The sequence below is a fragment of the Cottoperca gobio genome, chromosome 11 (assembly GCF_900634415.1).
Source record: "Cottoperca gobio chromosome 11, fCotGob3.1, whole genome shotgun sequence".
Taxonomy (NCBI): domain Eukaryota; kingdom Metazoa; phylum Chordata; class Actinopteri; order Perciformes; family Bovichtidae; genus Cottoperca; species Cottoperca gobio.
In genome coordinates, this window is record NC_041365.1 from 12,114,615 (window position 1) to 12,176,099 (window position 61,485).

Here is a 61,485-nt window from a genome sequence, read left to right on the forward strand (position 1 = left end):
AAAACCTCTCTTCTCATTATCTGAAAGTGTTAGCAGCAGTCATTACATTCTTCTTCCATCCCAAATGTGCTGTTCTTGATGCAGCAGTGATGACTTAATTGCTTAATGTTTGAAACAACCAATTTACGAAAGCAGCCGGGCGTTGCACTCCTAACCTGGACCAGCTCTGTTTGTACTTTCCACCAAGGAATTCAAATTGTTCAAATTCCCCGGTGGATCATCCAAACTAAGCGAAATGGTTGCATAATTAGTTTATGCTTCCCTGCCTAATGTAAAAAGCATCATTAAGCTTTAAACTTAAATTACCTTTTTTTATATATATATATATATATATACATGACTCGTAGCTTTTAACAAGTGGGATGATAGAAGAAGGATATGGAGATTAGGCCCACACATGATTGGTACAAATTCAACACATTGTAGCAGTTTCTTTACAACAATTTAGACATGATTTACCTCCTAATCATCTTTGAGCACTAAAACCTCTGATCCTCAGAAGCACTCGGCTGAGCTCACCTCCCGCACAAGGTTGAGTTACACCAGCTCTGAGGTTGCTTGCTTTCAGTCTAACCTTAAATCCAGTAATGAGCATTCAACACAAAAGAGGAGATGCCAATGCCAAGTATCTTTACAGCGGAGACAACCAAATATTCATGAAATTAATATATAACTTATACTGTTTTTACTGATTTTTTGCCATCACACTCAATGTTGTCCCATGGGGAATCCGTCCTCGAGTAATTATTTACTATTCTGAATAGGACGACTTGATCTTCTATCCAAACTGCCTGTGTTAAGATTTACATTCATTCGCCAGCTTGAAATGTTAACATGATAATTGGACCTCCCTAACCTACACTGACAAATCCAAATGTGTGGAAACATTCACATTTACAGTAACGGATTTGACAGCTGGTTCAGACTTTGTGCTAAAACGTCTGCAACATATAAAATAACTGCCGGATAATAATACACATTTCTCTTGACCCTCCTCCACTGCAGGGTTTGGTTTACTCCTATGGTTCTGATTCCAGCAACAACATGTAAAGGCACTCCTGCGTCTATATAGTCAACATTATCTAACGTTTGTAGATTTAGCAAGCTAACATTAGTTTCTGGATGACAATGTCACTCAGTCAGTCCATCACTTTTGTTTCTTTATTCTTGTAAAGCTCTTTGTTTTATGAAATGTACTATCGTAAATAAACTTTACTTCCTTACTTACTTACTTTTAGACAGTTTTAGACTGAAATATATATAAATGTTGCACCTTTTATTGGGTTTTACACATTCAGTGTTTCCTTTCCGCGACGAGACACGGATACATGTAGTCTTTTGATACCGATCACTTCCACTTTAAAGTACTTCAGATAGTGCAAAAGATTCAGAGAATGTGCTTTGTTCGAAGCTGTAAAGTGGCTGCAGCTTGTACAGTTGAGACTGAGGCTTGTGGCAAAGACAACTATGAACAGCGCCAGGCAAGAATATAGACTTGAGGTTGGACCTTGGACTATAAACTTCAACTTCATCATACTATAATTATCACAGTTATGTTTGCCATGCAGGCTTGTGCTTGTGCATCGGCCTGGTGCAGTGCAGTGTTGTGTCCGCTTGCTATACTGCTGTACTCTGCGTTTGGGTCAGTGAGGTGCAACGTGTCCACCCTGGTCAGGCCCAGGCTTAGTCTCCAGCCATGAGATGTTATGGGGCCTGACAGCCTGTTTACCTTGGACGCCATTTCCTTGACGTTTCTGCATGGTTTGGCGCTGACTACCAGTTGATGGCCGACAGCTTTATTGAATTAGCTCTGCAGCTAACAAGGCAGAGAAACAAAGAAAAGAGACAAAGGGAAAAGGAAAGAGAAAATGAGCAAAATAGTTAAAAGAAAGAAGAAAAAAAGTCTAAAAGTGAATAAGTGGGGTTTTCATTTCTCTCTCCTGCGTAAACACACACTGACACTTTACATTAATCTAAACTAAACACAAACAGCATATAAATCCTGGTTGCACTTTGACACACACTTGAGACTAGAAGGGCAAACACATGCAACAAAGCTGCACAGAGTGGAAGAGACAGCTTGAGAAATGTTGGTTACTGCATCATCTTCAATATAAATGGCTTCTTCTATTGGCTGCCTGCTGCACCACCCCCCTCAATGTGTCCTCTCCTGATGGGATGTCTTGTACAAACTGCCTCTGGGCAAATATCACATACCATATTGGAACATAGTGACCCAATTCCTTAGAAAAGAGTAGAAAGAAGAGTATTCACTTAAAACAACATATCAAGAACCTGAGGTAGCTTTATCCCGTCCCCAATGATCCGCCTCCCCTCAAGTTAGATACAAGAGGAGATGCACATAGACACACACTCATGCAGACACACACACGTTTGCTAAATGCACTGGTGCATGCATGTTGAGTTCCTCTCCTCCTTTCTCATCTTCAAAGAGAATATCACAAGGTGGTTGTTGCACACATGAAGGTCTTTCAGGAGAATAAATAACCCCATTGTGATGAAGCAGCCTGTATAATCACCAGTCAGTATGGATCAAGTGTCAAAAAAGGGCAGATATTTTATGCATGTTACTTTTTCTGAACAAGCAGCGCTGCGACTCCTGAGAGGGACGTTGACTTCATCAGCGCATTACGATACAAGCCCTGTGTTTTATGCGATAAGTCCTAAATAAATAAACCTGTTAATGAGAATACACTTGCCCCCTTGAGAGTTTTGTGAGAGCTTCATGTCAGCCTCACTGGTTTCTCATTTCACTCAAGATGTGCAAGCCTGTGTGAGATTAATCCCCACCGTTACTCTAATCTCCCTCTGTAACGGGGTGAGATTAGGACACTAAAATGATATGGTGGAGCACATAACCACATAAAGATTACTCATCTGCACATTGATAATCCCCTTACACTTTAAGTAATGTCAAGAGAGCGAATGTGCTGCAGAGTATTAAAGGCAGTCCTGCTTTTTTAAATGTCCTATCTTCTATTTATAGATAAAGAGAAACCCTTTCTTTGAGGGCAGCATGGCTGCCGGGTGTTTTTGGCTTTAGGGTAACCAAGAAAGGTTTACCTTAAAATAATGAACCAAATGAGCAATTTGTTGGAGACATCTTTTGAAGGTAGTTAATGAGCGGTAAAGCAAGGCCTCTGCTTTTCACTTTTTAGACATAAGCACTTGGTAATAAATCCCTGGAGAAATCTTTGCTCCAATGTATTTATAATGAAATATAATAAATATATATTCTAAAGCCACAAACTCCCTGGAATATAACAGAACAGCATGACAGACACACTAATTGATAATATGAGACTTGCAGAGATTTGGATGAAAAGATTGATCATGTCTATTCGTTAAATCTGGAGCACAAGCCAGGAGGCGATTAGCTTAGTTTAGCATACAGACTGGAAGCTAGGGGAGACAGCCAGCTGTCCAAAGTTTAAAAAATCTGCCTACCAGCTTCTCTAAAGCTTAATTAATGTGTTCTCTCTTTTTGTTTTGTTCACAATCAGTCAAGTAAAAATGAAGTTGTTAATTAACCATTGAGCGAACGGTTTCTGCTCTCAACTTTATACCAATGTGAAACCATCTCAAAGGTATAAGAAAACAGAAAAACATGTACACGAAGAGCAAACTTAACTACAACAGAACAGCATCCTGACTGACTGATCCAGTTTTTTATTAATATAATCCTTTAGATAATTTAGACATGTTGGGATATTAAATGTGTATTTGCTTTCCTGCCAAGGGTTAGCTTAGATGTGAGGATTGTTATCATGTCTGAGCTGGTGACGGGCATCGAGCTTAGCTTAGCCATAACCTAGCATAAAGACTGGAAACAGAGAGAAACAGCCAGCCTGGCTCTGTCCAAAGTTTTAAAAAACTGTCTAACCTCAACTCTAAATCTCACAAATGACCAGTTTTGTATAAGTTTCGACAGACTCATATCAATCTTCTCAGTTCTCAGCAAATAAGCACATTTCCAAAAATGTTTCATATACTTAACCAATCACATGCTTGAAGTGTAAATCTACTCACATTAGAGTTGAAACTTTCTAGGGCTGCTACTACCAATAGTTTTAAATTCAGAAATAATCTGTTGATCAATCATTTATAATTTAGTCGGAAAATAGTGAGAACAATTCTAATTATCAAAGACGGAAGAAAACAGCAATCCCTCACATTTGAGAAGCTGCTACGAAGAAACATTTGGCATTTTTGCTTGATAAATGACTTAATACAAACAATGAATTGATTAATTTAATTTTCACCCGGACCTGTATAGTCACAGTGGGAGATCAGCTGGTAACTGCAACACACCCGTTGACGGATGAAGCTCTCTGCTTCAGTGTTGATCCACCGAGATGCTTTGTTGATTTAAAGAACAAGAGTGTTGAAATGAGATAGCACAGGCGGTTAGATATTAGGCCACAATGTTTATTCAGTAGTGTTGTTTCAACTTATAGGTACAATACTGTCAGCTTTTGTAAGACTAAAAAAAAGTTACCATTACAGTCATCCATGCTCACAGAATGCCAGTCAAGTCGTTTACACCCCTCCTTTGTGTACACACCCGCCACATGCTCACCTTGAGCAAGTACATTTCCAAATGGTAGGCACTTTGAAGGTTTAAAACATTTGTGAATATACATTTATATATATTTATATATCTTTTCATATACTAATAAGCAATTGGACTCAAAGGTCAGGTCTCTAATAGAGAGAAAAAACAACTAAAAGAGTGAAGAAAAATAATAATGAGGAAACAACATGATGTGGCCACGGTGGAGGGGGTGGGTCTGAGAGGATGGTGGGAGTAGAAATACTGTGAGTCTTTGGGTTTTTCAGTATAGTTCAGTACCATAGGTGCTATGACGAGAGCGGACAACAAAGACGGGGAGAAGAGAATGGCAGAGGACAAGAAAAGGATCAGAGACAGATTTAAAGAAGAGAAGAAGAACAGAGGGATGGAAATGTAGAGATGAAGAGCTTCATGTGGGTGGTGTTAAGAGTTTAGACTATGTGACAGCATCTACTTCACATAACTGTGCAGCTGAAAAAGGCAACTTCACAAACCTGCTGGACAACACATGTGCGTCTCTTCAGAGCAAGTTCAATGAGACGTAACATAAAATAACAAAAACAGTAACTTGTTGTTGTCACGTGACTGTAACCTATGTTCTCATTTGATGTAGCGACGTGGCTTTTTTGCAGCAGCCTTATATCCGGGTAAACAACCTCTCAACAGAAGCTCTTTTTGAAATGCCTGCGCTGACCACTAAAAAAACATGAGTAGCCCTCAACGTGAGTGTCTTTTCAAAGACTATTCACAACACTGGAGTCTTACATTTTCTGTGCATTCTTATTTAACAATCCCTGTGAGAGAAACTAGGTGTCTAGCGTTGGGGGGGGGGGTTGTGTGTTGTTTGCAGCAGAGGTATGTACTCTGCATGTGGGGATTGGGCCCTGGCCTGGTGTGTATGTGTCCAAGAAGTAGCAGGCCTTCAGTGAGCAGATCTTTGGGCCTAAAGCATTAACATTGGGACAGGGACAATAACACCAGGCTACACGGGTGGCTAAAAAAAGAGTGAGTGAAGGTGTGGGGGGGCTTGACAACTCAATTGGCCGTGCTCCAATCTGATTAAAAAGAAGGTGGGAGTGAGGGAGTTTAGGGTAAACGGAGAGAGGGGGAGGAGATGTTAGGGTGCTAGCGGAGTTTGGATGCAGTCACTAAACTCAAGCGACACATCGGGGAAGGGAGTTGGCTGTGGGCCAAAAACACCACAAGCCACTGAGAAGAAACTTTACCCCAAAACACTCGAAGCCGCACGACAGCTGTGGGAAGCAAAATTCTGCGAATGTGCAATGTGAAAGAGGATGCATTTAAATAGAAAAGAATTTCAGCGAGAAATTAAAAAGAAGCGAGATTTGTGATTTTTTTTCAAGCCTTGACACGCTTATTTTTATCTTTTAAAGACCTGTTCCTGGTATTTAAATAAAACGCTGTCGAAAAGAAGAAGAAAAGGCTACACTGAGAACAGAACAAACAAATAAACAAGACATAATGAAACGCTCACGTTTGGCTAAAAAACTGATGTGAGAGCAAATAATAAACATTGTAACCTGAAGGGAGAACATTTACATTGACCGTTAACAGCGTTAATATGAAGACCAAAGAGCTTCATCAAAACTACAAAGGCATTTTTTTTTAACATCAGAGAAAAGATAAATTAATGTAATACACCTTTAGAGATCAACAACAGACATGCTAGGACGAAAGAAAAAGAAAAAAAATGAAAGGATTGATACAGAATAATTATATTCAATTGTTTCCACTTTTAACTTTTTTTTTTTACAAATAACATACTGCTAGTTAAAAGTAGTCAGCGACTAGAAACCTCTCCTTTGACAGAAGACAGATAGTATTAGTTTCCTCGCCTTTACAGATCCTGTTTTATTTCCAGCCATTTCAAATAATACACAAAATGTTTAAATACACTGAGATTTGCCATAAAATGAGAAATGCTTGGTTTTCATTTTTTTTTTTTAAAGAAGAAAAGGTCTTAATTACAATACTCTATGCAAAAGCTTTCCTTTATGCTATTTTTCCTTAAATCAACTTGAAAAACATTTTGTTGTTGTTTCTTGTTGCGTGTGAACAGACTCGCTGTGGTCGTGGACTGTGTTTTTGACAGTCACTCGCGATTTCGCTGATCTGATGACGGTTTTATGCATAAAACTCCTTGGTTGGGGCCTTCTGATAGGCTGCGCCGGAGGGTTTCCTCTCTCCCAGATCATAGCTGCCCTCATCCTTCTTCCTCATGCGGTAGACCAGGAGGAGGATGAGGAAGATGGCGAACAGAAAGCCGATCACACCGCCTGCAATAACAGCTGAGAGAGAAAGAGACAGAAAGGGAAAGTAACTATCAATGCTCAAAAAGTCAAAATCAATGAGCATGAGACCTTAAATGTGGACTTAAAGAAAGCCTTTCTGAAGAACTGAGCCTTCCTAATAGTCGGAGATAAACTCTGTCTTGTGCAATCAATTATGACACAGTTAATTTTAGCAACCGTATCAGCTTTTGTTGTGGCAACAAATTTCAATACAAATGCAATTATCCAGCAAACGATCAAAATTGAGGGTTTGAATGTGTTGAGAAACGAGTGGCAACCGTCTCAGTATGAATGTTGAAATCAATGCTGTCAATGGGACAAACCTCAATTTGTCTCAAGAGATACAAAGGTTCATTTCCCTATCTCTAATGCGTGTCCTGTTGGTGAGTTTGAAAGTTAGTGATCATTAAGGGGAAGGCTCCTATCTTTGATTGGTACACAGAGCCGCGTTTTCCCAATGGCGGCTGATTCGACGTGGTCTGTATTCCAATCAGTGACTGCCGACTGGGGCTTAAGAGGAGGAAGACGTCATTTCCATTGCTTAACAGTTAAATCCAATGGGGACAAACAAACAACAACCAGTGCAGCATTAACTAAATCCTATATCTGCTCCTGGACTCTGATGATTCTATTCCTAGAGTTTGTGACAACAGATGGGAAAGAGTTAGCATAGTAATATGTTAATATCTTTCAACACTAAGAAATAACACACAGTACTTTCTAATAACCTTTTACTTGTCAACTTGGTATTGTCACCGTGCCAACTATTTATAAGTTAGACTTTATACTATATACTAGTATACTATATATACTGTAAATTATCCTGATGCTGTATTTAATAACTACACTGATGACATCCAACGTTGTACATTAAAGCACTTTCAATGTGATTTGTCATTTTCTAAGTGAATCTTACTCTCATTTCACATTCTTCTCATCAATCAAGTCACCATATGTTGGCTTCTTAGCTTTGAGTGATTATACAGTATAATGGTATGATAAATTAGTGTGTGTGTAGGAAGAGACTGGAGCGGCAGCGCTGATGTCACACGGGGGGGACAGGTGTGACTTGTTATTAGTCACTGATGCAACTCACCTGGGGGACACCAGAGTAGCAACCAATGAAACGCTGAGTTGTGCCCTGACAAGCCGAGCGGTTTGATCTGTTGTTTTAGACTCTTCACAATTGTTATGCTTTGTGATTGTTATTTGACAATGCCTGACGAAGGTCTCTGTATCGAAACGTTGCTTAGTGTGTTCCCTACACTCGGTTTGTTAAAACGTTCTGTAAAGGACACATTGTACACAAGGAACAAATGTAGTCTTGTAAAACGTAGTTTCACAGCAATATAAAATAGATATTAGAAAGAGAATTGCGACCCATTTTACTTCCTGACAAAAAACAGTATGCAAATGAGCTCCAGCGTTGACCCTCACTAATGCTCTTAACTTGCCACATGGGCTTACTTCACTGTCCCTCTCAATTATGCCTGTACAAGGTTCTTTATATCTTCCTGCTCTGTTTAGGGGTCTCTCCTGGTGCTACAACCTGCCCTCTGCTCCTCTGCGCCACTTTAAGCTTCCACATGTTGACTGGCCCCATAGCCTCATGGGTAAAGATCCTGGCACACAACCAGCTGTTGAGCTACGAGAAACAGCAACGCAATGAAGAGCGAATAAAGGAAAATTAGATTGTGGGCAAATTATTTTCATAGAAGTCATGCAGGAGATGAAGAGTCATGATTATAATCTAGAAGAAGGCGAGGGAGAGATGAGTGATGAACCAGTATAATAATATATATATATTTACAGGCATTAACAAAGACTTTTCACTTGAAATACTCCTGGAACAATATGCAAAAGATGAAATGAGACCGTCAATAGGAGAGAGATGTGAGCTGAGTTCTCGTCTAACTGATGCCGTCCTGATTTGTCCTCGATGTTGTTTCTGCATATTGCCAACACCAGATGGATATCACAACAAAGTGAAAGTGAGGTGCCAATCAATGTTTGCCTCAGACACGTTGGGGAAGAGAGACGGCATCAGAGAGCACAGTGATTTCGAGTCGGATAATTTCCTCTCCACCCTCTTTCATGTATTCAAAGCGACACACACACACACTTAAAACACCCATAATTCTGTGAACTCTAGAAGGTCCCACAGAGGGATGCAGATGGAGTTTATTAAAAAATCATTATTTTTGAGGAGTGGATTAGGGGGGAAACATGAGGGGAAGTATTTCCTGGATTTTTTTCAAGAGTTTGCTGTTTACCAGAAATATGCTGTCATGTTGTAACGTATGAACATTTGAGAACTTTAGATGGCAAATGAAATAAACGCTCCCAAAACGCATCAAATCATTTATTTGGTTTTTAATTTATCAAGCCGAAAGGCTACTTTAGTTATGGGCTGAAATATTAAAGGGAATAGTTTGATATGTTGATAAATACGCTTCCTTGTTTGATCAGAAGTTTGATACCACTCTCTTTGCAATAAATATGAAGCTAAAGCCAAGAAAAACTTAGCTTAGCAAAAGGCTGGAAACAGGATGTAACAACTAGCATGGCTCTGTCCAGGCGTAACACAACCTGCCGAGCAGCTCCTCTAAACTTACCTCCACCCAGATGGTACCTCATCACATCTCTGCTCAGCTCCAAAGAAAACTAATCTGAGCATCATCTCCGATAGAACAGCTGATATACCATCCATTGTCCAAATATAAAAAACATACCTCATTTAGAACACGCACTGGAATGAACTGGTAACTGTTTCTCTGTGTATTTAAGTTATTTTCCCATGTAGTTTGACGTCTGTTGCGGTTTATTATGACACATACCTGCCAACACCTCTGTCCTCTGGAAGAGGTTTTCAGTGCGGACCTCAACAGGCTCCTGGGCTGAGCCGGGGGCACTAGTCGTACTAGTCATCTGGTTCCTCTGCATGTCCTCTGTAACTGGCACTGGTGCCTAACGAGGGGGAGAAAGGATGATTAAGGTCTTTATTGACAGCTGACTTTCACAGTCCTTCAGTATTCCTTGTCTGTGTGTTTAGTGGACTTCGGTTTATTCAAGTGTTATAGCATGATCCCTCAATTCCTTCCTGGTACTATCACGAGAAATGCCTTGACATTTTGGGAAATATGCTTAGTCGCTTTCTTGTCGAGAGTTAGATGTGAAGATTAATACTAATGTTGTGTCTGTCCGTTTAATAGGAAATCGCAGCCAGTTAGCTTAGCTTGGCATGAAGAGTGAAAATGGGTAAAGTGCTAGCCTGGCTCTGTCCAAAAGTAAAATCTGCCTACCAGCACCTTTAAAACTCAGTTATTAAAATATTGTTATGTTGTTATGAAAGTTATATGTCGTTCGTTTGATTAATCTGTGTGTAAAAATGACAATTTGTCTTTTTACAGGGGGGTTATGTGTGAGACTATTTCTTGGCCAGCCGCAGTAACACCAGGAAATCACTGCGGCTATCTGCTCCTGCTTCATATTGAACGTACAAACATGTGACAAGTATCAATATAACGCTTGGCAAGGAAACGAATAAGTGTACAAATGTTAACTATTCCTTTAAGAAAGAAGTGAGGGCATCACTGGTCCACTTAGCATGAATATCTAGTCAAAGGAGTAGAATGAGAACCAAAATGGAAGCTGGCCAGTGATTCCTATAAAGGCTGGCCACAGAGAAAAAAATGGAACAAATCCAGATTGCCCAAGAAGATTAGTGCAAGGCTCAAACAACTAGGCAATGAAAACAGAGCCAGTGGACCTGAGGTTTTCTGGGAGTCTAGGAAAAGAAGCTAAGTATCTGGAATGGATCTGGGCCTATGTATCCCATGCTTTTTCCAATAACACTAGACAAGGGTGCAAATGACCATAATGGAACTTGGCCAGTGCATTTGGCTAAGGGGGTCGTGGTGACGGAGGCAAGAGGGGAAAAAATGGAACTGGGCCAGGTAGGCTTGGCTTAGGGGGTTGAGACCTTGACGACTAATCCCAAACAGATGTAGTATCCAGTACAGTACAGTAAGAGTGCATCCCACAGAAGTGAGATCTAGGATGGTTCCAGAATATGTGATTATGTCCGAGAGAGATGTAATCCTCCATAATTTGCAATGGAGCGAAAACATTCAGAATTGACGTGAGCACTTGATCTTTATCCTAAAAGCGACCTCGCGGCTGCTGGTATTACAGGGGATTTGATGACATACTGGGTCAGCTAAAGACATACTGAGGAACTGTGTCGCACTCTGTTGAGTCAGGATGCATACAAATGAGCCACCATGATTTATAAATGACTTTTAGTTGCATTCTATCTTAATATTACATACCTAAAGCTTCTTGATGTTTAAACTTAATAGTTTCATATACTTTTAGTAGTTCAAGAACGCCACGTGCTCTTGTTGGAGCAAAATTACATCCGGGCATATCAGCAGTATCACATAAGTTATCATATACAGAATGTGGGGATATATAGTATATATATATATATATATATATATATATATATATATACACATATATATATATATATATATATATATATATATATATATATATATATATATATATATATATATATATACATATATATATATATATGTATATATATATATATATATATGTGTATATATATATATATATATATATATATATATACACATATATATATATATATACATATATATATACATATATATATATATATATATATATATATATATATACATATACATATATATATATATATATATATATATATATATATATATATATACATATACATATATCATTATCAGATTTTTTTAACTCAACAGTGTAATCAAATTAAAAATCAGTCTTACCTCTGTTCTGAATGGTTTCCTGGGTGTGCTGTCCCTGGCCTTTTCTTTGACTGTGGCGGTCTCCACCCTGGGGGTGAAATCTTTGGTGGAGTCCTGGGTGGGTTCTGCTGCATTGGGCTCGATATAAACCATACTGACAGTCACTGTTTCCTCCAACACTTCTTCACCTCCACCTGGGAGAAAGAGGGTGACAGAAGTAGATATTGCCTCTCCATTAAAAGGCAAAATGTAAAATGTCTAAACTTAGTATTACAGTACATGTGTAGGGACAATACTTCACTGAATGTAAAAGTTAAAATGTAAAGATTATGTGCAGATAAGTAAAATATGGGTATGCATGTAATCAATATTTCATGCCCACAGTCATATAGTTTGTCTCTGTGGATTTAATTTGAATGCATCATTTACAGTTTGAATCTCCTATAGACTAGAGTGGCAGAGTAACAGAGTACAGCTACAGTATTGGAAGCGCGATCGATCACAGTCCTGTCTCCCTCTACCGAGTACGACCTTCTCTCACTGCAGTTATACAATTCTCTCAGCAAGAACAGTTACTTTTGACCAATGAATGAGGCTTGTAAAGGTGCTTAAAGCAAGTAGAGCAGAGGAGCTAATAAAAAAAGACATGTAAAATTTGCACACTTGCCAAAGGCAGTCTGGGTGACAAGGCAATCTGAATTCAAATCGAATGACAGAAAGAGAGAGGCGGTGAAAGAAAGAGTAGACAAAGAGAATAAGAGACAGGAGAGAGATACAGAGGGAGGAGGGAGTTAGTGAAACTATAGTCTGCCAGTGGAAGATGGAAAACCTTAGTGTTCGCAAAACCTACCTGCAGAAGACTTGAAAATGAATGTCATCACCCCTCTGGGTAATTGCCTGCTGAGCTTGCAAATATTTCTGTATCTACACCCAAGACAGTGAGTGTGAGTGTGAGTGTGTGTGTGTGTGTGTGTGTGTGTGTGTGTGTGTGTGTGTGTGTGTGTGATAGTGGGGGGGGGCGGGGGTCTTACCTGAGCCAGACCCTGAGCTAAAGTCATCATCATCTTCAGGGTAGTAACCTCCTGAGCCTGTATCATCCAGGTACAAGTCATCAGCCTGAGAGGAAGTCTTGGCTGCGTCTGCTATCTGCAAAACAACAAGATAACAAAGTTTTGAGGATGTGTCGGTTTTATCATCTCTATTTATAGAAGCCTATGTGAAAGTTTTAATTCTGCACAACAGCATATGAACAAAGTGACCCACAACTATACTCTATGAAGCTCAAGAGTCTAGTGGTTAAGTTTGTATTTGTGCTTTTGAAACAATCATCACAACCTCTTTGCTTTGAGACCAACCCTTCACATAGTGATTATCTAACTAACTATAAAGCAATGCATCTCTGTGTGTGGGTATGTCCTTCATATATCTCGAGAACCGTTCATCCAATGTACTTCACACTTGGCGCATGTATTGCTTGGGGACCCAAGGACATGCAGTGTCAAAGTTGACACGTTTAATATAAATTAAACTCTGAATAAACAAGCGAACATCGCTCTGTGCAGCAGCAGGGGCGGGGCGGGGCGGGCTTCAGGGCTCTGCTAACAACCAAACTCTTCTTCACTTCCCTGGAGTCAATAAACACGAGTGGATGGCCTACAAGGAACAGCGCCACTCTGCCAATGCAACTCAGGAAGCTAAGTGTCGAGCGTGAAGTTGTTTGTATGAGCGGTTCTCCAGAAAGCTGCAAGCAGCAATACCACAGGTCAAGCATCCGGCCCATTCTGAAAACTCAGAGAATGCTGGGTGCCGTCAAGACAGTCTAAAAGACAATCTGTCTCTTGTATCTGCTGTGTGTGTGAAAGGTAGCTCCAAACAGCAGATCAGTCTGGGTTAGTTATAAGAGCTTCCTTTCAAACAGCCATGGTGCCGGGCTGCTCTGTACTTTAGCATGCTAACATGCTCACAATGACGATCTTTAGCAGTTATAATGCTTACTATGTTCACTATGTTAGTTTAGCGTGTTAGTATGATCATGTTTGATAATTAGAAATAAACTAGTTAGTAAATTAGTTTTGCAATTATCTGGTCAGAAACAACAGATTTAATTTTTGACCTGATGATGGTCCTAGATAAACACCAAAGTCATCAGGATGCATCATGCGGGAAACATGAACGTCTGTATAAAGCTTAGTGTGAATCCATCCAAGCTCTGAACAGACCAACAGATTAACATCACCATCCCTAGAACAACACTTCCAGAGTGGCTAAAAAAAACATTTTATGACTTAAATGAAGGTGACTGTCCAATCACAACGCGTAGCTCCTCCCCCCGCATCGTTGTCTCGACAACAAGCCTGAGTGGTGGGAATGTTTGTGTTCCGGCTTAATGGAGTGATTTGCTGAAAAGACCACCGTTTTAACAGTGCCTGTTTGTTTAAAAAGCACCTCCTCTCACGGTGTGTAAACTGAGAGTTTAACGAGAAATACGATAAGAAAATGTTTTCAGTGTAAAGAGGCTCGCAGAGCCGGATGTATGCTGGACACCGACATATTACAGCTGTTCTACAAAGTGTGTGTGTGTGGAACATGTCACTATTTATATGTTGTGTTGAGAGTGTGTGACGTTGTGTTGAGTGTGTGTGACTGGAATAGCTATAAACGCATCCATGGCAACATTTATTCAACTCCTATTCACCAATCTGTGGTCAGCTGTACTGCCCCTTCTATACTGATAGTCCTGCTTTAGAAAAAACAGAGTACAAAAGAGAGACCTCACAATATATCATCCCTGTGTGTGTGTGTGTGTGTGTGTGTGTGTGTGTGTGTGTGTGTGTGTGTGTGTGTGTGTGTGTGTGTGTGTGTGTGTGTGTGTATCCAGGTCTGCTCTGAGGATGTTGTGAAGATAAACCCGGGGCTGAATTAAGTTATATTGGAGGAAATAATCACATGGCTTGACAGGAAATACCGCAAAGAATAGGCATGCCATGAGGAAGCTAAACTGGGCAAAGATTAGGAAACATTATGCTTTGGACTTTCTTTGTTTCGTCAGGGAAAGAGCAAGTAGGGCTGTTTTCATTATTTAAAAAAAGAAAAGTCAGAAAACCTAGTAAAGAATTCGCATCACAATTTTCCAGAGATCAAGTCGCGTCTGATAGCTGATCTGATAGCTTGTTTTATCTGACCAGCCTAAATATATTCAATTTATGGAGACATAAAACACATAAAAGCAACAAATCCTCACATTTGAGAAACTGGAACTATCAAGTTTTTGGGCAGTTTTGCTTGATAAATAACGGATTGTTGAATAATGACTTGATTATACGAGTTGTTGCAGATTAGTCTTCTGTCCGATCACTCGATGACGCAAAATGTCATTCTAGCACTAAACAGCAGAGAAAATGCGTCCTTTCAGTTACGTCCCTGCTTCATCTCAGCATTTCCAATTACACTTGACGGTATTCTAAATGTGAGTGTGTTCAGTAATGCTTTTAAGTCATTGTATGTGCATATGAGTGTTTGTGTGTTTGTGAGGAGTAATAAAAGAGAGGCCTGGTACTCTCCATAACAAAGAAGCCGAGAGTACACACAGCTAAAAATAAAGAAAGACAGAGACAAGATGAAACGGAACAATACGTATCTCCAGCTCTCCTCTCTCAACTGCATCTGACTTCTGGAAGAAAGGCCTTTCACCGCTGAGCCGCATGATCAAAGAGAGAATTTGTTCAAAGCAACTTTATCTTAACCTCTCTTGCCTTCTTCTCCTCTAAAAACACCCCCCCACCATTTTCTGCAGCAGCCTGGCAAACCAATTCACCGGTCCGCAGGTCTTTATGCATTGGCGATATGAGCACAATGGAGCAAAAGGAGGCAGGCCACAGATCAAATGGTGACAAAGGGCACTAATGAGATAGAGGCCACACACACATGCATGCATGAGTGGATATGTTTTACAAATGTATGCAAGCATTCACTGATTCATTGATTATGCAGACATTAGTGTGAGCCATTGCACATTTTACCAGACACCACGCACACGCACACACACACACACACACATACACACACTCACACACACACACACACACACACACACACACACACAAGGTAACGAGTGAAGAAATGCTTAACGAGCTAAAGTATTAACAATGGAGCTCCAACTCCCCTCTGGCCTATTAAACATAGATTTCAAAGACATAATTATAATGACAACACTTTCACCTGACTTGTTAAATAAAATAAATGGATGATACGCACAAGCAGGTAGCTAATTATAGTTTTTTTTCTTTAACCAGAAACCCCTCAAGAGACAATATAAGGGCTGCAACTAATGATTCATTTCATTATCGATGAATCTGTGATTATTTTCTTGATGGAATGGTTAATCGTGCGGTGTATGGATCGTAGCAAATAGTGGAACACGTCCATCACAAGCTCCACTTATGGTTCAAAACCCAACGATACCCAGTTTATTATCATATATTACAAAGAAAGCTAGAAAACATTTTGTCGTAAAAGTAACAAAATCCATAAAGAAGCACCTCTAAAGTGTACTAATACGCACATATCTGAATTGTTTAATCAATACAAGAAATAAAGTGTAAAAACGGCTTTTGTGCTAAACTAAGTGAACCGGCTCCTTCGATTTACCATAGAGAGATTGTATTTCATGTAACTCTCTGCAAAGAAAGCGAATAAGCATATTTCCTACGATGTCAAACTTCATGCTGCCTTTCAGATGAGCACTGAGGTACAGAAGTGTCGAGAGGCCCCCGTACACAAATCGCCCGACTTCTCTGTAATCTTCAACACTTTGAACAAAGACTTTGGATTAGGGAGCAACTGTAAAAGCTACGCTGCAATACCAAATCAGTGCATATCTGAGAGCAGGAAATGGTCTGTTTGACCTCGATAAACTTTACTGAATTTATCTGCAACAAACGGGACACACACAATGTAGCTCGGAGGTGTGTGCACAACATAAACTTGATAAAGTAGACTTTCTCTTTCCCTTACACACATGCTCGTGTGCGCAGTCACAGCAGCTCCGATAAACTTTTCTCTCCTTATCAATCCAGTGACAGTGGCCTTAAGCCATTACCGCAGACTCTGAGGTGAACCAGACATCAATCCAGCAACAAGTAAAGCAGAGTGGACGCCGGAAACCAGTTAGTTGACAGATGCAGCCTTGCAGAGGTCCAGAGTTTGCTTCACTCGGGCATGGCTGCTCTAGTCCAAGGAGCAATTATTTGAAAAACTCCTACACTGTTACTTGTTAAAGAGATTCAGGGCAGGAAGCTTGTAAAATTGATCCAGTTGGAAATATTTAATTTATCAACTCATCTTTTTATTTTGGCTCACAATTTCTGAATCCCATCTACAGAAAAAGACTCTTCTTTAGAAACCAACACGGTGCTCTCGTCCTCACCGTCTATGTCGTCATTCACTAAATCTAACAGCTGATGGGATATTAAAGTTGTGTGAACCAGTGAAAAAACTTTCTGCAGTAACTTAATATTAAATAGTAAACCATTGTAACGTAATATAACTATTGCAGTGAGAAATGATGAACAAAGCTTTCTGAAGGTTTGCTGTATTGATAGTCAGTTTAACCTTTGTTGTATATAGTTAGTGAGGAGGGCATGTTGAGTCTGCATTTACAGTGTGTTATAATCCACTATCACGTGCTCTTCTACTGTATATATCATTATATCTTATTCAGTGGGTCTCCTCTGTATGCTTGCATATAAACTAAACTTTGCAAGTCAAAACATCTATAATTATCCCCTGATATATACAGGGGTTTGTTTCCATGTTTAATCATCTATAAACTAGAGGCTCACAAACACAGATACTCTGCTATGACAACCGGTATCATATACAGGAAGTTACACGCATCAAAGACTCACTCAGTCGCTCTTTATAAAGGAGGCGTAACTTTCCAAATGTCATCTTCGAGCCAAACCTGTACACCTTGCAGTGTGTTAAAAAGAAGAGCAGGCTTTCAGAGAGAGGAGGCCTTGGAGCACTGTAGCAGAGGGTAGAGGAGACAAACATCAATGCTCCTCCTGAGTAACAGATTGTGTGCAGTACAGCAAACATAAACAAAGTCACACATTCTCATTGAGACATGTTCCCTTTGTGTGCAGCAACACGCTGTAATTGCTGAAAATCTTCTCCAGGTACCTAAAACAACACGCACAGGCAGGCAAAAAAATCTTAGGCAACGTTCGTATTTCACACTTAAACGCTGTACGAGGCCACTGCCTGAACGTTTGCCACAACGCGATGCAGTGTCAGCCGCCAAGGCTAAACACAAGGTAAATCCCCCCCCCCCCCCCCATTTCAACAGCCATATTTCAACTGTTCGCACAGCCATCGCCACAATGAAACTCTAAAATGATTATCTTATATTATTATTATACGCCTCCACTAACGCAGCTCCCTGCACTTCTCTTATTTTAATTTACTGCTTTTTTGGTCTGAATGCCCACTGAGATTACACATCACTGATCTTTTGAACCTGAAAGTAAATCAATGTGACATTTAAAAGAAGAAATAACACAATCTTCTTCTTTAGAAATGAAAAGAAAATCATTAAATCACATTTCACACACCAAACCTTTAGACTCCCTGACTCTTAGACTTTATTTAAAATGTTTATTTTAGTTACAGTCGGCTTTGGCATGGCCTTGTTGGAGCTATCCAACACTTTTCATCATTAGGGTGAATAACTGGTAAATCCTTTCATGCGCAGTCACACTCAAGGACGTATATGGGTATATACACACAGTAACAGCCATTGTGACACCTTAACAAGCAGAGCCGACATAGTTTGACCAAGCTTAGAGACAGTAAGAGGGACAGGCACAGAGACAGCAAGTGAAATCGAGCAAGAAGGAGGGCAAGCTGCCGTAATGAGCTAGCAGCTAGCGAGGTATGCCCTCTAATAGCTGTGAGAAGAGCGGTTGTTACTGGCATGTCTGCCTGCTAATGAACTAATAAGCCAGAGGGAGGGCAGCTTCCACTCTGTCTGTCTGTCTGTTCGACCTGTAGACCCGGAGAAGACGTGAAGAGCTGCAGAGCAAGATTGGACAAATAGATGGCAGAGAAGGACGGACTGAGGAGAGGAGAGATAAAAGAGACAGTGTCGGTGGGCAAAAAGTGGGAGAGGATGAGAAAAGAGAGAGGGAAGGAGGGGGGTAAGTAACCCACTGCTGCAGACAATCATGTAGCCTGGAGGATGCTCTGCTAAAAGCCTGTCAAAATCACCATGTCCATGCCTAGCAGGGCTTGAAAGGCACTGGGTCTGTATGCGTGTCAGTGTAATATTTACATCTCTCCCTGCTTTCTAGAAGAAGATAGATGGAGGTGACGAGGGGATACATATGGAGGAAAATGGAGTCATCTGAACTAACCCTCGGCTCCTGACTTCCCACTGTTGACACATCGCTCTCACTTCTAACACAGCAAATATTAGCTCAACTCCAAGTCAGGGCAGCGGAAAGAGTGTTTCTCAGAGGAATGAAGACACGCACACAGACACACACCCACGCACCCACGGGATACACATACTGTATGTGCCAACACACACGCACACACACACACACACACACACACACACACACACACCAACTGTTATCCAGCGCTCACATCTCAAAGGCGTGAGATGAATACACAGAAATGCATCATAACACCGACTTCAGGGAAGAAAAAGGCGACACTAAGTGCAGACACCGGCCCAGATCCTCCACCATTGGTCTGCTGTCGTCTGGTTCTTAACCATTTCCTTAAGTCTACCTCAGAAGTGCAATGAGCTTTGAAAGAACCACAACAGAGAAAAGCCACGACCCTCTCGTTGTTTTCTGAGCGTAGTTACTTGCTGTTTATAAGTCACTGTGATTCACCACAACCTCTGCCCGCTCTCTATATTCATTCATATATACACTAACATTAGCCATTTCACTTGGAAACATGCCTCTTCCTATCTTATTTTTAATCAAACCCGCCCCCACTTCACTAATTGATGAGCAAAATCAATATGACAGTAATCCAACAACAATTATCATAATTGATTTATCATTTGACCCATTTATCAAGCAAAAATGCCAAATATTCTCCGGTTGTAGATTCTTAATTCCTATACTCCAGTCACCGTTTTAAGAGATTTGCTTACTCGCCTTCCTGTAGAGTAGATGAGATGATTGCTGTTAAAGGCACGTGGCTTCTTTATTTGTTCAGGTATATCAACTTTCACAATATAAAGACTCTTTAAATGCATACTGTGAAAACAACAGTCTGTGGAGTGTCTGCTTGTTCTGTTCTGTAGAAGAAATCAGTTCTCATTATCACAACCAGGCACATCTGCATCTATGAGAGATCTCAGTATGTGAAGAGGAGGGTGTGTGTGTGTGTGTGTGTGTGTGTGTGTGTGTGTGTGTGTGTGTGTGAGAGAGTGAGACTGAGACAGAAAGAGCCTGTTAATCCCTAATTAACAAAGTAAAGGTGGCAGATTGGCCCGCTGTCTTTCACTTTATCTCTTCTACTTGGCCTGCCTCAGATCCATACACAAGGTCAATACAGCAACACAGTCTAGCAGGCAGCAACTATGCTCTGCCCTTTTCCACTCAGCTGTCAACAAACCAACAAACTCCCTCTACAAGCCCGGTCCCACCACCGCCTCCTTCATGACCTGGACTTTATCACTGCACCACAGACAGGACACTTAAAAATCAGCTGGAAAGAGGAGGGGATATGGGCTGAGAGGGGCATTAATGATGTCCCCCTACTCCAGCTGGAGGGACAGCTGCTGAATTGAACCCAGAATCTGAAAATGAATTAATTAAAATTTAGTGCACAACATTAATGGTGGGCTGAAACTAAAGATTAAGCTCGGTAGACACCAGATAATACATTTAGCAGTTTACATCAATTACATTTTAGATTATTGGTTAACGGTAGAGGTGCAGAACAGTTATTGATGGACGTATTATACACAGAGTGTCATTAAAGTATACTCCTGCATAGACTTGGGCTCCTGTGTTTTTGTGTTGAGGAACACTGAGACTATAATTTGGACAAAACCTACAAGTGGGATTTTTAAGTGGTGGAGAAAAAAAAAACCTTCTCCCACGTTGAAACTCTATTGTGCCTCCCTGATATTTGGAGAAGTGGACAGCGGGAGAGGAGCGACTGGAGGAGACGAGTCCAGGAGAGTTTGGTGGCGATATAGGGCGACAAATTGGCTCCCCTGGATTCATGCAGCATCAGCCATCAACAGAGCAGACAGCTGCTGCTTTCATGGAAGAAGTCTGAATAACAGCTGGAAACATGACGATGTTGTCATTAGGGACAGGGGGGGGGAAACAAGACAGGAGGACATCCAAACATTACATTATAACACCTGCTGATGACGGAAAAAACTGGTGGCAAGATAGAGAAAGAAAGGTCTCTGTGAGTCATGTGTGTGGGTGGTGACAATTGTTTGGAAAATGTAAATAGCCACCTAGGAGAGGATGTCCAAACTGTAACAGGCCAAAGAAAAGGTTTGTGTGTGTGTGTGTGTGTGTGTGTGTGTGTGTGTGTGTGTGTGTGTGTGTGTGTGTGTGTGTGAGCCTTAGTGCTCTTTGAACCCACTCTAACTTTTATTGCCCTCCCAGGGATCACAATAAGGAACTAATTGATAGTCTTTGAGCCGCGGGCTGAGGAGAGGGGGAGTTCCTGCAGGAAGTCAACACAAATCAAACTCTCTCTGAGCCCTGAAGGTCTGGAGCTGCTCCAGCTGAGTTGTGGTGGGTAACAATTGCTGTGTGCACGAGTGTGTTTGTGTGTGTGTGTGGGTGGGAGAGAGAGAGAGACAGACAGAGAGCAGAGAGGAAGTGCAAACTGAGATAAAGAGAGAGCCGTAGTCTGGAGTTGACATTTACGGTTTACACACCTACTTCTCTGGACGTCGCCTCCTCGCTAAACCACACGAGTTTCCGCTTTTGACCTAATAACTCAACTCAAGTTCAAATACTGCTTTTCAGTTATACGAGACATGCCAATATCCTACCTATCTTACATGTAAACCTATAAATAGCTTGCAGTTATTCCTCTCCAAAAACTAAGAAACACATTGCATAAAGTCAACACAAAACAGCTTTGCATAAATTAGTGACAAGATGGTGAGATACATTTATTTTGGAGGCTTAATATCTTATAGAAATGACATCCCACCTCCCCCTGAGTCTTTTCATGTTCTCCCAGCTCCTACAGGATTAGATCACATTGCCTCTGTAGGTGAAGCGTGTGGGTGTATTCGGCTCAGATTCATATCGTCTCCTCTTCCAAAACAAACGGCCGTCTGACATAGAAAGGCATACGCCACATTCCACAGGGCTCAAGCCCCTCCATAAGGGGGTTGGCAGGAGCCGGAGGGGTTTCCAGCTCAAACTTCCAGGGGTGTCTGCACCATACTAGTGTGTGTGCAACTTGCTCGGCCTTGCTAAATCTGAAGGTGGACCACTATGAAAGATGTGAACAATTTAAAGACAAGTCGATGGGTATTCTATAATTATATTATTTCAGCGAAAGGAGCAGCGAATTGATCTTACAAAGAAGAAGTGTATGTGTAGTTAAAGCCTGATGTAGCTTATTCCTGTGTACCAAAGAGCTCTAAGTGAACCAAAAACTATTACAAACACATCAATGAACCACACATTGCAATAAACATGGGATCTGTAGTTTATTCTGAGCCAATCCCACAAACACCATACTGCTGCCGTAAATACTCACAAGTGCACAACATGTGTATTTATGTGTAGCTGAATATAGTCCCCTGTAAAAACACTGTTTACTCCTGAATGTTTGCTTAAAAACTACAGAGCCGAGCTGAAAGCATAAAAACATGTATAAAAGTATATATTTTGGGCTTGGGGCTGAGAACCACAGACGAGGGGAAGTCAGAGTATTGAGAGACAGATTAACACATTGTTGGTTTTATTCATATAAAGGTTACAAACTCTCAGTAATAGATAAACCAATTAACTTATTTTGGCTAAAATGTTCCCAAACACTTGCTCATTGTCACTCAGACATCCATCAAAAACGGAGCAGGATGGGCTTCCCGTAGGAGTCCTCTTTTATTTCCTGTCAAATGCAAGTCCAATAATAAGTTGGCCTTAGTTTGGTCTGCCAACTCCTGAGGAAAAACATCTGTGTCTCCTGACTTGCTAGATGTTTGAATGTCATCACCAGCTACTAAGTTACTTGAGCTCCCTACTGTTTTGCACTGAGCAGGTGGCGTACGATCAGCTTGCATGCTGGAAGACAGTTGTTGTGAATGAATATGACGTTATTTACTTTCTATTATTTATCATCATCTATAAATGAACTATATAAAATGAGAATTATCATACACACGACTTCTCTTTTTCAATTTTTCAAATATCATTTATAGCTCTACAAGATAAATCCTTGAATATTAAAACGTTCACATGGTTGAAAGATGAAAAGATAAGTTACCCTTTTGATCTTCTGACACAGCCCTGCACAATAAAAGGATAAGAGCAGCCTTCAACGGGTGCATTTGCACAACGTAATGTCCCCATAAAGATTAAGGAAACGGTCTGCAGGACATTCAAATGCAGCAGACCTTTCTGCGAGTGCTGCTGCTCAACGGACGAGTCGGCTGACTCTCACAGTACAGTATATACTGTATATATATATGACAGATCAGCCACTTCCTCACTGCTTGGGCATGTTCTGCCCAGAGGAGTGCATCGATAACTATAACTGGTGGCTGTTGGAGGGATTTTTTGTCGAGGGACTGGATACACGAAAGAAAAGGTAGGAAATAAAATGAACCATCCACATCATTTTTTGCTTTGCTGGCATCGTGGCTCTGGGGATGAAAAAAACTCCCATTTAGAGAAAAATAGACGATAATGCAGCGTATGCTTAAGGACGTGGCTACCTTGTGATTGACAGGTCACTACCATGGTCTTGCCCGGTTTGGGTGTCTGTGTAAATGAAAGTTAATTGTAAGATCTGCATTGTGCCATCATCTGGTGAAACGTGTCCAATACTTAACTTTATGACTAAATTCCTTCTAATTAGCAAACACTAGCATTAAAACTGCCTCTATAGCTGCTGAGGCTGCTAACATTGTCATTGTGAGCATGTTAGCATTTAGCTCATAACACCACTGTGCCTAAGAACGGCCTCACAGATCTGCAGTCAGCAAGTCATCGTCCACTTTGACAACGCAAGCTAAATCCATATGTGAGGTGAACACTGTCTGTAGGAGTGGACTGGGTATTTAGTTGTTACTTCTAACAAACAGGTAAAAGCAGATAGCTTAAGAGAGGCTAGCTATTAATCTAACTCATACCATGTACCATAGCGTGCTGCTTTTGAACCAGCACCACATGCTCCTCTGTTTTTTCCTTCCCATAGGCCAGTAAAACACAACACGGAGAACTATGATTTCCTCTCATGCAGTATTGCTTCCCAAAAGTATGAACTTCAATTCCATGGTTTCCAAGAAAAACAGACACATGCTGACAGACCACCGACTGGGTAAGAGGAAACAATGGTGCCCGCCTCGCTCTCACCCCTACCTATCATGTTGTGTTTAAAAGCTAGCATAACAATGGAATATGCAACCACTACCAAAACTGAGAAAACTGAGTAAAATAACTGTAAGATTCTTATCTCGTAGCAGCTTTGTATTTGTGTGATTGCTCCTCACATTCTGCAACACATTACAGCTGATTAACTTCATCTCAGACCACTAAATATTTCACCACTCTAATTAAAGGCTGTCTGATTCTGTCAAGTGGCTCTCTGGAGGCCCTGATCCGATTTAATGTAAAGTTAATGTAAACCTTCTCACTGTGAAATGTCTCCTTCAGCGCTGCCAGGACTCATAAAGAGGGGAACAATGTGCAGCTCATGTGGCTTCAACATGGCCCTATTTAGAGAATACCTCAGTGCTGTGGTATCCAGCCTCATGGACCGTAACTGGCTTTCTTCCTGCCTTATGCACAAGAAGGAGCTCTGCAGATTCCCAGGGCCTAGCTAGCTCTGCTGCTCCCCTGGACGAATCCCTCCCTCTTCTCCTCCCTCATGTACGCCTCCCTGGTTGCCCTGTCCACCGGTTGGGAACTGGGGAAATTCCTCAGCTCCGTTAAACAGCCTCTGATACGCACGGGAAAGCCTAGATTCTTTGTCAGCTGTGAAACTCTAGATACTGGGAAATGGGCTTCACCTTCCAGTCATCTCTGATGCTGAGGAGGGGGGAATCAGGAGCTGCAGCACAGCAGCTTTCTTCCCTCCAGACAGGAGAGAAATATGAAGCTTAAGAGGAAAGCTCGAGCTGAGCAGTGTAGAGAAGAGAAGAGCAAACGCGGTAGGAGAGAGAGAGAGATTTAGGTGTGTTATATAAAACAGGTTTCATATTCGGTATCTCAAAGACTCCAATAACCCGAAAGCACTAAGGCGCAGCATGGGAACAATTTGGAGTTTCTCCATTTAGCTGGAAGTGATAGCACAGCCCATATCATGAATACCACATATCAGAGGCTCAAAACACTCGCGGGGACTCAAAATGGAGTCGAGTCATGTACACACAAATGTGCAGCAGCTGTATGAATAAAGAAAAAGCAGTTGTTTAACAAGCGCTGATAAACGGAAAGGAGTTTTACAAACAGTTGAACCTTCTGCTGGAAGAAGAGAAGATCCTTCACAGGACCCCAACTGACTAATCACCTGTTGTTAAATGAGACGACCTCCATTCTACACGAGGTGCAGGTGAAGTGTCTTATTGTCCTGAAAATAACTCTTTAATTCAACAAATCATGTTCATATCAAGCCTCTTAAATTAGGCCTTGGTCTTTTTAAATCTTCAATAACTATTTTCTTTGGCCAAAAGACCCAAATATATAATATTACAATTACATAAAAGAAAGAGAAAAACAGCAAACGCTCACTTTAGAACCTGATGATATTCGGCTTTTTCACTATTTTTGCTTTCAAAATGACTGAAACGATTGTCAAATTAGTTCGTATTTATCAACTAATCAATTAATCGACTAATCGTTTCAGCTCTAATTCAGTTTACTTTCACAAGACAAATAAACTATAACTAGGTAATGTTTCCATGAAAAATTACTGAATCCATTAACAAAATATTGGCCAATTATTTTTGGTGGAAATAGTTAACTATATGTTATGGCCATCTATTAAAGTGTACAAGGACTTCGAGGGCCCAAAGGGGAGAGGGATGAAGAAAAAGGCATTAGAAAGGTATCACAAAAAGAAACACGCAAACACTCTGGGACAGATTTGTCACAGACATCATCGCCTTCCTCCTTTAATTAAAAGCCACCTCTGGCTCCCATGGCAACCTTAAAGCTGGACTAAAAAAGCTCCTCTCCTCTGTGGCGGACAAATGACAAAGCCTGCAGTGTCCACTTAACCTGGGGAGAACATTAGCATTGTGACAAAAGTGTGTTCTGTCAAAAAGGTCTCGGTGACCCTCCTCCATTCACTCTCTTAATAAAACATGAAACTAAGCGGGCATCTGGCCCTCTATCGGCGCAGCGTTCTCATTTCTCTCTCGGCCCCCAGAAACAGCACATTTTCAGCCCTTCACCTGCGTCACATTAATACGAGACCCGAGCCACACGTCTATGCAAGAGCAGGAAATTAATAATGCTGCTAACTTAGCAGCTGGAGCTGCAGTGCATATTAGAGAAAGTAGAATAAAAGAGTCTGTATAACATCCTCCGTCGCCGCCTGTACAAGACTTCTCATCTTTTCAGGCCTGAGATGTAATACTCGACTCAGTGGGCAGGAATGTGTGCAAATACATCAATTTAAATGCATGTGTGACTTATCCACCTCTCTGCGCCAACAGGCTGCTTGCTCCCAGGATGCAAGCGTACAGGGTTTTGGTTGAGTAGCATGTGTCCCAGAACTGAAGCTCTGCTGTGCTCAGCTGCTGTCAGCAGCCAAACGACAGACTCCTGGTTTAAAAGCTGGGAAGGAGGAATACTTATAGAGGGTGCCAAGACCATCTGTAAGGGAGTGTGAGAGAGAAAACAGGTCTCTCTTTATCTCATGTCCTTGGACCGGCCTGCTAAGAGGACAGGGGGTGGATGGATGGAAAATCTTTCAATAATTATTGGTGGAAGCTTAACCTCAAGCTTATGGGACAGTATATTGTAAATAATGTCGATAATTCATTGCCTGAGTAATTATTTAGAACATTTATCAAGAAGATGTTTGCAGGATCTTAAATGTGAAGATTAGCTGTTTTTCTGTTTTATATCATATCATTAATTTAATATATTTCCGTGTTGGACTGTTGGTGAGACAACGATGAGTGTTGATGGACATATTTTACCATTTTGTTCATTAATTAAAAAACAATGAATCAATAATGAAAAACACTCATTCAAATGAGTTGATAATGTAAGCAATGATTAAAAGTATTTGAATGACACACAGTAAATGTTAGGATGCAGAACCAGGAGTGTCATTTATATACATTGTGTTTGTACAAAAGAAGCCATTTCACCTGAGAAGAAATTGGATAGTTTCCAAACAAAGTTGACAATTAAATATGCATACCTCTACAACAACTTGTAAAGAAGCCAAGTATACAAACACTTCACTGTGGGAGCACATACATAAATAAACAAAGCCATATATCAAACTTCACAGCATTCTTCAAAACAAATATCCAGGCCTAGACAGTGATTTTGTTTTTCAGACAGGCTGCATAAAAATGATAAATAACCAATGAAATATGTGTAGAAGTAATAATGCAGTGCTTGAGTGACTGAGATCTGTGTCTCTTGCAGGTGAAGAAGTTTCCAAATATAGACGCCAGACGCTCGTGTCCTCTGACCCCCGCCGGTGACACCGATGCTTTGCTGGTGGAAGTGTCTGCACTTGGTATTTGACTTTGATATCTGACCACTTCCTCTTCGTTTCTGGAAATGTTCAGCTCTACAAGCTGGCAGCATGACTTACTGCTTCTGCAACATACTGCCAAAAGGATCCTTTAATGGCCACACCAGAACCATGAACACCAAATCTAATCTCTAATCTCTTCTCTTCCTTATTTCACACTTTCTTTTGGATTTGTGGTCCGACTCTTTCCCACTTTGCCACCAGACTTTTCTTGCAAACAAACATTTGAATGACTGTAAGTTTTATATTCATAAAAATAATATATGTATATATATTTTTTTAAAGGCTGAAATCCTGGCTCCTGTATATGTGGAACATTTCACATTCCATAGTATCATTAAGTGTTTTGGATTAGGCAAATCATATTCTATTTGCATTTATCCTAAATAAATAGAGCCGGCATTATTCAACAATTCAAAAGCTTCTCGTGGGCTCCCATCTGAGATCTATCACGCTGTGTGTTATGTAAACCTCTGCTGTGCATACATACACCTGTGCCACAGGCAAACACACATTGTCATTACGGTGCCTTGGGTACATAAACACACACACAAATCACTGATATACATGTACAACTTAACACATGAGCTGCCACATGTTCATGAGCAAAACAACTATAGAATGGGTTGCTTTGACCTGTGCATATCTCTCTCTCTCTCTCTCTCTCTCTCTCTCTCTCTCTCTCTCTCTCTCTCTCTCTCTCTCTCTCTCTCTCTCTCTCTCTCTCTCTCTCTCTCTCTCTCTCTCTCTCTCTCTCTCTCTCTCTCTCTCTCTCTCTCTCTCTCTCTCTCTCTCTCTCACACACACAGTTCCTCTGTCAGGTTGTCAGTGTGTCAGTCAGTGCTCTGGAAAAGGATGAATACAGTCTTTCAAGCTGCAGCAGGCAACCATTCCTGCACTAACACAGGTGCTGCTGCCTATGAATATTTGTGTGCGCTTGCAAATATAACAGATATACGAGTGCGTGTGTATGGTAATCTCTCTATGCTGCACATTATATATATATATATGTATATATACACACACACACACACACACACACACACACACACACACACACACAATCATAATCACCTGAGGCACATGGGGTCAGTCAGAGTCCCGTGTTCTGCACCGCTGATTGAACTTTTGTCAACAAAGCACGCACACACTATTGGAATGTGTTTTGTTTGAACCCTATCACTATAATTAGTCTTTGTGTATGTGTGCGCATTTGTTCCATGATGCCTCTGGATGCTTTGTACTTGCACTCTTTGTTCTTGAACTGAACCGTTGTTCAAGTATAGCCAAATGCCGGACGTGTAAAATGACGTGTTGAAGATGCATTGTACACCAATAGCTGTTCTACCTCTGGCTTGAACATAAAGGGGGACTACTAAGTGTTTTAAACTCAGTGCCCTTAATCTTTGAAACAATGGCATGAACATAGTTTAAGGCTCAAGAGGGGGTCAAAGTCATTAATCACTGATCATGTGCTTCAGACTAAGAGCTAAGCTAATCAACGTGTCTTATAACAATCGAGCTGCAGGGTCAATTCACTTTTCAATGAGTCAATGAGTTTAAATTAAAAACGCTTCGTTCCCTACAAGAGAGGCTTTTTTTTTCCCAGTTCAATAACAAAGATATTCCATGTCAGCGGTTTCTGTTGTTCGCGGTCCCCTAGTGCTCGGTGTCACTAAACAAGTCTCTCACACCTCACATAGTCTGGTTTCCTCTGTCACTTTGTAATGGAAGGGCATGGTTTCCATCAACGCTGCCTTATAAAAGCTTGTGTGTTTCACTACTGTTGTAAAAAATCCCCAGGGCAAGGTGTGCGTGATGGTGGTTCAGCATCATGTGTCACATACTGTATGTACATGTACATATACATGAAAGGGTGGATGCACATGTTTGCTTGATGGCTGAACTGTGCAGCCAGTTTCAAATTTCAATCACTGCAGCTTGTTTCCACATTTTAGCGTCTCTATATCTTTGTATGTGTCTCTCATCTGTTTCCAAACACAACAGAAAAGAACAACCAGAGCTCTTCATTGCCAGATCATTAACACCACAGTATAAACGCTCTCCTGGGGACTATTGGGGTCAAAGTTTGCCACATGTCTTCCTCACCACATCAAATACAACAGATCTAGAGGATGAAGTGGAGAAGGAGGAGAAACTAGAAGCTGGTTCTTAAAATACTCCTCTCAACCTTCGCTAACATTGTCCACCAATATGAATGTGGGCTTTTAAATAATTGACTAATTGTTTAATCAATGCAATTGTAAGTGTGACTTCTTTAAATCGCTAACTTAAGAAAGCACGTGCAAACAGACAAACGCAACATCTTTCTCAATTTGACGGCATACAAATGTATTAAGATTGTTAACTCGTTTGCATGAATCAAATTAAAGGTTATGTAACTCATTTCCATTTGTGTGCTTGCAGCTGTTCAGTATTTTTGATGTGTTTACACTGCAGCGTTTCTGAAGTTCTTAAATCAGTGTGTTGAGCTCTCAGGGCCTTCGAAGGAGGAGAAGGAGAACATGAAGGACAAGCTGGGAGTTTGAAGTCAGATAAAAAATTGTACGGTTTACTTTAATTTAACTTTTCCGGCTACAATCAGTTTTTTTTTCCATTCAGCCCATGTAGATGTCATGAATAGATAGTTGGATTATAAATAGATAACCAAAACATTTTCACGCCTGTTAAAACATGTCTATTTATGCACTTATCAGTGTGCAAAAAGAAAAAAAGATGGTGTGCAACATTCCTCCATCCAGGACGCCAATCTCTCACTGCTGCCAGCTCTGACAAATAGGCCTTTATCACCTGAGATGAAAGCCAGAGGGGAGAGAGAGAGGAGCAGATGGGGCAGAGCTATGCGAGGAGGGGGTGAAGAGGGAGGAGAGCGATTTTGCCGCTTTGTTGGCTGATCTGGTTCAATCCTTGTGGTGCATCGAATGAATTCCCATCCAAGCCTTTTCCTTAAGAGGATTTGGACTCAAGGGAGTCGGCGGGCCACAGGACTAGTGTGAGGGCAGGAACCCGTGATGGGATGATGGAAGTGATGGAGGAGAAAGAGCAAGATTGGGAAATTGCAGAAAAATAAATATGAACCAGGATGTTAAAAAAATAAAAAAAACGGCAAAGGTCAAGAATAAATCCTGCTCTCAGCCGAGGCAAACGTGTTGTCACTTGGAGCAGGGATAATGTGTTCGCTATTTAAAGACAGAAAGGAGGCAGAGATGCTGAGAAAGGTTAATGAAAGAAGTCCCACACATTATAACTGTCAGAAAGCGAGGGACCGTGAAAGAGAAAGGGGACAGTAGCGATTTAAGGAACGGATAAACCGAAGGAATAGAGAGGCATTGGAAGGATGAGATGACCGGAGAAGAGCGGCAGGTGGTGATCTCTGATCCCATTATCCAGGGCTAATCCTGACCAGCAGTGAGCGTGTTTGCATGTGCCGTAGTGTGCGTGTGTGTGTGTGTGTTGTTTTTGTTGTTGACATGACATAAGTGAGATTTGTGTAACTGCTGCTTTGGGTTCACTTTTTTTTATGCATACAATACCACATGTGCAGAAAGGATTGGAATACCCTTCGCTATAGCACTTTTTTTATTATGTTTTAACAAACTATTTGTCATTTCAGGCCACTTATTTTCTCTTGTGTCTGTCTGCTCTCCATCTCACCCTCACTCACAAAGCAGCAGACTTCCGACAGCTCGCTGCTTGTCAGATGAAACAAAGTGCGTCTAACAAAATAATAAAACCCAGGTGTAAACTTTTCAGAGTTTGAGAAACAGCAGATACGTTGTGATTGGGTGAGTGAGAGTTGGCAGCCTTCGGTACGAGTCCACAGGGCGGTTACCTTTGGTACAGTGTGCAGAGGGTATATTAATAGTCAGCCAGCATGTCTGGGGCACAATGTGTGTACAGAGTCCGATTCATAAACACACTGGTGATATAAGAGTTGTTGCATTACACTTGTATGAATAATAGCCACATGATTGCAGTCTTAACAAATGTATTCTAGATAAAATTGTATATTTCCTGTTATACTATGATCACAATACAATACTGTTATAAAGAGAGCACAAGTGAAACTGCAACATCCCGGTACTCTTACAGAAGTACAAATACCTCCAATCAAAGTCACATTGACATTAGTAATAATGCAATTACCTAAAAGGTCCAGTCTTGGAACTACTTTACTCAAAACAATGTCATGCGGATGGTAATTGTTTAACAATCTAATATCTTTATTAATTCAGTGTTCCTGTTTTGTAGCTGCCTTACAAGCACTCCATTTCCCATAAGCCCTAAACAATTGCAGGACAAAGTAGCCCATGGTCCATGGGCCAGTTGAGTGTTTTTAGAGAGCAGAGATTACAGCTAAAACGTTAGGAGAGTGTTGCAGTGTGCTGTGTGAGAGATTGTGTTTAGTAAGAGAAGCTAGTAGAACAGCGGCTAGCTGTGACGTCAGCACCTAAACAAACAGTACGTCATAAATCTACTCACTTTAATACTGGTTCATAACTATAAGCAGTGTGTATTATCGCTTTTATGAATGAGAACTCGGTGCACGCTCATGTTCGAAGAGGATTTTATCTTCCGGCTGGCTCTAATCCAGTCTGGGCCACCATGTCGCATGATAATGTCAGATGACTACACATGTGCTGGTCATTATTTGTGTCATATTGAGATTCAGAAAATAAATGCCTGACAACTAAATTACTCATTATAAAACAAAACAAGAAAAAGAAATAACATAGGTATTCTCAAAGTTGACAATATTAAAAGCCAAGAGCTACCTTGTGTTCATTTTCAAGTCCCCACGACAGACAACGGATTATGAATTCTTTATTTATTCTCTTTAAATAGTGTGATTGCAGAGGTGTTAATAATAGGCTTCCAGTGTTCCTGTGGGGTGACGCTCTGAATAAAAGCAGTGTTGTAATGTCTCCATGCATGCTAAAGGTGTTAAATGTTGTTATGACCCTAAAATAGTTTGGATATCCTCTATGATCCTGAAACAAGAGGCATGCAGACCTCACGACCCAAGGGATGTTTAACTTATTTCAGGGTCTCCTTAACCAATTTAGCCTTGAGAAATGTGCCCTCTGATGGTTTTAAAGTCAGAGCAAGGGGGTATATAGTTCAGCGTTTTTATAGCAGAACTTCCCTCGATGAGCTGAGCAAGTTGAAAGTCTCGACACAAAAAGAGGGCAGTTCTCAGTGGGCTCCAGTATGAACAGTGACTATACAACGTGGGCTAAGCATGACTCATGTAATTGCACATTAATGGCATCTAATTATGGGGTGCATGAGCTTAGCTGCGTGCCAGACTCAGTGTAGGGTCCACACAACCACACAGGTTTTTTAATCATTAAATCATCAATAAAAACATTTCAACCTAATATATCTTCAACCGCAGACAAAAGGAATTCCTTTTTAATGTAATGGATTGTTTGGCAGTATTATTGCAGTTTAGGTTTAATTCCTGCAGTGAGTCTGAAGCACTGTAAGTGCCCACCAACATAGAACAAAGAGCCAAATACCAAAGTTGATTATTGCAGTAATAATGTGCACGTATACATCTGTTGACCCTTGTAAAACCATAAAAAGGTGAAACAATATAGTCATTCACAATTAATTTGTAGCTAAATGCATCGTCACATTAATTGACCTTTATGTATATCCGAGTACAACAACAACTTCACATTTCCACCTAAAGACGTTTACCTGTGTGGATTAACAGAGCTGAAGAGTAACCTGAGGTTCAGCTGGTCGATACTAAAGATTAGCCTGCTGTGGTCGAGAGAGCGCCTCAGACGTCTTAGCAGTGAAGTCCAGTTTAGTCAATCGAACTTGGCGTGCAAATGCTCGCTGCAAAACAAGGTCGCTTCATTTAATGGTGTCAGTGCCCGTTTAACTTGCTTGTGATTTACAGTAGGAGCAAACGCGTCTTGCAAGTAGAGTTGAAACGATTAGCTGATTAATCGATTAGTCAGTCAATCAGTCAACAATTTTGATAATAGATTCATCGTTTCAGTCATTTCACAAGCAAAAAAAACTAAAAACATAAAACAAAAAAAGAAGCAACCTGAAGATTTACCTTCGACTTTTAGAATAAACAATTCAAAAATCGGAAAAATAATTTGCAGATATAAAGTTCAGTTGCTAAATTATATAAAATGAACTTTATATTCATATTTGCTGAAATTGTCACTATATCATGACAGTAGCGCTTGAGACAGATCCTTTTGAAGGAAATAAATCATCATCTTCCTCCTCTGCTCCTCTGCTCCTCATGGCATTTGCAAGATTCCACCGCGCCTGAAGGAGAACAACCAATCAGAGCAGAGGAGTCTCTAACGGTGTCAATCACTGCTCGTAAACTCCGGTCAAACTAGGCAGCGCAGATCAAATATGAATCAAGATTTAGTTACGTCATTGCCTATTTCTGGCCTCAAATGTTTTTAGAAACATATTTTAGTGTACAGTTTAGCTGTAAAATTAGAAAGTTTGTAATCCGGCCGCCATGTTGAGAACAGTCGAGCCAAAACCAAGCACCGCCCTCCAGTAACAGAATCTTGATTCAAATGAATCGCTGATTGCAGCCTTCATTTAAAAACAAAAACAAAACTTGTGTTGACCAGTCACAGATTATGGTGTGTACTGTGAACTGTCTAGGCAAAAGTGAAGTACTTCCGTGCTCATTAACCCGCCATTTCACCCGTGTGAAATAACATATTTGAGGAAGCCATTGTAATGTACATCTGTGTGCATGAGTGATGTTTGACAGAGACACCACAACTGCGTCCGCTCAGTTCCTGTGCTTGTTGAAACAAACAAGAAAAAACAAAACGCTTCCACGTTTTCATATGCAGACCAGCTGCTTGACTCTAAATGGATTCTTCTCTTATCAACCAAACAACAGAGAGCCCACAAGTAAGCTCACAAATAGTAAACAGCTCACATCATTCTGGATGAAATCCTCCAGGGTGCATTACATGTTGAATTTCAGCATTGATGTCTGAAAAGACTCTTCTAAAGGCTGCCAGCTTTTTAAACTCAAATACATTCACACTGATGAGGTTTATAGATGAGGTGGACATCACTAATGTCACAGGAAAACTATCTATATATATATCTATATATATATATATATATATATATATATATATATATATATATATATATAAAAATATAGTCTACTATCTAACTATATTTCATGTGACTTTAGTTTTTAAAGAAGTGCTCGAGCCTCTGGCTCATCAGAAATGATGGGGTGAAATTCTTATTTATGTTCCATCCAATGTAAATAATTTAATTCTGGCAACCGAAATAGGCCCAGTGCTCCAACCACAGCTAGGCTGCATTTTGAATCTTTAATGACTTTGTGGAAGAATAAGCAGGGACATTGAAGAGTGCCAATTTATCAAGATATAAAACACTGTTTCAACTGAAGCACACACGAGCCTTTACAAGAGAGCATTTTTTTGTTTTGCGCTCTTCTCCTTAAACTGCAGTACAGATATCACTAACAAAACTCCTGCAGCTAAAAATGGCTTTTATTGTGTCTGCCAAACCTCTGGTCCCCTGCTCACTACACAGCCTTTCCCGATTCTTTCCCTGTGTTGTAATTCTACAAGAATGTGTGGTTTCTGAAGACTGTACTCTGGCTTTCCTGAAAGGTCCTGAAACAACACAAGATGCTCACAGACTGGCGCTCCACCCTGTGCACAAGGTTTCACTTTACCACCTCCTAACTTGATGGGCTGAGCACGCTGGGGTCTCAAGAGAGCCGTGGTTGTAAGAAAAAAAAAATCAAAAAGGCATCTTAAGAGACAGCATTTTCTTTTAAACAATAAGAGAGATGAAGCACTGAGCTGTGGTGGTTTGCATACAACTATAAAGACTGATCCCTCAAGTAAAAACAGACAGAGATGTGCTATGAAAGCTGGGGGGCAGAGGTTGTGGCGGTACATCCCACACTAAAGAGGAGCCTCTGTCAAAAAGCCACCAGGCAACACATGTTTCCAGCAGCTTTTGCACTGCAGGTCTAACACAATGTGTCATAAAAGCCTCTTGTGGTCACAAAGTCACACATAGCAACCAAACAAATGAGAGGCTGCAACACGAAGCAATCATCTTCAAAAAGGCATCTTCAATAGACTCTTCAGAGCTGTGTGTTGATGCGGAGAATGTGTAGGCAGCTCTTTCTGCCACACGCAGATGTGGCGAGGTCAGTGGAGTTCATTAGATGCACACTGTAAAATGGGATGACACAATGTCACTATAAAAGGGAGTCTCTAAAGTGGGAGAGAGCTAGTGTAACCACAGTTATAGCTACGAGAAAATCCAGTAAATTCTGCAGTGCTCTCATCATATGGCAAAAGTAGCGCTGGTCATTGTGTGAAAGAGAGACCTTTTGATCAGAACATTCAGACCTTTAGTTAAAAGACCGTTCAGCCACTTGTCCTTCCCCTTACTCATAAGATTTAAAAAGAATAAACAAGTTGAAGCAGTTGAGGCCGACATATTCTGGGCTTTTCTTCCCTTGATGTAACTCAATAGAATTGTTTTGTTAAACTTTTCCTGCCTGCTAAACTCAAACATCCATGCTCCTACTTTGTAACGCAGCTTTTCCAAACAAGTCGAGATATTGATACGCTTAACAGGGAGCCACTCATAAAAACAATGTCTCCATACCAGGAGTCAGAAACTCTAAAGTGCGCCTCTCACTTTGGAATTTAACGATGACAGAAAGGATGAAAGTCGCTCCCGTGTTTGCTAAAAGAAAAACGTTTCTCAGGTTAATTGAGCAGCACTACTGGATTTAGGAGACGATCAGTTAAATCTGCCCAACTGTTACGAGGCTATCAGGCTTGAAGCTCCTGAAGATCCCTCCCTCTCTTTGTATCCACTATTTAATACTTTGAGATGAATCTGAAAAGCCCCACAGAGCCTGTGCTGGGAAAGCCAGGAGACCCCCGTACAGAAAGGATATCCTGCTGACTCTGCAGGATAGCGGCCACGCAACCATTCCACTCACCCACCCAATCACTTGATTAAACAAATTATCATCATCAAAGTAATCAAGCTTTGCACCATGCCTGCCTGCTTCCATTACACCATGAAAAAAAGGGTTTAAGCGTAGCATGGAAACGAAACAGATTATAAGTGAAGCTGTGACCTTGGCTGATGTTACTGTCAACGGGCTTATATTTTTGTGGGGTTGGAAGTAAGAGACAGACGGAGGAATCCCAAATGGGGAAAGGTGTAAAAGCTGTTTTATTTCTTCAAACAAAGTTTTTTATTTGACACTAATAATGTGTTTCAAATGTGCAAACCCGAGGCACAATAAAGCCGGCAACCTGAACGCAGTCAACCACGCAAAAAAAAAATAGATCTCCAGCAAAGGGGTCAAAGGGTGTACCGTGTGCCTGGCTGAGGACATGACACACTCTGACTGGCAGCCTCTGTTTGTTTAGATACCTCTCGCTGAAATGTTCCGCCCATCAAGAGTGTGTGGTCTCGCTCCGTAAGGAGAGCACCGGCAATGAGCGTGTCAGCGGTATTTGCATTTAAAATCAAAATGGATTCCATCTGACACGGTTTCTCTGGTCTAAAGCCACTCTGGGCTGAATAATAAACCCAATCCCTTGGCGTAATGGAGGCCTGACCGCTGGGGATGCTGAACGCAGCATCATGCACTGCTGAAAGGGTTTACAGTCGCAGTTGAGATCACAGATGGCTGTTAACAGAGTGCATTAGTAAAGATTAACTCGCCTGGTAGAATCACCACATTAGTGCCTCTGATCGTGTTAACAACCACAGCAGAGAGACAGTGTGTGGTATGATAAGGTATGCAATTTGACCTGGAGCTGCACTGTTAATGGTGAATGTCACATTTACTGCATAAAATGTGTTTTTCTCTTGAGAATATTGGCAATATTAAAATGTCATGCAATGTAGAATACATTTGCAAAACAGCAGACCAGATGTTGAAAAGATGCCAACTGTGCAGGCAAGTCATTCTTACTGAAGTATAATAAAGTTTGTGCATGTTTTATCCCATTAAACGATGCATGTTATGTTACTAATTAGACTAACTAGAGCTGGAACAATTGACAAATCAACATAAATTAAAGTATTTTGACAGTTGATTAACTTTAAAACATGTTTAAGCCAAAACTTCAACTTCTGCAATGTGAAGATTTGCAGTTGTTCTTCTTCTTATATGATAGTAATTAGAACATGTTTGTCATTTGGACTTTTGGTCAGGCAACACATTTGGAGACGTCACTCTGGGATTTTAGAACATTTTCACTTTCACAAAAAACATCCATCAATTAATGGAGAAGATAACTGGCAGTGACTTACATAAGTAACAGGCTCACTTTGAGGGCTTTTCATACTAAGTCTGATACTTTTGTGAGTAAAAACAAAATCACTGTTTAATTTAAAAAACAAGAACAAATACATTTCTATGCGTGGTATTTTGCACATGGTGTTATATCTTAATTTAACATTTTTGAGTGACCAATGACAAAAACTAAAAGAAAGCAGCAAAAAATAAAAAAGGCTGTAGAGTCTCTGGCTCCCTTCAGAGCACAGGAGGACCTGTGTTCACAAGTCTGCAAATCATTTTGGAAGAAAAAAAAGATTCATGTAGGTGAAAAAAATCACACCTGTTTTTTCAGATTACAGACTATAAAGGAGTTTCAGACTTGGTGAAAAGGCCCTCAGTTTGATCCTCAGTAGCAAATGAAACAACACTCAAAGTGTTTTCTTTAATTTAGTGCACAGCAATGTCCCTTCATATGTTTGACCCCTCTTTCACCACTGTTAGCTCAGACTGACAGTGTGAGTCACTGTCTGGACCTGTTTGTAGATGTGGTCACAGTTTGGAGTTTCAAACATTGGATGTCCACAACATCTGAATACGGAGCTAGGCTCTTGACATCAACATCAAAATACCAACATCAAAATTAAGCAAACCTCAGCAAAGTCGGGACTCAATATTGCCTTTCAAATTAAACTAAGATTAAAAACTAGGACATGAAACTCAAATGTTTGTTTTTGCCAAGAATGTGGAGCGTTTTAGATGGATGCCCATTTTTCTAAGCAGGGAATACAACTTGTCTATTATTAAATTACAGGTTATGTGCTCATAAGGAAATGATTAAAAGCTGGAAGCATTCAGGAGTGCATGTAGACAGGGATGGAAACACATCTACTTCCTCTTTTTTTGTGATCCATTATAATGACGAACACATTTCAATCATGAATATTCATGAGTGCTCAATTGCCTTTAAAGTCACTGCTTTTCACTAAAACGAGATGAGTTTACACACCAGCATGCATTTAGGGGAAGAAGTGCTATGTGCTATGTTGGGAGTTCACTAATGAATTCCCCTCTCCAGCTCATCACCTTCCCCAAATACCCTCTGGAGTCTCAGAGTTTTCTCATGAAAACAGCTCTAAATTAAGTGACTGCATGGAGTATAATTTGCGGTTGGCAATACTCCCTGCATAGAAAGCATGATTTACACGCTTAAGCTCATTTGGTGCTGTTTTGATTCGAGACAGGGGGGAAATAATGGAAACACCAGACATTAGAAGTACATTTTTCTGCTTGGAGGAACGCCAGTGCAGATATCAATTTGGCGCCTTTTAGAGACGATAAAGTGCGCTCGTAAATATGGGTGAGCACAGATGTGTTAAATGTGCCGTGCCGTTTTCCACAGCAATCTTGGGAGTTAGATGGAAAAAACCTAGCTTACGTCATGGCTTGGGATAGTATACAGATGGAAGACATTTGGCCCTAAGATCATTGTCTATTCAGCAGAACAAAGTCAACCAAGAAAGTTTCACAAGTAGCATTTGATTTCACTTCACCCTTTAAAGAGCCGACCAACAAAACCTGAACTGCCCACAATCTACGCTAATGATATTTAATACAGCTTTAAAAGGATGGTTTTTTTCTTTGTTGCACTAGGGCAAGCCGTCTAATGTCTGCTTCAGCTTTACAGTCAATTGCAGCGACCCCACATAATACAATTCTTATTACATTTTTATGTGCTTTGACGTCTCTGAGCAGTATAAAATCCACACAACAGCATTTCAATAAGGTGCAGATTCAACAAAGCAGAGCTGAAACGAATGTTTGGCATTGTTTGAAAAATGCAATGCCAAATATTTGCTTTCCAAATGGGAGAATCTGCAATTTTTCTCTTTCTTATAGTAAGCTGAACCACTGGAATGTTTAAAAAAACAACGTATTCTTTTCAAATCACATAGGAAAAAGGTGAAAGCAGCAGGTATCTTTCGCAGTACTTAGAAAGGGAACAGTATGGGCAGATACAAACTGTTATAAAGCAGACCAGGTACCACGAGTGGCACTCTGTTTACCACATGAGTTTGTCTCTTTCATTTCACCTCCTGCCAAGCTAGACACTTTTCACACCTCGCACAGCAAAGCTCCAGACAGGTCCTGCCTGTCTTGGGAAAACCTGAACATCAAAAAAAGGAGGCAGGCTTCACACTCTTCCCCCACTCCTATTCCTTCATCTCCCTCTGTTCCTCCTACCAACTAAAACTGGAAGGCAGCAGGCAGTAAAAAAAAAAGAGAAAGAAAGGAAGAAAACAGCCGTACTGACAGGGTTTTCCCCATTTCTCTTTGTCACAACCACAATCCCCTCAACTGCAGTCCTGCCAAAAGGAAGTTTCCATTTGCTAAGCTAAGTAAATAGAAGAAAAAGGGGAAGAAAGAGGGTAGGACCAGAGAAAGAGTAATGATCCAGGTCTCCTATGTCTAAATACGTTCATCCAGATTGCCACAAGCACATGCAAAAGGCTTTTATTGTCCCATGTGACAGCCTCCGATAGTCTGCTACAGCTAAGGTGGCTGTGGCCCAACATAAACCAGAGCTGCTGCAGCCACATCTCCCTAATGTGTTTTCCCTATGCCTTGGTGGCTGGGATGACAGTGTATTTTAAAACACGTGGCTATAAACTCACACACACACACACACACACACACACACACACATACCCAGAGGGACATAAAAAGGCACGGATGCGCACACCAGCACACACAAACACATGCACAGTCAACACAGTTTGATTATTTGTGAGTCTTTACTAGTATGCACAAGATCCTGCCAAAGTAAGAGCCTCTTAGAACTCGTCGACAACAGAGAGGAAGAGGAAATAAGCTCCTTTCTAACACATACGACCTGCAGATGTTGGCAAATTCAATGCAAGCGCTTGAAATCTTAAGGGAAGGGAAAGTGGAAAAAAAAGGGGGGTGTATCTTGTGTGAAAACAAAGACAAATATACTTCATTCCTTCCAGATGCCTGAGAGGGAAATATAACGCCACTGTTCTCGGCCTAATCCAAGACACGGTGTAATGACAGGCAGCATCTTGACCATGCTGGCAGTGAGATGTGGCAAGAGAGGCGCAATACACAGAGGGACGGAGAGAAGAAACACGGAGGAGGCAAGAGACCATGTGTGTGAATGTGTGTTTACTTGTAGTGTGTGTGCCTGCATGGTGACAAAACAGGAGTTCATGCGTGGACACAGATGGATTCAGGAGGGAAAAGGGGGGGGGGAGTGGTTGCTGTTGTGCTTTCAGTGGTCCAGCAGCCCCTGCCTTCTGTGGAGTCCATTAGTGATTGCATAATGCTTGGCAGACAGGGACCAAGTGAATGCACCCCCTGAAGGGTCGGACACCAGCGAGGAGGTATAGGTTGCTCTGCAGAGCAACAAACTCTGTGTTCCCATGTGTGTCAGTGGTGGATTTATTACCTAAATAAAAAGAAAGAAGTGGCTTTTTCAGTCAGGGAAAACACAAGCTTGCAGGGGAGCTAGTTGTGTCCTCAGTTTGAGGAATTCTAGGGTAATGCAAAATAAAAGAGCATCATTAAATATACAGCAGGAGAAGCTGCAGTCGCTGCACAGCATCTGCTTCTATGTGGCACTACATCCTTTCATTTCTCTGCTCCATTATAACCCGCTTATACCTCAATTTATATTACATTCTTTATTTAGTTAATTGTATCCTTGCAAGTTATTCCTTGCTGCACTTCTCTCTATGGAACCGTAACCTAAACCCTTCTCTCTATGGATTTCCTTCTCTTGAGTACAGAATGGCCCAGAAGGGGGTACATTTTTTTATCCACCCACGGCAGACAGGCATTTTACTTATTCATCATATAGTACATTGAACATTAAGTGTTTTAGGTGAAGCATAAGGCTTTTATCAGTGGAGAATGAAGAGAAATTTTCCAATAAGCACACCTCATTTAGGCTGTAAGAGCCTTGTGTTTGTGAAACAAAGTGATGGGTTGCATCAGTTCAGTAGACTTGGAGAGGGTGTCGGGGGGATTTACAAAAAACAATAAGAGGGAAATAACATACTTTAAGGATTCATATAGCCAATCTAAGCAAAAGGAAATAGTAGAGGTTGTTATTTGTTATTGGTGAATCTAAGAGTGAATGATGTGTAAATGTGTTTTTTAGTATATATCTGGGGGGGAAAGCCACTCCACAGCTTTAAGTTGAGAGGAAGGTCAGCGTGTGAGTCTATGCTGATCTTTTCATTATCACAAAATCAGCAGAAAACTACCATTCAAGCCAAAACATTAAACTGGAATACTGCTGTGACTGAGATAATACATCCCTCTCAATACACAGCCTGCACCATTTCCCCTCCCTCGAAAAGGCATCAAAGGCTTCAAGTTGAAGTATTTGCTGCTATGGCCTTTTCACCCTTGAAATACTATATGGGATTGTTTTGGGCTTAGCATGTCTTTTTATCTTGAGCATTCTAGAGTAGTTTATCATAGTGATCAGACCTCACTTTCCCTTTGGAGACAAGACTGAGATAGCTTTCAGCCTGCATCATCTTCATGAATGGGGTCAGTCCATAAAACATGCGAAAATAAGAGAAAATAAACAGATATGGGAAATCTTCCTTTGGTTGCGTACGGAATCCCGTGAACTTGAAAAAAGACGTTCCATGCCATATTCAAGTCTGTTTCTCCTCCATCCTCCCATTTCCCTCTCTCTTCCGATACACTCCAGTTTTCCTCGTCCATCCTGACACAAAATCCAGCCCTCCTCTGAAGTGTTCCTTTTGAGTCCAGCGTCAGACAGCACTCACCCTTGTAAATCACAGATGTAAAGGGAGGTGAACAACACCCACGCTTCCCACCAAAACATGACACAAATTACAGACCACAACATCTGGTGAGTGGCGCGCACCGAAACACGACGGGTTGGGCCGAGCATATATTAGAACAGCCAAAATCTTCCTCCTCTTTCACAAAGTTTCTTGGAAGGAAAGAAGTGGAAAACGTGGAAAACATATTCTGAGAGAAGAGAGCAGCCTGTTACAGTTACACATTCATGATTGACCTCATCTATTGAGAGATACGATAACAACACACCAGCATGGCTCCACTGTGCTGAAGAGTGCTGCAAAACAATATTGTCCTTCAACATGTGCAGAGACCTCACACACAGCAGAAGTGAGGAACATAAATGGTTTCAAGACAAAAGCACAACTGTTTTACTGTGTATGACCATATAGGATTGTGGGTGATGTAAAAACCTGTTTCTCAGAGATGAAATATTTGGGGGGGGGGGGGTTATCAAAGCCAGGAACAGCAAGTTTTATCTGAATGTTTTTAAAAGCAGAGTGTTACACTGTACCCCTGTGTGACGTGATGGGGTAATTAAAACACAGACAGATGTGCCTGAAGCAGGTTACCAACCACTTGTGATACCAGTGCCAATATTGAAAATCAATGTCACGTGTCAAGTTAGAGTGAGGCCTTCAGGGACACAGATAAAGGGGATATTGATCAGGTTAGTATGTGTGTGTGTGTGTGTGTGTGTGTGTGTGTGTGTGTGTGTGTGTGTGTGTGTGTGTGTGTGTGTGTGTGTATGATGTGTCTATGTAAGGTCGTCTAGATGATGATCAAGCATGCCAATCCTGCCATATTCTTGTGATAGACTACCTCAGATTTTGTCAAAATGTGTCCATTGGGATATTTTACTCGTGACCAGGAAATATCACCCTGTATCATGTACTGCAATCCAATGTAGTATTGCAATAGGTGCTATCTTGGTGAGACTTTTAATGGTTGTGGACACTGTCGTAAAAGTACTGTACTCTTATATTTCCCATTTTATGGTCACTGTGTATATTGGTGTGAAATCATAGAAAACATGTAAAAAAATAAATATTGAAGTGCTCTGAGGGAGATCTCGTGCAAAACAATGAGTCATTAAAACAAGCGTCTGAATCAGTGGCTCTAACAGGAGGCACTGCGCCAAGCGACAAGTCACAACCCACAGAGAAACAACAGGAGGGGACAATAATGACAGGGGCTGCACATGAAAGTGCCAAAATCTGTCATTGCAGCAGCCCGGAATATTTTGCAGAGTGATGCAGACGCAGTTAGGAGGCACAACACTGACATGAATCTCAAACTAGAGCAAGGAAACAGTAGAGATGAAGAGCAATATGTGGGTTTAAAACTAGAGGGAAAGGGATATTTGAGAATAAAAGTTAGGATATTGTTCAGATGAGCCCTGTTAATTAAAATGTCACAACCATTCAATGATTGCCACCAAAAGAAAAGTTTATGTGCCCAGTAAGCTCCAATAATGACAACATTTACTTCAATAATGCATCTATTGCAGTGAGCATGGACCTGTCCACAGCTGTCATAGGAATCAACACTATAACAACAACTGACTGCAATATAGCTATAATACTCATGTAAAGGCGCTCTGTGTTCCCTCACAGGCAGTGTTCATATCCTTTATTGTTGATGCCATGTCGTCTTTAAGCCATGTGATATTTCTAAAGAATAAAATAATAATAATAATAATAATAATAATAATACAATTGTGTCTTTACTGGTTATTACCATATACATGTTAAAGACATGTTTAAGCAACAAATACAAGCTCGTGGAATAAACTTCATCCACATAGGTCCCTTTAAAGTATTTCTCCATGTTACAAAAAAAATGCTGAACACCTACAGGCAAGCAATGAGAAAAGCACATTGACCTCTACAGGCTCTACTTGAGCTTCATGCATATTTCAGCATCTAATATGATTTAAGGAATTCATTTATAGGCTAAGTCTTCTGCAAAGTGGCAGCAATAGGCCTGTCTGCTTAGTTGTCAGACACAGAGATTCAATGGACAAACAGTCGGACTTCTCGGCAAACTACAAATGAAACGTTTCTCATTGTTTATTCCATCATAGTAAATCAGTGTTTTGCACACAACATAGAGAATAAACACACATGGAAACCAGCAAATGCTCAAACAAACTACAAAAAAACAGCAAGTGGTCCGTACGTGGACCCAAAGTTGCCTTTTCCCCCACAGCTATATCCCCGTTTTAAGTTTGCTTTCCAAAAACTTACCCTTTCCCCGGAGAGGAAGACGGTCAGCCCGAGGGTGAAAATTATCCAAACGCTCCTCATTATTCCTCTTTATTAATTCAAAACGCGTTGTTACGAGCGAAATGTCTAATCTTTCCCCTCTTCTTCTTCTTCTTCTCTTCTTCTTCTTCTTCTTCTCCCTCTCGCTTTCCTTGCACCCTTCGCTCCAACTCCTGCCGCTTCTCTCTCTCAGGAGTGGGATCCCACCGGATACGTGTTGCGTTTTGGTTATTCCTCCCCCCCTCTCTCCAAGCACTTCTATTTTTTTTCTTCTTCTTTTTTTCTTTTCTGTGTAAATCTGACAGAAATATATACAAACAAGTACGGTTTAATTGCAAAGTCCTCCACGCGCCTTGTGTCAGAGAAATCCGCACGAGGAACCTAGCTCGCTCTCTTCTCTCCCTCAGCGCTCACTTAAAATAACGACGACAAAGCGTTAAGCACGAGCTCGACTGACGCGCTAGTGAGTGCGTGCGCTCTTTACGGCCATGTCACCGCGAGAGAGAGAGAACTTGCGACAAAGTAGCAAAAAAAGGAAGCCAATAATTACACAGCAATCATAACAAACCGATTATGTTGTGCAGTGACGTGCTGTAAGTATATCAATGATTATTAATTAGGCTATTGTAATTGTTTCTACTGGTGAGGTCGGATAACAGACTAATTGAGCCATTTATCTCCACGTCTAGATAACGATCATTAATTGCACCCTAATGAGGATTCCACAATTTGAATCAGTCACTGCACTAAATTACAATCAAGTCTCCGTTTATTATGCAGATACGGTATTATGAGCACATATGATTAGTCCTTCATTGGTGCCATAGGCATGCCATGAAATCAATGCACCACTCTTAATATATGAATAAAAAGGCACATAACATCCTGTTACAAATACATCATACAATACAGATAGAGTTAATCACTAAAAAGAGTTATATCAGTTTGAAGTCCCCCCCCAGTCCCAGAGTTCAGCCATTTATGGGCAAAGTCTCCCCCTGCTGGTATAAATGAATAATGTCTCCACTTTTGAGGTCAAAAATTAAAATGTGTAGCTGCAAGTAAAATACATGCAGGATTAGTTTTTTACCCTGATTTGCAAGTGTGTGCCTTTAATTAAATGTTTACCTTCTGCCCACCTTTAATCTCAGTTCCAGGTGTTCTAAAGAACCAAAAGCTGGATGTTGAAGTGTTTTCAAGTAAAAGATGAGGCCATTTTAACTGGTTCTGTAAAACAATTAGCAAATTAGAAACTCCTACCTCACAGCTATCTGTCTCACAGTTACCGGCTGTAGCAGCTCCAAAGAAAGCAATTAGTCAGAAGTTAAATGTCCTATCCTCTCTCTTAAGAATCCCCCTTTGTCCTTTTAAAGCTCTGTGTAGCGTGCACACACACATACCCCTTTGTGCATCACAGTTTAGCTTTAAAAGATTTTCAATTAATTTATGATTTAAGAGGAAATTTTGCAGTCATTTAACTCATTTGAAAAAAGGTGTGATTTTTCCTATTTATGACAAACTTCCCAGTGCAATCTTCCACCTCGCAGGGAAAATTCAAAATCACTAAAAACCATTCAGAACAGTACAAACAGCGTTTCCCCAGAAACTTTTGAAAACCACTAATCCCACCCGATAACAGTCTGCCCTTTGTGCACAGCAAAGCCTAAAACTCCCCTGATCACAAGTACTGCCAAACTAAATTCCTCCGGCACCATCTTAGCCACACATATCGCAAGGTGACTTCCTTCATATACAAAGGCCAGCGACCTATAGATGTGTGTAACACAAACTGTAGTAAAGAGGTAATTGTGTATTGTGCCAGTGCTTCCCCAAAATCATACAAGTACCCATAGTCATTGTGGCTGAAATGTGGATATGCTCTTCTTGCCATGGTGCTAGACCAGTATATGTGTACGTTGAACTATCTGAAAACACTAACACCATGCTCAACTGAACTGTTGAGTTCACCCACATAATATCACACCCTTGACATGGTGTGACTCATTAAACCTTTAACACGCAGATGGAAAAAGATGTGTCACACCCAAATTAGAAAGCTTTACTTTTTAGTGCCACTGCTGGATATCTCATTCTGAAAAAAGAAAAACTTTCAGGAATTTTGAAAGACAATTTAAATCATTCTGACTGATGAATGAATCATAAGTGTGCAGCATTTCTGTGGAGATGTCACTCCAGTTTTTTAATTAACTTCCGATTATCTCCTCTTTGCTGTGAATTCAGCAAAGAGGAGATACCATTAGTGGATAACGACAATGATTTTGTTACTATCCTGTAATATTTTGAAACCCAGCCTTTAAGTTTCAGGGTCAACATCAGGTGGTACCATCAAGTTAAAGAACGGTCTAATGAGATTGTACCGGAATTAAATCCTGCTGTATTTACTGATGAAGAAAAGAGTAGTGCATTTGCTTCACGAGAGATCTACTGATGATTAGAGACAATCCAACAAGAAGTCACAGCAAAGTTTTAGAGTTAAAAGGAATGGTTCGACACGCTGGGAAATATACTTATTTGCTTTCTGAGATTTAGATGAGAAGATAGACACCCCTCCCATATTTAGACTGAAAACTGAAATGTCTTCAAAGGGAGTAACTAAGTGACATTAGAAATACTTGGAGAAAAAAAAGGCAGCGCTTGACTTGTGGAACAGTGTAAATTTAAACCAAGAGCACTTATAATTGTTTTAACTAATTTAGAATATAGTGTGAACCATCCCCCACCATAATGCACAAGATTCCCAGGCCTCCTCCTCCTCCTCCTCCTCCTCCTCCTCAGAGGGCTTAACTCTGCTCCTGGTGTCCCAGATTACGTAGCCAATTAGGGCGAAGGCAAAGCCCCTTCTGCTACCAAGCTTGGCCAGATAGTGGTGTGTGAAAATGTGAGAGTTTGTGCGTGTGTATGTGTGTGTGTGTGTCATGTTACTGTTACTGTGTACTACCTGCTGTGAGGCAGCACAATGACACACAATGTCTCAGTGGTCTAAGGGAACCTTCAATGATCTAAACAGATAAATAAAAGTAAACACTGATCGGGATGACAAACTGTGTGAAGACTGTATAATTTAATTTCCCAAATACACATTATCCAACGTGAATTATGCATGCAATGTGCAGGACTTCCTTCATTTTCATGTGAATTGAATATATTTCAGACTCTATAGAAAGTGCAGACCTTCACAGTTGTTATGGATTCCATAATATTTTATTCAACAGCACCTGCAGCTGGCAAATAAGAAACTGATTTGAATTCAGGTAGGTGTGTGTGTGTGATGACAGTCCAGGGAGGTTCTTTTGAAAATGAGCCATATATGAGCAAAGCAGAAAGAAAACTGTCTTTCTCTCAGTTTGCGACCCTGTGGGCTGTGCTGAGGAATGCATTCGGAAGACTATACACACACATACAACATCTGTATTATACCAATGAAAATGCACAGTCACACTCAAAACATTCTGCCACTTTCACACATATGCATCATTTTGTATCGGAGGTCACTGACTCAACGGCAGCAGCTGCAGAGAGTCTTGTGTTTACATGGGTGGTGCTGCCGGATCTGGCAATGCCTGTCAACTTGGGTCACATGAAGGTCGACCTGCTACCTCGAACTTTGATGCCAGGATGATCCTTACTGTTGTTATTAACATCGCTTTCTGATTCATGGTCGTCATCCTCATCCCTGTTGTTTTTCTCTTCTCCGTGGGCCATCAGGGTGCTGTGGCTGAACTCTCTCAATGGCTTGCCAAGAATCCCAAAGCTGATTTAAGAAAGAAAATAAGACAAACCAAGTTGTTTTCTCCAGTCTGTCTTGGCACAAAGACACACGTGAAATAAACACAATATATCTAAAGTTGTGGAAAGTTTTAGTGTCTGAATCATTCCACTCTTTCAGTTTATTAAAGATGTGGTTAACTGGCAATAAAGATTCCCATTACATATGAAATCTGAGATTATTCGGTTAAAACCAGACAAAGGGTTCTTTAACACAATATGACCCCAGGGAGCACGACTAACAGAGTCATGGGGAGTGGGTTTTATGGCATCTAATCACAAGAAAGTTCCATATTTCATACTAGTTACCAATTTCTAAAAAGTTCAAACAAAACAAGCAGGAGACAGCAGAGACATTTCTTATGAAAGTTTTTAAAAAAGAAGAAGAATGACCCTGCAGCTTTATGGAGTTTTAAGTGTATGGGTTTGATTTTTCAGCTGCACAAACATTGGTAGATTGTTTGGCAGATTCTTATGGCTCTGAATACCTCCCGACATATATAATAAAACCGTAGGCAGTCCTTTACAGCGATCAAGCCACTGGTGAAGAAAGTCTAGCATCTAGCGAGGTAAAAACTCAGATAGAGTTCAAAAACAAGACACCTACAGTATAGGATCTTAACGTGGCTGCCTGCAGGATAACTACATAGTTTATTACTGGTGTGTTTTTGTGAGCTTTTTTGGAATAATTCTGTGCCCCACGTGGTCACAAGTCATTGTATGTTTCATATGTATCATCATGCAAATAGCAGTAACTGTTATTTTACAAATAATCATATACTTGATCAAAGCAAATCACATCCTCCTGAGTGTCATGTGACATGTTTTGTAATGTTTCACACCACCTGAGAGTGGCCAGCTGCTGGTTGAGCTCCTCCGTTAGGGCCTTGGTGTCACAGTGCTCGGCCTGCAGCGGGCTCTGCCTCCTGGCCCGGCCGCTGGGAAACAGATGGGGTGAGCGTTCTTTGGGCGAGGGCAGCAGAGACACCATCAGTGGGGATCGCTGATTAACTATACTGCTGAGGGACGGCCGCCTCTGGGACCTTCTGGGGGAAAAGTCAGACCAAAGGAGCAGGGTCAAATAAATACAATGAATTTATTGAATATAAGCACCCAAGAGAAACATCCAGATGTAAAGAAAAAAGACATATTAGAGGAACACATGGGGAAAAAAGTGTATTCATGCACGCATGTACAAATTTCTTTCTAGTACTTACTCAACAGTTAGTATAAAATGAGAGAACACAGACAACAGCTGTATAAGCATGTAAAAAAAGGAGACATGCCTCACATATTCCATTGTGTCATACATACCCATAGTGCTCATGGTTGAAACTCAAACAAATATCCAGAACTAATGAATCAGGAAAGCTGCAATGGTAGCCACATTCTCAACATCCAGGTGGTAATATAAAACATACATTGTGAAATGTTTTGTTTTTAAATCACTTTTTTTGTATGTCTGCAAGACAGCTGGAAGTAGTGCTGATGCTACTCCAAAATCATGTTGTGTACATCCACCCACAGGAGGCGAGCAAACTTCAAGCGTCGTTTTTTTGATTGTTAACCTGACAGCAGGAAAGAGCATTGGGCCTCTTGACAGCTTACACAACTGCCAATCTTGTGTCAGAAACAGCAAAGCAACATAAAACAAGCTGTCAGACAGTCCTTCTATTTTGGACAAAGCCATGAATCTATCGACATCAATCGTCATATTCCAGTTGGAAGTCTGACACGACATCCATCAAACACACACAACTTTACTGCCTGAGCCATTAAGTTCTTTACTTGATAAAATGTCAAATCCGGGTCAGATTGGTTTAACATATTGGTGATTAGAAAAATAGATCAAATTAGTTCAAACTTTTATATTAACAATGGATAGCATGACTATTTCTATATAAAAAAGGTCGCCGTTTGTGATGAATCCACAGAGAAATATTACCGAACTCTGCAGTTACCCTCAGCTCTATGGAGCTTTATAGCGTTGTTTGCTTATTGATTTTGGTTTTCAGGCCTGAAGCTCCACTGTTTTGGTTCACCGCTCTCATCAGAAATGTTTTCAGCAGCAGCAAGCAGCTATAAAAGCCCACTGTATGCTACCTATCCTAAACTCAACCTTTCGTCGGCTTTAACGCACCTGTGCTTAAATGTGCCATTACATCCTGTCTCCTCGGGGTCATCTTCTTCGGTCTTCACTGAAGCATTAACAGTAGTGAAGGTCGTTCCTGAGTCCCCATCAGTCCTTTTACTTACTGCCGTGTCGAAGGTGTCCGAGTACAAAAGACGCCCCACCTCCTCTTGAATGTCCCTCAGGTCCTTCCTGTCAAACGTCACCCAGGCCACGTAACAGAAAAAGCTGTACAAGCACTAGAGGGGAAAAGAGTGAAGAGTGTTACCTGGAGTTCTTTAAACTCAAATAAATGATTTCCTTAATTCAATAGTTAGACATTCATTCAATTTCAACATGCTTTCTTTCTTCCACTTCCAAGCTATTTCTAGCCAAAAAAGGGATCACATACAGAGCAGGTGATATTTCTCTCCTTGTCCACCCACCTGGCTAAATAGTGGAGAGCCTGTCAATGCATAGCACCTGTGTTGAGTCAACATCTCCTCCCACTAACTAATTCATTAAAGCCAGCAGGCATAACCAGCACTCAATGTCGCCGTGTTCTGCACACTGCCGTCTGTATTCACAGATGGTGAACTTGCCTTCACTATGACCAGCTGAAGGCTTTCTTTTTTTTCTGTGCAGATGAGGCAATACCGTTTCAGATGTTTCAACATGCTGATTTTGCAGGGGAAGAAATTTCAGGTCAGTTACGAGTCAAACTTATCAAGTTTTAAAAAAAGAAAACATTAGGCGGTTGGTTGTTGGATTCATTGGAGTGGCACATTTGCATTTGAGGTGATAAGTACATTTGCAGCGCAATATTGGATTCTTATTGCACCTACCGCATGCAGCAGCCATTCTGTGCTGTTTGAAGACATCCGGCCCCTGAAAAAAAAAAAAAGAGCTTGGTGTGGTGTGGGAAACTGTAATTGGTTAACTCATGTCAATTTTCTAATCTTTTTTTCAGTTCTCTTTAAAAAAAGAGAACTGAGAACAAAGAACGTAATGTAAAGTCCGAACTAAAGAAAAGAAGTCACAAAGGAAACACACACAGAAATGTTGTACTAAAAATACTTTTACCTTGGAAGATTACCTACTTGATTTTTCTAACTCACGATGCTGAAGCCTCATATTAGCTTCAACTTAACTTTAGAATGCATTTTTGCACAGAAAATATACTGTGCACCCCCATATCTAACTGATCTATTCATGGCTGTACGGACAGGAGAAACAATGACAACAACCAAAAACTTGTATCAAGACGGACTTGACAGAAATGTAACATGTTACATTTAAAGTAAGACATTTAAATGAGAGAAGCATTGTGACAGGACTACAGTAGCTTTGGCAGAGCTTGTCACGTTATTAGTTTAGTCACTACTGCTATCCAATGGTACCCAGGAGGTATTTTGAAAAGGTATTACAAAATGATGCACCCCGGTTACAATTCAACTGAGTGAAAACATTGCAGAGGGAATACTTTCTCTGTCTGCCACTTGTTCTGAATCTGAAGAAATACTCACTTGTGATATGGTGTGTGTCGATGCTGTTCTATCTCAAGGTCCATCATTAGGCTAAAGTAGCAGACAGCCAGCTTCTTTTGTGTTATCTCTTTTTTGGCCAACGCCTCTGCCATCATCTTGTGCTCTGGGGTGATGTCTACGCTGGCAGATTGGTAAGAAAGGCAATGAGGGTGTAGAAATACAGGACAAAGGAAAAAATAAAAATAAACATATAAATAAAAAGGTCCCACAGGGGAGGAAACACAGATAGTAACTGTGATAAGAAAACTACCACAACTTTACAATAAAGGCAATCACCAGCCTGTAGCATACATGAGTAAAAAAACGACAAAAGACAACACTCTTCCATTCTTAACACACTTACGCCATTAAAGACTTTGGTGTATTCTCCAGAGACTTGTATTCAAAGAAACAAGACAGGTAAAGGAGAAGGGCAGTCAGGACTTCATCAAGCTCTTTACTCCTGGACACAGACAAGCAATTAGTGTTAGTGCAAGACTTAGCTTATCAATGTGTAACAATGGAAACTGTGTCTTTGTATTCCTTACTTCAGTATAGCCAAGAAGCAGAACGGAATGGGAAGCGAGTAATTCTCCTGTAGTAAACTGACAGCCACCTCTACAACACAGACAGCTTTGTCAGAACAAGGTCAAAGGTCATCTAGCACACACTGGGTATACAACTATGTCATGCTTTAGCAAAATGATATTACCATTATCGAAGAGCAAAGTTTAGTTTTATTTTGTATTTGATATGAAGATCTATAATTCGTGGATCAAACCTAATTTTGGTCAACCAAATTGTATTGTATAAGTGGGATAAGCCAGGTTAATAAAGCTGGACAATGTGTGCATCAGTTCAGCAAATAGCAATGCTCTTACAGGAGATTCAACAACATATTGTCACTTGCGTTTAACATCATCCGTGGTGATGCGGTCCCCTCGCCTCTTCATCACTGAGAACCTGTAAGCATGCAGATGAGCAGGGCTCAGGCTCTTTCTAATGCTTTGGCGCCCTCTGTGGTTCAACGTGCAGATATCAGCCAACCTGAGGAATAAGAGAATAGGCGGTGATGAGCATGTGCATGTTAGTCAGTGAATGTGAGGAGCAAAACATCGTGTGCAATTAAAAAGAACAAAACAAAAACACAGTTGAATAAAGCTGATACTTATATTTAAAAGAAATACACGTTTGAAAGCTGCCTGTTGCAGACCTACCACTCTGATCGCTGTTGAAGATCCTTGAAATTGACATTAGTTTGCCTCCTTTTCCTCAAAACACCCTCCTCTGTTGAACTAGAACATAAAGAGTGAGAAGATGTTTTTGTTATAGTTTAACGGCATCTCGTGACTGCTAGCAGGTGCATGCTAGCTAGTAATTTGGCGCAGCTTCCCTCACCTGACATACTCCAATGTTAGAGTGTCATCCCTCCACACCCAGCGGCCTGGAGGCTGTACACTCACCTGAAAGGTATTTCTTCAATGTTAGTCCTTTTTAAATGTGCAACTTTTAGACGAATTGTAAATATTGACCATTAACGTTACTTTGATAAGACACTTGGACATTTCAGACGGTTAACATCAATTAAGTTCAACTTTCACTACCAACACTGGTAGGTAGGAGGCTAGCTAATTATTATTATTAGTATTATTATTATTAGTAGTAATTTAGCAGCTCCTATCCAGAACGACAGTGAACTAAGTAAAGTGACCGTCCTTGAACAACTCGGGGTATTGATCTCACAACTTTCCGGTGTTCTATTAGAAACCACGTGACCACCACCACAGTGATAGTTAAATTACCGGTAAACTTGTAACGGTATTACGGTAACAGAGAGTATTGTTTTTATCACACAACGTCTTCAAAACGTTTTGAAGTTATTATATCTCAATGTGACAACTTACGTTACTCGGCTCCTCGGAAAGTTTCGGCATTTTTGTGAACAAAACTTCTACGAGTAGCTCGTGCTCCTTCCTCCTTGCCGTTTGCCAATGTAAGCACTGTATCCAGGCAACAGCCAATGGGGGAAGAAGCTGCGTCCCTGACGTATTGTTACGTGACGCTTTTTCTTTTCCGTTCATACAAGCATAGTTCTGTTACATTAGTCTTTACCCTCAAAACATAAGTGTTTAATCACATTTATACTTCATGACTTTCCCTAATTTTATTAGAGTTGCTAATAAACATTTTCCTCTACAGAACATGACACTTTGTCCTACTTCTGCTTGGGGGTCTCAGAAATCCCAGCTGTAAAACATGGTTAAAAATAATGGATTCAGAATTTGAAGGCCTTAAAAACTTTAGTCTATATAATAATGTTATAAACGGACTCCTATGAGTTCAACACACCAGCATTATGTCATACTTTTTCCCCTTACTGTTTTTTCTGTGTATTTTTTTGTAAATTCAGTTTAATGTTTATACTTATATTAATAGTCTGTATAAAAGTGAATATTATCAACTGTCAATATGTTCAGTAATACAGAACAGCAACCCAACTGGTTTCAATAAAGCCACAGACATCTTGTTACAAAATAAGTTTTATTTTGTCAGGCATTCAAAACTTTATACGTTATAGTTCTTAGAGGCTTTATGAAAATGAGTTTAAAACAGTTTTGATATTCTCCTTACATTTTAATTTCATGCCACTTCATTCCCCTCCACAATATAACTATTAAAAAAGATATGAAAGCATTAAAGAAAGACCAGTGTTTGCAAATAAATGCCCAAGATTTGCGCTTCTAAAGCTCTCTTAACATGCAAGTTACTTTTTAAATGCTCTTTGGAATGATGAGGTGAATATTTTCGGTCAGGTCGTCCAGCCCCCAGCCTCGTTGTCTGTCTGTCAGAGCACCCACAGAATGCAGCAGTTTTATATCACAGCTGTTCCCTGGGGAAAAGAAATGCACAATTAAAATCTACTAATTAATTTCAGCCTCCATAGTTCAGCATGTATCCAACTAACAAGAACTTTCTACTGTACCACTGTGCATATTTTGTGGTTCATTTATAGTTTTATGATTGCACAGAATCACTCCATTAATGTTCTTAACAACACTCACCAAACAGGCTGCTAAGTTGCTCATCAGGCACAAAAAAGGGAGGACCTGAAAGACAAATGCAGTCACAAATGTATTTTATTTTTCATATACAAACACACTGACCCTAGGCATTTAAATATTAATAGTTGTAATAGAGTATTTTGTTTTGTTTTACCAGGGATGTACATTACTATATATACATTGTCTGATGTTTAAAAACAAAATGGACAGTTACCTTGATATAGTTCAGGATTGTACAACATAGTGTCCAAAAGGTATCTGCAGTCTTTGGTCATTAGAGAAATTATGAGAGCGGCATACCTGTGGTATTGTGAGAGAGAATGTAGTAAGACAACATGGGGAATATGTATTGTTTTATTACAACATACAACTATAATTATAACCTATACATTATAGCATTATGTAAAGTATACATGTAAATACTTTTAAGACGTTTTAATTTCATTTTGGGGTTAGGTGTCATATTTTATTTTTTTTAAATGATGAACACAATGTTTTAAAATAAAATTAATCTTCTATTTTCAGTCTCCTCTTACTTTTCTCTGTCTCTGGGGTTGATGGCCACTAGAGATCCCCTGTCCCAGATTGCCCCGAACTGACCCGCAATGGAACTGTGAAAATGAGAGAAAAATAATCATAGTTTGTGTTAAACATTTACCTGTGCTAGTAATATAACATCTTTAACAGTGATAAACACTTATACAGTTTACTAACCTGGAGAAGCTGTAAAGGTCACATTGATATAGGGAGATATTTCTCTCTGAACCCTGTGGAACAAAGACAACGTGGATTCACAATGTTGTAAATATATGGAAGTACAGGGATTTCCCTACCATTACAGGTGCAGCACCAAAGCCGCATGTAGAATAAATGTGGAGAGCATAACTGAATGAATGTATTGTGTGCTCTAGCTTTTTGTACACAGATATGATAATAATAATAATAATAATTATGGGCCAGAATTATGTGAAACTGCATATTTGTTATTGAAATACTCAACATTTTTTTGGAGGGGGGTTCCCCCAAAAAACCCTCCAAATATGTGCACTTATGTCTTCCACAATGTTAGGGAAAACCCTGAAATACAATATGTTTTTCCATCTACTGTTCTCACATGTGGGTCCCATTAACTGGACTTTTTACATGAGATACCTACCATTACTGCCATTTGTCAAAGCATACCATAATGTTTGGAACAAAGCATACCATAATGTTTGGAATTTTAAAATGCAACTGCAATTCTTTTTGTTCATCCTGTATGCTTTTATTTTCAGAGTTGTATTACTGTTATGTGGTTATGCAGTGCAGACTTGTGTCAAGTTCAAACTTATTTCCCATGCCTGTATAATGTAACTTTGACAACAATACATTACATTACATTACAGGTCATTTAGCAGACAAAGAGTGAACTAAGTACAGGGACAGTCTCCCTGGAGCAACTCAGGGTTAAGTACCTTGCTCAGAGGTACAATGGTGACAGCATGGTATTGAACTCCCAAGCTTCTAGTGTTTTGTCTGGAATAGGAAACAGGATTCTCACCCTTGCAGAGCTATAATGAAGTCTATTCCACTCTTACAATGTTTTGCAAATGATGAAATTCTTAAGTTTATTGAACTCCTACCTTGTAAACCTTTGCTCCAGGTATGGCAGGGACAGGCTCCTCGCTGTAAGTCATGTTGTTCTCCTCAAAGAACTGTTTTATAGCCTTTTCACATATCTCCACGCCAACCACTGAATGGCCCATGTCTGCTAGCCTTGGATTCACACAGTAGAAGGAATTTAGAAGCACGAAGAGCAAATGTTATATTATACTGTGTGTGTAATTTTTTTTCTTAGCAGAAATTATAACTGAAAAACAGCAACAGTGATCTTCCTTATTAGATATAGTAATGGTTTCATACCATTTCATATCTACAGCTTTCCCACAGAGAGGGAAGAAGAAGCGAACTCCTGTCCGTCCGGCAAGAACTTTATCAATGTGGCTCTCCAGCATCCTGCCAGAAACGAACAGCTATTAACAGCCAACACCAGACATTCCTGGATATTAATTTGTAATAGTCAGGGTTACATCATCGCTCAATTCAAAGTTCTTAACCCTATGAAAAACACTAACTCAAATACATGTAATCTATGACTGAGAGGGGGATGTATGGACTGAAACAGCCTAGTTGATAGTCCTTATGCGTCTGTTCACAAGGAATCTTCTGACATTTTTATGGGATCACTTAAGTGGCCATTTGCATGTACAGTTAATGTTATCTTGCAAAACCACACATGCACGTTTCCCTTATCCCACCAAGGAGACAGATAACAGTGGGGGCTTTACTTGTGTACATGATGCTGATGGAAACCAATTCTGTCCTCCTGCCAGCGTTCCTCCCATTCTCCAAGTGCCATGACCCGATCCGCCTGTGGTGCCAACATGCTGGTTAAGTTTGCCTGACCGCAACTACTGGGGGATAACACGGAGCAGAGAGAAAACAAAGAATGAAGAGAGCAGCATGCATATACAGTATGTGGCTGGAGAGATGAGTGAGCGCACACGTTTCACAAAGAGTCATAGGTTCCTGCAAATAAACACATACGAAAACAGCTGCACGGTGAATACATGTGTGATTACAGAAGAATCAGCTGTCGCCAGAGCAGATAGGTTAAAAGGTCATATACAGTGCATGGATAGAGAATTATGTGACTTTAACGTGCAAACACATTGAAAAAGTATAAAGTTAGATATGTTTAGCCTGGGTAATTATGTCTCAGGATTAACTGGTCCACTTTCTTGAAATACAAATATTTCTACTAGTCACGTGCGTAATCAAACTCTGACGTCAGGGGTAAATTACCAAACGTCTTGCATAACGCCAGTCTTTTCTAATGTAAATAACTTAGCGTTTACAACTTTGCACTGAAGAATGAAATCAATCAAATTGCCAGATTATGAGCAGAAGCAATATGTAATGTAATACATAACAATGTCACGCTAGTCCACGTTTACCTTGCAGCAGCCTGGCATAAAACCAAACGAAGTACTTTTAAAGGAAAACCTGAATCCCGCATGTTTGTAAATTATAATCGGATCGTACCTTTCCTTAGTGAAAACAGCTAATATTTGTTCCGCAACACACCAGCGACAGCATTGATTATGCAACTGTTTCAATCAATACACAGTTATGGGAGAAGAAGTTTCTCGCCTGGGTTCAGTCTGTCAGGCTCTTTCGCACTGCTAGTGTTTGGTTTCACAGCCGTGGTGAAAGTTACAGGATATTCAAGTATTACCTGACAGGCGAAACTCGCGGAGTGTAAGTACATACGTCACCCGGTTTTACTTCTGGTTTAGGAGGAGCCTGATGCTGCATTCACGTACATGAGAAATATAGGAGATAGCAGTATCCGATTTGACAGCATTACCTAACTTTTAAATTGTTGTCCCTGGGCCTATCGATTATTATTATATGAGCACACATAACAAAGAAAAAAAGATTGCCCTACTTCTGAATATATGCTCCCTTTTATTTGCTGTATTGTTGCTTTATGTTGTATTATGTGGGATCTAGCAATGGTCTGTGAAGGGGTCCTTACAGGTTTCCAAGCAAAGTTATAGGGATCATTTTAGTTAGTAGCAACTTGAATTACAGCACTTTTCACACAGTTTCACAAGTGCTTTACAAGGGCAATAAACAACATACATGAGACGTATGCATGTTTAAAGTGCAAAACTAAAAATACAATGAACAACCTTTTCCACAAGCCTGTACTCTCTCATCTCACAGTACTTACTTGTTTAGTTATTACTAAATACAAGGCTATGTATATTGCTTCATGTTGTTTTTTTCTGATCCACCAAAAGAGCATAATTTGCCATATGAATAATCTTATCAATGTAGAATCATCTTATTCATCCACTTAGTGCATGTGCATGTCCACATTTAACCACACTTCAAAACAAAAGTGTGGCGCATAGTTGTTAGAGCTTGAGAGTTCATTCTTGACCTGGAGAACTGTAGTTACCTTTTTTTATTTACAATTTAATGTTTATAATAGATATAAACAACAACAACATCATCATAGCGTGTGCTTCATCTGTAAAGGGGGATCCAAGGCTTCAGAATATACTCACACTGTCACGGTTCGGTGAGGACCCAAATGCAGTACAATGGATGATGATTTTAACCAAAAAGAGAGCTTTATTAACAAAAGCTAATAAGCATACAGAAATACAAAGTAACAAAACAACAAAAAACAAAAAAACAATAAGGGGACGAGCAGGACACGAACAGGCCGGTAACAAACACGTAACAAGAATCACAATCCAACAAAGAACACTGAGACAGACAGGGATATATACACAGACACTAAATGAGGGAACGAGACACACCTGGGGAGAAAGGCAGACAACACAAGGGCAGGAAGTAATACCGGGCAGGAAGTAATACCAGACATGACACAAGGGGAAGGGAACATTTCAAAATAAAACAGGAAACAGAAACCAAGATCATGACACACACAGGGCTGCTCGGTAATAGTCTGTATTAACTGCAGATATGCAGTGCTTAAATGGACTCCCAAACTTGATCCCAATTAATTCCAGAGTTGTATTTATTAGTGCTGAACATATCAGCTATTTGTTTGACACCGAGATTGGAAAAAATTCAAGTAACCATGTTTCTATTGAGAAACATTTTGGCTTACGAATCTTCCAATTCAACCAAAACATATTTTTAGCAGCCAAAAAGGCTAAGCCTACTATTTTCCTGTCTTTTATTGACCTTAGCAGTGCAGCCCTATGCCCCAGCAGGCAAACAACACAACAAGGAGAGAGATTTATATTTATTATTAATGAAATAGTTTGAAACACTTCTTTCTAAAAGGACTTGACTGCAGAACAGTGCCACAACATATACATTAGGGTTCCCACTTGTTCTGGAGGGAGTGATATAGCCTGTGATGGATTTTCAATTGTATAATTTTGAATCCGACCAACTTGGAAATGACTGCAGGGTCCTTCCATATTCTCTCCCACTCTGTGAGGTGATTGAAACCCCTAAATCGTGTTCATATTGGGATTGAGTCTGAATGTTGGGATTTGAGGAGGATCAACATCGTATAAAGACAGTATATATGTTTAATGCTAAACACCTGATTAGTTTATCTGTCTCATAATTACAGTAAAAAAAATACTTGGGGAGTTTTGAAAAAATTGATTTAAATTGGGCAAACTGTAAGAAATGATTTGTGTTCAAGTTGAGTTGCAGCTGTAAATGTTGTATAAAGCTCTTTCTTTATGCACAATTTTTTAAATCATATTTAGAGAACTTAACAATACCATGATCTATTTTTTAGGATGATACCACAGAGATGATGATATAGATTTGTTCTTGTCCTTTAAAAGATTTTCCTCAAACCAATCCCAGCCATCTTTGTTTCTGCCCTTTTTATAGCCCCAAACTAGAGGATATCTGTCATTAAATGCAAGGTAATACAGATACACATCTGGGACTCCAAGAGCCACTCTATCTCTCGGCAGTGAACATCTTTTCCCGATTAATCATAGGCTTTTTGTCCTTCCACAGAAAAGAGGAAAACACTCAGTGTATATTATCAAACCAAGGTTTTGGAACATACAAAGGAACAGAACATGTTTTTAAAGTATATTGTGGGAGAATGTTCTTCTTCAGCATCTACAGACCGCCTTCTCAGTTCTTCTTTTATAGAACATATTGAAGATTGTGAATTCAAAGCTAATCATTACACCCAACTATTTCATCCCCTCTGCTTTCCAGATAAAGGGAGCTTGTCCAAGATCTGCTATGTATGTATCATAATTCAAAGGTTCACTTTTGGT

At 40.3% G+C, this 61,485-nt stretch overlaps 3 protein-coding genes across 9 annotated transcripts; all 3 read right to left on the bottom strand.

The window, feature by feature from the left end:
* Positions 1-4,433: 4,433 nt before the first annotated feature.
* Positions 4,434-45,603, bottom strand: sdc2 (syndecan 2). Its single transcript, XM_029443613.1, has 5 exons — positions 45,141-45,603; positions 12,761-12,875; positions 11,751-11,923; positions 9,744-9,873; positions 4,434-6,903 (listed from the first exon to the last, which is right to left on the bottom strand). Exons 1-5 carry the CDS (start codon positions 45,198-45,200, stop codon positions 6,740-6,742), a joined length of 642 nt encoding a protein of 213 aa, XP_029299473.1. The 5' UTR covers positions 45,201-45,603; the 3' UTR covers positions 4,434-6,739.
* A 2,748-nt stretch (positions 45,604-48,351) lies between these two features.
* ppp1r36 (protein phosphatase 1 regulatory subunit 36) lies at positions 48,352-54,608 on the bottom strand. 2 transcript variants are annotated; one of them, XM_029442531.1, is made up of 11 exons: positions 54,485-54,608; positions 53,979-54,043; positions 53,798-53,875; positions 53,491-53,627; positions 53,129-53,198; positions 52,945-53,043; positions 52,581-52,721; positions 51,900-51,942; positions 51,085-51,314; positions 49,790-49,987; positions 48,352-48,930 (listed from the first exon to the last, which is right to left on the bottom strand). In XM_029442531.1, exons 1-11 carry the CDS (start codon positions 54,512-54,514, stop codon positions 48,753-48,755), a joined length of 1,269 nt encoding a protein of 422 aa, XP_029298391.1. In that variant the 5' UTR covers positions 54,515-54,608; the 3' UTR covers positions 48,352-48,752. The 2 variants fall into 2 exon arrangements, with proteins under 2 accessions (XP_029298391.1, XP_029298390.1); XM_029442530.1 differs by having other exon boundaries at positions 49,790-49,990.
* Positions 54,609-55,102: 494 nt separating this feature from the next.
* LOC115016187 (probable thiopurine S-methyltransferase) lies at positions 55,103-59,813 on the bottom strand. Of its 6 annotated transcripts, none has more exons than XM_029443874.1 (9): positions 59,761-59,813; positions 57,970-58,092; positions 57,545-57,637; positions 57,265-57,397; positions 56,357-56,409; positions 56,179-56,253; positions 55,857-55,942; positions 55,643-55,687; positions 55,103-55,470 (listed from the first exon to the last, which is right to left on the bottom strand). In XM_029443874.1, exons 2-9 carry the CDS (start codon positions 58,065-58,067, stop codon positions 55,352-55,354), a joined length of 702 nt encoding a protein of 233 aa, XP_029299734.1. In that variant the 5' UTR covers positions 58,068-58,092; positions 59,761-59,813; the 3' UTR covers positions 55,103-55,351. The 6 variants fall into 6 exon arrangements, with proteins under 6 accessions (XP_029299734.1, XP_029299735.1, XP_029299731.1 ...); XM_029443875.1 differs by having other exon boundaries at positions 57,970-58,095; positions 59,761-59,780; XM_029443871.1 differs by lacking the exon at positions 59,761-59,813 and adding an exon at positions 58,639-58,906.
* Between the last annotated feature and the right edge of the window lie 1,672 nt (positions 59,814-61,485).

Bases quoted from the DNA above. Each gene is read 5' to 3' on its own strand.
- ppp1r36 (XM_029442530.1), bottom strand. From the start codon at position 54,514: ATGCCGAAACTTTCCGAGGAGCCGAGTAAC. The intron at 53,044-53,128 runs GTAAGGAATACA...GTCTGTGTCCAG, and splicing joins TGCTTCTTGGCTATACTGAA to GAGTAAAGAGCTTGATGAAG. The intron at 51,943-52,580 runs GTGAGTATTTCT...TTTTTTTTTCAG, and splicing joins CGACACACACCATATCACAA to GGGCCGGATGTCTTCAAACA.
- sdc2 (XM_029443613.1), bottom strand. From the start codon at position 45,200: ATGAGGAGCGTTTGGATAATTTTCACCCTCGGGCTGACCGTCTTCCTC. The intron at 12,876-45,140 runs GTAAGTTTTTGG...GTTGTTTTGCAG, and splicing joins TCTTCCTCTCCGGGGAAAGG to ATAGCAGACGCAGCCAAGAC. The intron at 9,874-11,750 runs GTAAGACTGATT...CCCCCTCGTTAG, and splicing joins GGAAACCATTCAGAACAGAG to GCACCAGTGCCAGTTACAGA.
- LOC115016187 (XM_029443870.1), bottom strand. From the start codon at position 58,700: ATGCGGGATTCAGGTTTTCCTTTAAAAGTACTTCGTTTGGTTTTATGC. The intron at 57,398-57,544 runs GTATGAAACCAT...TGTGAATCCAAG, and splicing joins AAAGCTGTAGATATGAAATG to GCTAGCAGACATGGGCCATT. The intron at 55,688-55,856 runs GTAACTGTCCAT...TTTGTCTTTCAG, and splicing joins CAATCCTGAACTATATCAAG to GTCCTCCCTTTTTTGTGCCT.